General features: G+C 33.6%; 2 long non-coding RNA genes, 2 other non-coding genes and 1 pseudogene across 4 annotated transcripts; 2 read left to right on the forward strand and 3 right to left on the reverse strand.

The window, feature by feature from the left end:
• The first annotated feature begins 7,012 nt into the window (after window positions 1-7,012).
• On the forward strand, window positions 7,013-10,062 carry LOC132955729 (uncharacterized). Its single transcript, XR_009665947.1, has 3 exons — window positions 7,013-9,290; window positions 9,475-9,524; window positions 9,881-10,062. It is a non-coding gene; the product is annotated as an uncharacterized LOC132955729 (long non-coding RNA).
• LOC132955730 (uncharacterized) lies at window positions 9,855-11,537 on the reverse strand. The gene is made up of 2 exons (XR_009665948.1): window positions 11,240-11,537; window positions 9,855-11,051 (listed from the first exon to the last, which is right to left on the reverse strand). It is a non-coding gene; the product is annotated as an uncharacterized LOC132955730 (long non-coding RNA).
• A 17,339-nt stretch (window positions 11,538-28,876) lies between these two features.
• LOC132956019 (U1 spliceosomal RNA) lies at window positions 28,877-29,041 on the reverse strand. Its single transcript, XR_009665967.1, has one exon. It is a non-coding gene; the product is annotated as a U1 spliceosomal RNA (small nuclear RNA).
• Window positions 29,042-29,827: 786 nt separating this feature from the next.
• On the reverse strand, window positions 29,828-30,012 carry LOC132956030 (U2 spliceosomal RNA). Its single transcript, XR_009665977.1, has one exon. It is a non-coding gene; the product is annotated as a U2 spliceosomal RNA (small nuclear RNA).
• An 871-nt stretch (window positions 30,013-30,883) lies between these two features.
• On the forward strand, window positions 30,884-31,217 carry LOC132955935 (late histone H2B.L4-like; annotated as a pseudogene).
• The last annotated feature ends 40,872 nt before the right edge of the window (window positions 31,218-72,089 follow it).

The raw sequence follows: 72,089 nt of genomic DNA on the forward strand, positions 1-72,089 counted from the left end.
GGTCAATCAATCAATATTTGTGAAGCGCCAATTCATAGCAAGTGTTATCTGGAGATGCTTTACTAAAAGAGCATATGGGATAATATGCAGGAAGGATTTCTCCTCACATTCCTGTTGTCCACACTTCCTCCTCGCTGAGGTGGAGGTCGGAGCAGGCCGTGCATGAACGAGGACGACGGTGGTTGTAGGGAAGACACAGTCTAATGGTGCTTCATAGGTTTCAAAACAATTATTTTAGATCGTTAAAAACTTGTTAAGAAACGATACCCTCAACTCATGATACGATCAATTCATGATTCAAAGATTCAAAAAACTTTATTGTCTATCACATTGTGACAGAAAATTACCTTTTGTTGAGGCTCAACATGAAAACATACTAACACTCACATTAGGTCATAAATAGCTAAAAGTACCCTAAATAGGTAAAAACACATATGCACAGCATTTCAAATGTGTATTGCAGTGGGAATAAAAGAGTTTCTGTTTCTGGGGACCGGATGATGTTTGTATCTGATGTTGGACAGGACCGAGATGATTTGATTCAAACAAGCATCGAGTCATCTTGGATAAGAACTGACTGGTGCAATCACAAACATCTCTCTAGCACTGCACCATCGAGGTCTCTTTAGTATGTTTCAAAATCTGCTTGTAGTCTCTGCATGCTTGCTCTCACATCTTGCAGTATTGCCTGTAAATATCATCATCAGTCATGTTTTCCAAATTAAAAGCAGGAAAGAGCCATGTGTGATCCTCTTTGCTGCGACAGATCATCATCTCAGCGCTCAATATGAGAGCTCATCTCTCATATTTGATTTCATGTTCAGCACCAAAAACAGAACATACAGTCAGCACTACTTTGTTCAGTCCAAATCAGGAAGTAATGATCTAAGCACCAGCGTGGTACCCAAATGTTTTTACACTGAAATGTTGGGGTCTTTTGGCTTGAGAAATGTGGACGCTTTTGTTATGCAAAATGTTCAGAAATGTACCGGTGTGCACTGCGATTTAAAAATAATGGATGGAAATCATAATGTCAGGTATTTCTAATGTTTGTTTGCAGCCCTACATGGGTTTCGATTTGTATTAAAAAGGGGTGCAGGATTGCCTAGCGGTCACACGGCCAATGTGCATCGTTGTCATGTCTCTCTTCAGCTGTCCTGTCCAATAAAGCCCCTTTCTTAAACTCTTCACTCCTTCTCTTTCAGGATTGGCTCTGAAGTACAGCCTGCAGAACAACTTCAGGCCTAACGTGGGGATGCGAGAGGACTCCCGGAAAATAGGTGTCCTCATCACTGACGGAAAGTCCCAGGACGAAATCATCATGGAGTCACAGAGCCTGAGGGAGAGCGGCATCGAGCTCTACGCCATCGGTGAGAGATTAAACTGTCAGCGAATGAAACCAATGTCACTAATAGAGTCTCTGTTCCCTTATGTCAGATCAAACTGAAACCACGCTTTGAAAAGAAGCTGATCAGTCTGTATCTGATGATGCACTTCTTGAAAGGTTAACGCTGCACTGTATACATTTATGTGGTAACTCAAATAAATGTACTTAAAGAGCATATTGCAGGTTAAATTTTTTTGTAAATTAACACTTAACATTGTCTGATAAAGGCTGTAGAATAAGTCAATGTTTGATTTGTTGTGTTATACAACACAAAAGGGCAAAACATTTGAGGAGAAAGTGGCCGTTTTCAGTATAGCTGTTTAGAACGCTCTTTTTTTCAACATCGCGTCATATGACGTAGCATGGGGGACTCGCATTCTCTGACTCTGCTTTGATCCAATGTGCAGTAGGTGGTACTGAGTGAGAGTGGGAATTTCAGGTCGTGTTTATTGTGTTTCTTCCATTGTATTACATTTAATTTGACCAGTCAGATGGTTAAATATTGTTTAAATAATGTTTCCCTAATAGGAAGAAACATTGAGTTAGCTTTCGTGCCTGGATTCGCTTTGTGCAGTTGAAGAGACAGGACTTTATAGAGAGACTGGGCTAGGATTTTGAAAACAATTCATTCCTCCTCAATGTGCGCCCGACACTCTTTGCTTCAGTTTAAAGTGGTGCACCGTGCACACCTTCCTAAATCCAAATTAGCTAGAATGTATCCACAATTAAATCCTACATGTGACAGATGTAAGACTGTGGATGCAACACTGATCCACATGTTTTGGTTATGCCCCAACTTAGAGGGGTTCTGGAAAGCTATGTTCGAAGCCCTCTCTACGATTCTGGATGTTAGAATTGACCCAGACCCCCTTATGTCTCTTTTTGGAGTAGTTCCCGAGGGGACGCAGCTACCAGTCGGAGGGAAAAGAGTTGTAGCTTTTACCACTCTCTTGGCTTGCCGCCTGATACTCCTGAGGTGGAAGGATACTGCCCCACCTTCAATTTCTCATTGGATAAGGGATGTACTTAATAACCTGAAACTTGAGAAAATCAGATGCACACTGCGTGGTTCTGAAAAGAAATTCAATGAAATCTGGAGATCGTTCCTGACATTCTTTGGCAAACCCTCCACACATGTACAGGAATAAATAGTGAATTTGCTTTGCCTTGACCCTTGACACATTCTATCTACTGACCTGGTAATGCTGCTTCTGGCTTTTTTAAATTTATTTTTTATTTAAATTTATTTATTTTTATTCCACCTTACCTATACATCAGAATATTATTATTAATACTTAATTGTGTATATTTATGTTTATTTTATTTATTTTTCACCAAGTGCCTCAACAACTATTCTTTCATTTTAACCGTCAACAGAATATGGCAAGGTAGTGAAAGAGTCTTTATACGTGAGTGACAGCAAGGGGTGGGGGATTGTATTGGGGTTGGATCTGTTTGTGTTAATGTGTGTAATTATCCCGTCAATACAGGCAACTGCAGGTTCACTGGCAGCAGCAGCAGCAGCAGCTAGCCCGGCTCCCGGGGGCAGAAGTAAACAAAGATCTGTCAGAGATTCAGCCCGACGGAAACGTGAGCTGAGCACCGTAAGTATTGGGTTTGGTTTTCTGACTCCAGATTAGTGGATAAACAGATTTCAATAGGTAGAATAACGTTTGTTTAATACATAATTATTAATAATATCATCGAAGCCTTCAAGCTAGCGGTGACATAGCATCAGGGACACAGGAAGAAGCTAGCCTAGGGGTGCTGCAGCACCCCCTGACATCAGGGACAAATGATACCATCAGCCAGAACTTTAAAACTACAGTTAATCCTGGTAGTAGCCTACACCGGTATGTGTAGTTGCTGTTTTTGTCCGTAACTAAAACAGTCTGGACCTTGGAGAGAGAGAGAGAGAGAGAGAGAGAGAGACAGAGAGAGTGAGAGAGAGAGAGAGAGAGAGAGAGAGAGAGAGAGAGAGCGCGCTCATATTGAGGTTAAATTGATAATCTTCTCTACGGTTTACTGGTTTACCAGTAAAGTATGTTTACTACATGGCATAGCAGGCTGCAGTCTCTGCTAACACACTGATGCTGTCCAAACCGCTCCTATGTGCACAGAGTGCTTATCCTTCTGTCTGCTCATCTGAGCGTCACCCTCCCTGCTCTGTTTATTAAAAATCTATAAACTGATCATAAGCCACGTCTGAACTTTCAGTGTGAGGTTTGTAGCACTTCATACTTTATTACAAACACATATATTTGATTTTACACATCTCAGACTAAACGTCAAAACGTATAATAGTGAGCTCTGTAAAGGTAGACTTTTTTTTGTCAAAGCTGTTTCATTAGAGAACATTGGATTTTATGCTGTCTCATAAATATGCCTCCAAATATGCGTAATCTCTTTTGAACAACATCATGTCAATTTCTATGTTTTTGATAGAATTAGGATCATTTCATTTCTTTTAATCAACTCACTGTGTGAACTAAAGTTTTGTTTAAAGTTGTGTTTTTTCTGCTTTTCATGTTTATCTGTGGGTGGGGGCGGTTTTGGCAGAACCAGCCAATGCTGCACCAAAACATGCCTGCATATAACCTACAACTGAGTGGGGCCATCCACTTTTCAGCTCCTGCAGTCTCACACACACACTCTCTCTCTGCTCTCTCTTATCTGACCTTCTCCACAGGTATACTTCATTTGTTTGAGAATGTTAGACTAAGTTACCTTTTGCTATGTTTGCATTTCAAAACACCTACACACACACTTACTCCACTCATGCACATCACACACTACTGACTTTACTGACTTCCACACATCATATTGTAAATATTTGATTTGGTTTAGTCTGGTTTAATAAAGAATTATTTAAACTTTAACTTGGTGTTGTCTCCCATTTTTATTGTGACTTCCTGAACCGGGTCACGACAGCTTAGCTTTAAAAAAGATTTCAACTGGTAAGACACTGTGATTGTGTTTATTTATTTTTCTAATTGTCCTCCAAATGATGACTTTATAAATCCCCCCCCTCTTCTGGACACTGTCTCCTGATGGCAGACACAACCAAGGAAGGTAATGTGCAAAATATTTACAATTAAACTTGATAGTCCTATTATTTACACAATCAAAAATTTATTAAAAACTGTAATAGATATGGGAATACTGTGTTTAATTAAAGTATCGGAAAACAGTCTGAGTTGTAGTAATGTCTTCAACTTGTATCTACACGCTTTGAGCAATGAAAGCTAATTTACATTTATAAAATAATAAAAGTCATCAGAATTGCAGATTGTTTCTGCCCTACACATTCTCATGTTTACTGGCCTGAAGGGGATCATGCTCCTGCCTGAAGGTCATGTATGCTATCTGCAGGACAAAGGGACGCAGACAGCAAACCTCAAAACCTGGGTGCTGTGTCAGGCATGTTATGTCTGGTCTGGGGGTAAGGTTCTCCACCCACGCCCAGAAGGCATCCGCCTCTCTGCAGCACAGACTCTCCACAGCTGAAGCCATGGGCTGACATTTCCCTCACAAGCACCTACCAAACATAAGTTACAGGAAACTGTTATCCCTCTCCCTCTCTGTCTTTTAAAAGCGCGTTGTTCTAAAGCGTGTGGCGCACGGCGATTTGGGGCATGTCCGACTATATTTTGGATTTTACGCGGCGCACCATCTCGCAGAGATGCAGAGCGGATAGATTATGTGGCTTTATTGTACATAGTGTGTTTTGAGTGTACATTAAACACATCAGAGTGTCAGCTCTCATTCCCTTTAAGAGTCAGATGCGCTAGCAGGCTAGTTTGTTGGTATTTACACGGCAGATTTCAGTTTTTATTCTGACATAGCCTGAACTCTGTCTGGCTCATTTAACTTCTCTGCTTTGTGTCACTGAATACAGAACACTCAGGATACTGTATGAAATATGTTGATGGCGGATTTTAGTTATATTTAGCTGAATTATTCCCACAACCTCTGAAACGATCGAACAGACACGTTGATTATTTCAGCATGAGGCACAAAAGCATTTCCTCATTAATGATTTCAATCTCCAGACACGCAGACATTCTCTAATGTGTGCGTAATATACTGGACAGTAGGCTATGTATTAATACTTGTAGTCATACGATTTATTATAAATCCAACTCTTTGTTGCAAGAGTGCGTTTGAGTGTGTGTGCTTCTGCATGTGTTTCTGTGTGTATCACAGAACACGCACAAAGGAGTGGTGGTAAACAAACACAAACAAAAGCTTTTCATCTCTCAGCCCTCTACCAAATTAAAACGCAATTTGATTGTATCAGCAAATGCATTGATATTACACTGTGGAGTATTTGCACTGTTGTGCATCCTGTGTGTGTGGATTAAGTTCAGTGGAGTTGCGCTGTGAAGTACTCTATTCTTAATAAGGAACAGCCTACTGCACCATAGACTTTATTACATTAATTTATTATTTAAACAACAGGAGTAAAATATAGCCTAAAGACACCGGTGCTGCATTTACACAGGCTGTAAATCGGCCCTACGTCTCTAACTCTCTCACACACAACGCAGTGCCACTGTAAAACGTACAGATCTGCCGTTTTTACAAGGCAATCCCATACAAATGAAAGGTTAATGATCAGCACTTACACTAACTACTACTTATTTTTGAAGTTATTGTATCAGATTATAAACTTTACATATGTTGTGATGTGAACACGGCATTAATATAGCTAGCTAACACCGGTCACTCACCAGGACACAGCCCGGTTCTCCTCTCACACCACAACTTCTCTCATTTGGCCGTTATTCCTCCTAATCCTGCCCTGTTCCTGCTCTCTATCTTGCCTAACAGGTTCATAACTATAAGCCTGTGGACCATCATATGCATAGGAATATACATTTTCTTCCTATTCATTGGCAGGAGTGACAGTCGGATCCATGTTTATTAATGTTAAACAGAGGCAGAATCAGCGGGACTCACCCATGTGACGTCACGTTCGAATGCCAGTTTTTAATGCGGAAGTAAATGCAAACGCACTAAAATGTCTCCAGGAGACCCTGTGGTTTATTAATTTCGGAATTTCTTTCACAATATTATTTTTAAGTTATTTTCCTATAATTGCTTAACTGGTGTCTTCAACCTGCAATATGCTCTTTAAACAAATGTGTATGTAAAACTAAAACACAATTTAAAGGGTAATTAAACCCCATATTTTCAGCTGTAGTGCTCGACCCTGGAATTTCAAAAAATGCATTTAGAATGTCAATGTATCAACTTGGAGAGGGAGGGGGCCAGGGGGGTAAACTCGCCCACTCACTCCTTAGCGCCGTTATCAGCCGCAACATGATACAATGTTTGCCCCACACACACAGTGGCTCAGGCTCAGGCTCAGGGCTGGGGGTGGGGAGAGCGAGTGAGGAGAGGGAGAGAACGAGGCGAGTGTGTGTGTTCGGCAGGTGTGTGCGAGAGGCACGTTATGATGCCGGGGACCAGAGCAGAATAAGCAGGAGAAATCAGAGTAGTGATGTGTCGTTAGTGAACGATTTGTTCAAAACGAACGAATCATCTGGGTAAACAAACTGAACTGAATCACTTACTGAAAAGAGTCGTTCATTTCTCAACTTCAGTTGCGCTCTCCTCTCTCCCGTCCATAGACTGTAAAAATAATGGACGGGACAAGGTCCCCGGTCTAGTGAAGCTTTTATTTTTAGAGCTCCCCCTGCTGACTGGCTGCAGTATAGGTCATAAACCCCGCCTCCTCAATGAAAACAGATGGGATGTGGGTCAAACTAAAGCTAAAATACTCGTCACATAATTTTTTTCCAAACCTAAACTCTGCTGTGATCATTAGTTATTATCACCCTACATTGTGTTCAAGTGCTCATTTTTCTGTGAAGTTTGTTTTAAATAAGTTATTTGAGGTTGAAAAACTGGATTTTATGTCATATTTGACGATGATTGACAGCCGCCGATCTTGCGTACCTCTCTTTGTGAATAACAAAAGTTACGTAGTGAAGGAAAGCTGAGACGCCATTGAATTTTTCCGTTCAGTTTTTTTCGTCTTTTTTGAGCTGGCAAAATGAGTTGTTCTGCAGTAAACTGTTCTAACCGACCTGTGGGAGCTAAGGGATCTTTGCAGTTTTTTCGGTAAGTAAAAAAGTGTGATTTATGTGTCATTGGTTGGTTAAAGTCGTTATCTAGCTAGCTAACACATAAGCAGTCTAAGGTTAGCTGAAATGTTGTAAAGCTAGGTTACTTATCCGGCATGATTTATCTTTTTATTTTATTTTTTAAAATGAGCAAACCTAATAACTGACATGCTATGTTTCTTGATATTGTTATATCATTATTGTGATTTAAATTGTATTTAAAACCAAGAATCGTAATATAAAATCCGCTCATAGATGCGGTTCATTGACTGTACAGTTATTTTACAGCAAAAATAAATACGTCTGGTAAGGTCTCAAAAAAGTATCTAGGGCAAAAACAAAACCAAATAATTGTAATCTGGCCTGCATCATTACTAATGTGTACATGTTTACAGTCTGAGTGATAAGTGGGCTATACCGAGAGTAACTGGTTTTACTTTCACCGTGCAGGCTGAAATTCATAGTACTATATACGAGGGTAGAATATTTCTCTATGTATCCAGATAAAACTAAAGGTAAGCTCTGATTTAATATAACTGTTACTGATTTAAGATCCAGATAAAACTAAAGGTAAGCTCTGATTTAATATAATTGTTACTGATTTAAGAGACTAACCGAAACGTGAAAGCAAACATCAACAACCTGCGGTGGTGTAATGTAATATTAACCGAGCATCATGCTGCTTAAACGTGATAAATATTCTGCATTGTCTTCCACACACTAATTCAACAGTCACAAGTTGATCATATTGTAAATTTAATGACGCTCATTGAGAATTTGTACTAAAATTGACAAAACCTGACAAAAATTGCGGTGATTGTGACGGTGTCTGTATTTAACACCTTTGAAAGGAAGGTGTTAATACAGGAGACCAGTGTTACACACAACATGCTGCTGTTATTGTAGTTAGGAGGAGACATAGGTACAATAAAAGAAGACATAAAGATCGCGTTTTTCCCCACACATGTTAATATGTTTTAAATGTCATGCATTTATTTTTTATTTTGCTTCAATAATCGTTAACGAAGAGAAACACCATGATTAAACTACAGGCTATTGTTGCCTTTTTATAGCCAAAGAAAACTGAACATCCACAGCCTCTGCATTCAAAAGAATTTCAACATTGACATTTATGTCTTCCTATTTCCCTCTTCTCACCAACATTATATTTTAAACAGGGATTTCCTTTTTCTCGGGTCTCACGTCTCTCCCCCAGCTCGCCCCCCTCTGGTGCGCTCCTCTCCATAATGCGCTCGTCTCCTCCCTCTACAGCCCGCTGCTGCTACTCTGTAGGACGTTTGGATTGGGGCACCTCACCAATAAAATACTATTTTATATTTTATAAGCAGTTTGCCACCACACTGTACTTTTACTCTCCAAAGGCATATGAGTATGTGCGTGACAACTTTAATAAAGCTTTACCACACAGTCACACCATCCACACAGCTGATCCAGGATTTACTGTAGCATCTTTTATAGCACTAAAAGGTCATGTACAGGCAAACAGAGAGAAGGGAAAAGAAACAATCTGTGCTCTCAAATAACAAAGCAGTCTCAAATCTTTTTGAGGAATTACAGCTAAAAAAAAATCTACTTTGCATACAGTACATCCTCTGATAAATAAAGTGAAGTACTTTGATTGCATTTCTGTGGTGTTCCTGTAGGTGACCATGATGCAGCCAGACTGAAGCAGCACGTTGTGAAGGTGGACGCCATCATCTTGTCTTTGCAGTGCTGATTCTGAAGAGAACGCCTTCACATAGGACTCAAAGGTAAAATTATCTCTCATATGATTGGACTGTGTTATTGTAACCACTATCAGCATCAAAGTCATTTTAGTGACAATTTATAATCCTTCTTAAAATTTAAGGAAGACTAGCAGAAGATTTTAACAGCCTCTATGGTTCTGCAAGAAGTCTAGTTCATGTTTAAATTGTTCTTCTTTCTGTCTTCAAGGAAATCAGTGCTCAAAGGAAACAGCAGTCCAGACTCTGATTCCATCTCCGGTGAGGTTCTGCACACAAATTGGCTGTCTGATTATATGAGAATATTTAACATTAGTTTAATTTATCAGGCTGGTTCATGTGATGACAGTTTAAAATAATCTTCAATAGAAAGTGGCAGGAACACTTTTGTCTTAAAACATAAATTCATAAAGCTGATCATATTAATGGATTCATCATGTCTTATGATATATTTTATTTTTCCTCTTAAATAGTTATCCTGTCTTTAAAACAAACTTTAGAAGCTGAAGTTTACCAGAACCTCAGGACAGATCTGATTTCAGGTCTGAGGCATAAACATCACAGTAAAATTCATTATACTTTACATTTAACTCCATGATTGTTTTTCTTTATTACAGAAGATGCCCTCAGATTCAGATCCATCAACAACCACTGACAACATGGAGGACTCGTCCCCTGAGCGTTTCCTGTCCTCTCTCGATGGTCTTCTTCTCTTCAGTTATTAACTCTTGAAAACAGCAGCACAAAATGCCAGACTGTTTGACAAGTCCGTGATTGAATAAATGGAAATGGAATCTCATGTGTATCTTGCTATGCTTATTGGCTTTAAATGTTTAATATTAAATAAGTTTGAAGGCCATTTATCTCAGACGAGACCGAAGGTGACAAGCTGAGCTCGTCTGTTAGCTTTGCTGTTGTCTTAGCTGTTGTTGGTCAAGAAGAAATTAATGTCAGTTCAAGGCCTTTTCAAATGTGAGCTATAAACTTAACTGCTAAATTATTTTACTGTGACCAACATTTTGTAGTGCTCCAGTTAATCAGAGACAGTCAATTCAGATTTAAAAAAAGTTTATTTAAACATTTTATGAAAAAAATAAACTTCAATAAACAACCTCTGGCTTCATTAACCATGTGGAAAATAAGTAAGGGAGACCAACAGGTCGAACTGCTGGGACATAGGAGAAAGTATAAAAAATAATTTAACAAAGAAATCCAAATAAAAATCAAATAAAGTATAGAAATCCTGGATGATTGTTTGACTGTTAAAATATGATGGAAAAATCAAATCCAACACAACCCTCCAGCATTTGGCCTTTCAAACACAGGGCAACATCATGGAAAGAAAAATAGCACCATTGAATATTGACCAGGATCTCTGTGTTTTATCTGAGGATGACTGTGGTAGCCTTCTCACTGTTCACTGTCACAAAGCACCAGACTCTGTCCACCTTCTCACTGTTCACTGTCACAAAGCACCAGACTCTGTCCACCTTCTCACTGTTCACTGTCACAAAGCACCAGACTCTGTCCACCTTCTCACTGTTCACTGTCACAAAGCTCCAGACTCTGTCCACCTTCTTCAGTTGTGCAGACGTTGATCAGCATCGGTGATGGCAGAGAGGACTCTTCATCTGGGAGAGCTGCTGGTGTAAGGTCATTTCTACCACAGTGGATGAGCAGGGCGTCTGGCACAGGTGAAAGAAGGAGGAGGTTCCTTCAAACTGTGACCCCAGCCTGACCTCTGTAACAGGTGTGCAGATGAAGGTTGAAATTAGTCATTTTTAGGTTCTGTTGATTGTAAAATGGAAAAGAAAACATCACCTTTCTATTTAACATTTAGCTGGTGTATGACTCTGTGATTTTTATTTAATTTTAGAAGACTGTATTGTTAACAATAGCTTGTTTTTACAATCCTCTTATGAAACTTAAATAAAAATCACAGGATATATAACTTTTAACAGATGATTTTAACTTACACTTCACCTCTGTGGAAGATGTCAGACCAGCTGCTTTTATCTCTTCTTTGCCTAAATGAAGATACAAAAAACAATTGATTTACTGTTCATTTAAATATATTAGAAAAGCAGACATGAATCACATTGCAGACTATCAGTTTCTAACAAGATACAACATATCTTACCACCTGTAGTCTACGGTCTGTGGTGCTAACCTAGCTTAAATATAGAACGATTTCGTTAAAAACAGAGGACCCAGCAGCCCACGTATTTTCAATAATGATCAAAATAGCGGGATTTTTTAAAACACAGTGTGTTTAAATATTAGACTTTGAACACGGTGGTTTGTTGTACTTACACATTTCTTCATAAGACTCGTAGACCGGCGGAGCGCTTTCGGCGTAAGTCATCAGGGCAGTACGCTAAATAGGCGGGGCGTTTTACCAGGGCTCCTCCCGCCGGACCCTACTGCGCAGACTCTGGCTCCAAATGACGTCAAAATCGCAAGATGGAAGCGCCCCTAAGCGGCATATTTTGGCTTCAAGAACGTTGAGTGGGAACAGCTACAGTGCGCGACCACTGCTCCCGTCTCATGTCTCTCTCTCTAGATCGTAAGAGTCGCTCAAAGTCCGCCCTCCCTCTCCCTTTCATGTCAGTGATACGTACTGACTGAACCAACAGGACGGAGTCGGTCGGGAGCTCTGTGTCACTTAAGCCCGGCCCTACTTCTCCCTCTCATGTCTTGAAAATTGAGGAAGTAGCAAATATATTATTTAACATTTAGGTGTCGCGAAAATGTATGTGCTTTTTATAGCTGCTGTCAGTTTGCAAACAGCTTTTATATCCAACGTAATTTCACTCAGCTGACTGTTTTAACATCCACTAACGATCGTGTTTCAGTCAGTACAGTGTGTGTGTGTGTGACTGAGGCTGGTGACTCGCAGTCTCGCTTGTTCACGTTCAGTCAGTGTTTCGTTCACTGAACAAACTGAGAGGAAGAGAGTGACTCGGAGGCGGAGCTCCCGTTCAGTACGTTCAGTGAACGAATGACTGACTGAGAGGGAGAGATAGACTCATAAAGTAGCCTAAGCCCATTATTATTTTTTTAATATTATTATTTTTTTATCATTTTTTTGCCCTGCGTATATAATTTAAAATATAACTTTTATGCCATAGAATATCTTCGTTGCCATGCATATTTTCTGCTGACATGTAGCCTATATTAAGTTAAATTAATTGTCATTCATGATAATGTTTGCAAACTGAAAGCTGCTTTAACAGGCACTAATTGTTATTAAAATATTTAGTGCCGTGCTTCCTCAACTTCGAGAGAATTGAGACCCAGGGCTCTTGTTCATTGTACTAGTAAGTCGTTCAGTGTACGAATCATTGACTATTTTTTTATTTATTTATGGCTGTGTCTGATTAAAATGGTTTAAAATAAGCTGCAAAGTCAGTAAAGTAGTTGTCATGCTCTGTGTTTTTCTCTGATGTGCAGACGCGGACTCGACTGCGCGTCTCTTTTTCTCTCTCTCTCTCTCTCTCTCGTCTGCCTGTTTGTAAACTGAGCACGCTTCATAATAACATAAAGCGTGCATGTGTTGTATTACGACATTATAAGAGGTAATCATGTTTAGGCACGGTTAGTCCTGTGTAGTGTGACCGCCGGCCGGGCCGGCCAGCGTGGGAATGGCGCAGCGGGGGGGCAATCGTGCTTGGGTACAGCACGGTACAGATGACCAGTGTGATCGCGCCCTGACTGATGCTCAGTGAGTGATTCGTTCACTGAACGTACTGAACGAGAGCTCCGCCTCCGAGTCACTCTCTTCCTCTCAGTCAGTCAGTCAGTGAGTGATTCGTGTACTGAACGTACTGAACGTATTGAACAGAACAGTCGGGGAAAATAAATGTGATTGTTTTAGCAGCTTTCAATTTGCAAACTGTAGCTTTATCCAACTAAATTCTCAGCTCATTGGCTTATTATTCACCACCGGCTGTTCTCAGTACGATCGCGAGCAGAACTAAACGGTCGGCCGTGTTTCAGCTTATTAAATTCTGATTCGCAGGCAGAGCTGCGGAGAAGTACTGAATGATTCGGTGAACGAATCTTTTGAACGAATCACTTTACTGAACTGATTCTACTGATTCAGTACACTGAAAAGAACTGCTTTTCCCATCACTAAATCAGAGTCACGAAGCTTTCAATGTCAATGTATCAACTTCGAGAGGGAGGGGGGCGGGTAAACTCGCCCACTCACTCCTTCGCGAGGTTATCAGCCGCAACATGATACAATGTTTGCCCCCACACACACAAATACACACATACACTTGACTCCCCATTCTAACACAATATTGGGAATTTCATGTCGAGATTGGGACTTGAATTGATCCATAACACTACTTAACACTCAAATACAGAGGTTTATAGTTGAAAAAAGTGGTTTTAGGGTTTAGTTACTCTTTAAAGCAAAAGAGCAAGATCCTCCCCTGTTTCACTGTTGCAAAACAAAAATCTTTACCAGATTTAATTTGGGTTTCAATAACTTAATCATAATGATACTATTATTTATAAAATGTTCAGAAATAATAGGAAATGCACAGATTTCTGTCAAATAAGGTAATACAGACTCAGACTATACTGTAATACACGGGTCCAACGTTTACTACAGCGCATATAGTCACCCCCCAAAGGCCCATTCTGAGCCAGGAAAAAGTGTTTTGTCCAAAATCGTTCATCCAGACCAGGGTAGGGTAGGGTTAGAGTCAGGGTTAGGAACCCCAACATTGTGAATCCCGTCACCGGGAGCCGGTGGCAGGATTTAATGCGAGCTCAGTATGCAACGTGCTACGTACTACGGGTGAGCGTATTGCATCATTTCCTGTTCTGTTCTCTGTTGTACTGTGTTGTTCAGTGCTGATTGTTAGAGCTAAAAGCTTAATTGTTAATTTTGCCTAGATTCTTACCACTGTTGTTTCCAACACACTGTATGTTCAGACAAACAGAAGTAATTGAAAAGCACTCTTTCTCTCTAGCGACAAACCTGCTTCACAGTTTTGTTTATTTTAGCTACCTACTCTTAGCCTAGCTTAGCAGTTAGCTGTATTTTCAATGGTTGACAAAGACTAAAGGTAGAGTTGATACAATCGCTGGCTGTCGAGGTGGTGTCTAGCAAACGATGTGGGTTTCATAGATAACTGGCAGTCTTTTTGGGGAAAACCTGCTCTGCTAGCTAGAGACGGCATCCATCCCACTTTGGACGGTGCAGCTCTATTATCTAGAAACATAGCAGAGGTTATTAGTCCAAAACCTTTACAAAAACACAGAGTTCAGACCAGGAGGCAGAGCTGCAGTCTTACACGCTTCTCTGCGCCTCCCTTAGATCTGTCTCCCAGTCACTATAGCTGTAATTCTGAATCTAAATGTAATTATACTATAGGTACTGTGTCTGTCCCCCGGCCCAGACCCGTTTTCCAAACATCCAAACGTAGAAAAAAAAGGCGTGAATCGTCAAAATCTCATTAGAATTAAAACTACGAATATGATTTTGCAAAAAAATCTGAAACTTCACTGCAGACTTTTGAACATTAGGTCCTTAGCATCCTCCACTCTTTTAGTGAATGCCAAGTCTTAAGTCTTTTGAGTTAAGCAAAGTCAGAAAAGACTGAAGTTACACTGGTCCCATTCCCGCTGTTCATTTTGTAAAAGTGCTGCTATATTCTGGCTGTTATGTCGTTCCTGGTCTCCCCCACAGTCTGTGGCAGGCCTTACATCTGATAGCATAGACTGCATTAGTTGTACCAGGTTTCAAGGTTAAAAAAGTGGGGGAGACAGATAAAACTAAAGTCTGAGCCTCGAGACGCTTCCCCATTCTGTTCATCTCTATCTAGGTTTGTGTGAACAAGAATCTCTTTTAAGTTTTTGTTTCTGCGGTAGGCGGAGATTAGCCAACAGTCGCCCAGCACGTCACAGCCCTCCCTTGCCCCCTCAAAATTGTTTTTGAGAGTTGTTAAAAAACTCTTTAAACTCTCAGAGTAGGTGGTCATCATGGGGACGAGAGTAGGACCGGACAGCCGGGCGCTCGGGTTGTTGTACCTGTCGTTAAAGGTCCGGCTGACCTCCGCCCTAATGGTTCTGAAGAAGCGCCTCGAGTAAACCCCGGGCCTCAGCGCATTAAAGAGGGTGCTGGTGGCCTCCAGACAGGTGTCCAAGAACTCGACTGCAGATGTTTGTATGTTGTGTTTGAGTTTTATTTTAGGGTGCTGTGAGTTGAGAATGTCCAGAAAAGTCAGAAAGTCCTGTTGTGTGCCGTCCCATAGGCTGAAGATGTCGTCCAGGTACCGGAAATACAGGAGGGGTTTGATGGGGAGTTTGGTGAAAGCCGTTTCCTCCCAGTGGGCCAGGTAGATGTCGGCATATGCTGGGGCATATTTCCGGCCCATCACACAGCCGCACAGCTGGAGATAGTGCTGACTGTTGAACATGAAGTTGCTATGGGTGAGGGTGATCTGTAATAACTGTAAAATGTGGCTGTCGGGTCTGGATGGGTCTGGGTGTTTATTGAATATGTGTTGTATGGCAGCTAGGCCAAGTGGTGTTTCTATATTAGTGTAAAGTGAATCTATGTCTATGGAGAAGAGGAATGTGTGACCGGGTACCTGCAGGTGTTTGATTTTATTAACAAAATGGTAAGTGTCCTTGATGTAACTGAGGTGAAGTTTGGCGAGTGGGATGATAAAGTGGTCTATGTATTCTGTTATTGTGTAGGTTTCTGAATTGCAGTCACTGACGATGGGGCAGCCGACCGGAACAACAGAGGGGACCGTCCAGGTCTCAGGAGGCTTGTGGATTTTAGGGAGCAGATAGAAGAGGCGGGGCCTGGGCTCACTGGGACCGTCCAAATATTATTTTTGTTTGAAGTTGATGAATTTTTGTCTGTAGAGTGTCTCTGTAATCTCTCTAACTAGTGTCTGTGTCTCTGTGTTTTATAATATGTGCTGTTATTTAACTGTCTGTGTGCTTCTAAGATATAACTGTACCTATCCTGAATAACTATTTGACCCCCCTTATCTGCTGGCTTAATAACTATGTGTTTGTGATTACCCAATGTTCTGATGATGCGTTTAGGTTCTTGACTAATGTTGTGCGTTCTGTGTGGCAGGGGGCGCCAATGTGTGAGTACGAGGTTGTTTTTATGGATGAGTTGAGAAATGGCAGGTGAAAGTATGTCTGTGTTTGGTGACCAGTGGGACGGTCCAGTGAACAGCACAGGCTCCCGCCTCTGCTCCCCCTGGAAGTGATCCCTTAACTTAAGCCTCCTGTGGAAGGTGTGTAGGTCCCCTCTGAGCTCCGGTCGGGTGGGTGGGTTGGTGTGGGGATGAAGGTGAGACCTTTTTCTAATATCTCTTGTACGGCTGTGAGGGAGAAAACAGAGGTTAGTGATGTTGGACTGGTGGAGAGTTGTGAAAACAGTTGTCCCCAGTTATAAGTTTAATTGCTGTTTCCAGTACCTGAACAACATCCCGGCCGTGTCTGCAGTCCAATGTATGTGGTCCTTGTCTGTCTGGAAGAGTAGTAGGTTTATTTCGGGTATGAAGCTGTATTTGGAGGCTATTGTTTCGTTGAGTTTTGTCAGTAGTGTCTGTTTGTATTTGTCCAGTCTGGGTGAGAAGTTTATGATGGGGATGTAAATGGTGGCGTTGGGGAAGGTGGTCTGGCTGGTCCTCCACATAGTCTGTAGCTGTTTGAGTTGTGTGGTGGGGTCGTGTTCTGAAAGGCAGTTGTTAAGTCCGACTGATAGTATTACCTGTGTGATGTGATGGAAGTTGGGTCTGTGAAAGGAGGGATCCGGGAGAGGTTGGAGTCACCTATAATGAGAGTCTTCTTCCGGAACAACTCTTCAGTTACTAGAGAACGATCAGCTGCTGTCTAATGGTGTTATAGCTATAGGAAAAAGATGGCGGCAGGTGTCTGCCACGGCCTGGCAGGTGCTGTGGTCTCACCTTCCCTAATACTTTCTGGGGAAACGCCACTTTTTCTCACCAGGAAAAGCTCGCTCCAAGAGTGGACCTATAGAGCTTAAATTAAATGGGATTATACAGGATGACAGTCTAGCTGTTGCAAATGGTTTTAATGAGTATTTTCTTGAGTCTGTTTTAGAATTGGGGAGCAATTCCAATGAATTCCAGCTACCCACTGTTTTAACAAACGAAGCAAATGCTCTGCATTTTAAATATGTAGATGAGGCAAAGGTAAACAAAATATTATCATCATTATCTAATTCGAAAGCAAAGGACACTTGGGGAATTTATACGGTTTTTCTACGGGGACAAACAGGAAGTGAGCACCTATCGTCCCATCAGTATATTGCCTGCCATTTCAAAAGTTATTGAAAAGGTTGTTGCTGAACAACTGGTAGCCCATCTTAATATTGAAAATCTACTGCACCCTATGCAATTTGGGTTTCAAGCAAACCATTCCACTGAAACGGCATGTTGCTACTTCCTTTAAGTCATTAAAGGTAGCCTTGATAAAGGAGGGGTGGTGGGTGCTGTATTTCTCGACCTGCGCAAGGCTTTCGATATAGTTAATCATTCAGTATTCATCTCCAAATTGTCTAAATTTAAACTCTCTGCTAATGTTGTTAATTGGATTTAGTCTTACCTACTTGGTCGCTCCCAGTGCGTACGGATAAATTATAAAATATCATCACTAAAAGCCTGCGTTATGGGAGTGCCACAAGGTTCCATCTTAGGACCGCTGTTGTTTAGTGCATACATCAATGATCTCCCATCTGTGTGTGATGATGTGGGGACCTTGATGTATGCAGATGACACGGTCCTATATGCATGTGGGAAAGACCCTGAATAAGTAGCTGCCAAACTGTCATTAGCAATGGAACAAGTCATAGAATGGTTACGTTATTCATGTCTGACTCTTAATACTGACAAAACTGTGGTCATGTATTTTGTGAATAAACACAAAAATATGGTTTTTCCAAATATTATTGTAGGTGGGCAAATGATAAAAAAGGTTGATGAGTTTAAATACTTGGGTGTTACACTAGACCACAACCTTACTTTTAAAAGTCATATTAAAAAGATGTGCCATGAAGTTAAATATAACATAGCCAACTTTAGACATATCAGGAACTTACTTACAGTCGAAGCGTCTAAAATGTATTTGAATGCTATGATTTTTTCTCACTTTCATTACTGTATATCATGTTGGTCTCAAGCAAACAAGACTATCTTAAAGGTCCCATATTATGCTTTTTCTGGTTTTATATGCTCTTTAGTGTGTTTTCCAAGTGTCCTGTGCATGTTTAGGCACATCTATTTGCAAAAATTCAAAGTCCACGGAAACACAGCTTCTCCTACGTCCTCCTGTTAGCTGTAGCATTAGCCGCATGTAACGCTCGGTTCTAGCCCCCCTCGATAAAAATTTGTCAGTCCGACGTCATTGTCAGTGTGAGATCACTGATCTAAGCCCATTGACTCGTTGTGGCAAGCCCTGCAGCTCATGATGCACGCCCGTTAACTTCTGTAGCACGCCCACGATATGCCATAGCCTGTGGTAGCACAGTAGTGCTAAGGTGCTAATGTTTATGCTCCCCTCGGACGGAGCCAGTGGCTGCATTCCCAATATGGTAAAAGAGGCGGAACATTTCCGAGAACCGTGCTGAGCAACTGACCAATAACGACAGAGCGGATTGGCAGACCAATCAGAGCAGACTTGGCCCACGTGGGGTCTAACAGTGGGGGCTCAGCAGAGCGTAGCTGACGGACTCAGAGCGTAGAGGGAGCAAGGAGGAGCAGTACATGAAAACAGACACTTTTTTCGAACTTTAGCTATTGTGAATGTACAAAAGTAGGTACATAGATTAAATATACGAACCCCAAAAAGGGCATAATATGGGCTCTTTAAAACCCATAAGGTCACTTCATAAACAAGCCCTTAAAATTCTGGACAGGAAACCACAACAGTATCATCATTGTGATATTCTTGATAAATATAACATTCTAAGCTTTGACAATTTAATTTTTTATACCGATGTCCGCTTAGTGTACAAAATAATCCATGATGCTGCTTTCCCACCATTGAAAAGCTTTGTGAAACTTCGCTCTGAGCTGATAAGCAGATCTTCAAGGTCTGCCTCTAACGGAGATTGCAGTATTCCTAAACGTGGCTCCGCTTTAGCGCTGTCTGTTTTTTCTTTTAGAGCCATTAAAGAATGGAATAATCTTCCAACTAGTCTTAAACTTTGCACAAACTTCTGCACTTTCACCCGGGAAGTCAAAAAATGGATTTTAAGGAACCAGTCTTGTCAGCATTAATGTGTCATTTCGACAACCTTTTTGATCTCTCAGGGAAACTTATACATAATGTTTTAATGTCTGTAAATTGTTCTATGTCTTTCTTCTCTCTTATGAAATGTGTGTGTGTGTGTGTGTGTGTGTGTGACTGGTTGATTTGTATTTTGCTGTTGCCATCATCTGCCCAGGGACAACAGATGGAAATTAGCTAGCTAGCTAAATCTGGTACAAAGCATCTCTTCTCTTCTGAGACGAATGTTTTTTTTTGTACACTGTCCCTGATTCAAATAAACAATTAAACTTAAACCTCCAGCGACCAGTCCTGTATCTTTCTGTGAGTGCGTGAGTGTGTGTGTGGTTCCGGCCTACTTGGGGAGCCATGTGCTGCCACAGAGGCCTTGGTGGCAAAAGAGGTGGATATCTCAGATGTTGGGGTTGTTTTCAGCTTTGCTTTCGTTACTCCCTTCATCATCATTGAGTTGTTATCCACCTCTGGGTTACTGTTTCTCCCACAGGGCTTCGTGGCAAGCAGCTCTGGCTCCCTCTGCTGGTTATGTGTTGTGTCTGTAAGTGGAGAGGATGAGATGGTGTTACTGCAGGGTAGAAGAATGTTGCTGTAAGGTGGTGTCTGTTCAGTGCGGTTATTGACTGTGTGTGAAGGGGGTGAGGAGGGAGGGGAGGAGGGGGCGACAGGGGGGCAGGCAGAGGAGGGTTAAGAGCAGGGTTAAGGTTAGGTTTAGGGGAGGGGGGAGGTAAGGTGGTAGAGAGAGGAGGAGGGGGGAGGGGGGCGACGAAGGTTAGGTTTAGAGGAGGGGTAGTAGGGGGAGGAGGAATCAAGGGAGGTAGAGGAAGAAGGGGGGCGACACGGGTTCGGGTTAGGGGGGAGGGGGGGGGGGGGGGTAAGGTAGTAGGGAGGACTGGGGAGCAGGAGGAGGGAGGGCAGGTAGGAGTAGGTAGGAGAGGAGGGCGAGGGTGGTTACGGTGGGTGGTGGATGGACCTGCTGGTTGTTGAGATTGGAGGAAAGTCCAGAGGGTAGAGCTGAGGCACAGGAGGGCCCTCCTTGCTCCGGGGCCCCCTGGTTAGGAGGTCCCTAAGAGTGGAGACGGAGGAGGACGTGAATTTCCTCCTATACCTCCCCCTCCCCCACTGGACGGCCTTATCCAAGGCCTCCTGGCTGTAAGGGGGCACATTCTCCAGCTCCACAGCAATCACCTGATCGTAGTGCTCTTGGACAATTGACATAATGTTGTGCATCCATGTGTCTGTGTTTAGTTTAACCTAATAAAATGTTGTGCTATTGGGTGAAGAGGGTTTGATGAAGGAGGTGAGGTGGTTCACCTTCTTCATCATCCCCTGAGGAAATGAACCGGTAGTGAAGGTGTTATTAAGTATTTCGGAGTGATGAATGGCCTGAAGGAGTTTAAAGTACTTCTTTATTTGTGAATGGAGTTCCAGTGTGAGCTGTGTGTGTGTTGGTGGTGGACGGCTGCCCGCTCCAGGCGGGGGGACAGAGGAGAAGTGTTTAATGCTCCTCCTCCTCCCCCGGCCAGGAGGAGCAGCCAGTGGTGTGAAACGGTTTGTGAGGGTTATGGACATATTGCTGTGGAGCTGGAGAAGTTTGTGAAGGGGAATCCCAGCTGATAGACACACCACAGAGAGTGTGTGAAAATCTGACACCCCCCACGGACACAGGAGGAAGCACCAGAAATAAAATAAATAAAATAAAACAACCTAAAAACAAGAGCTAAAAACCAGGAGCTAAAATGGAGGATGGACAGGTGTGTTTTAAAATTGGATTAAAAGGTGGAGGAAACGTAAAAAGAGATAAAAGAAGTAAAAGGAGGAGAGTAAAGGAAGAGCTGTGACTAAAAAGGACCAAAAAAAAGTATGATTATTAATAAAACCAGTCTCTAAAACGCACAGGTCGGGGGCCTGGTGGAGGCCTACAGAAAGGCTTTCCCGACAGGAGAGGAGGGGGGACTAAGGGAGTCCCCCTCGCGTCGCTCCCCAGTTTTTACATGAAATCCATAAAACCAGTGGGGCAAGTAAAAGCAGATAAAAGCAGGATTAAAGACGATGTTGTGTCCTTAGAGATCCGTACAGACAGTGGTGACTGGCTGTCTTCAGTGTGCACACTTTGAACGCTGTCACTCACCGTATTTTGTTGGATTTTGCTGCCGGTCTCCTTCGGTGATGTTTTATCCGCTTAAAATCCGCTGTGGGAGCTGTTAAAACCACGCTGTGAGATAAAAACGGCTTTAAAAACAATCCATAGTCCTTAAAAAGTCACTTTAAAAGGTTGTCATAAAACAAATAAAACAAGTTAAAAGTGGAATAAAAGAGGTCCTCAACGTTTCGCCGTAACTGGCTTCTTCAGGAGGGAGTAGGGTATGGCAATCAATGGCTACCCCCCATTTGGGATGCAAATGGGAGGGTGCACGTCACTACTTAAGTTAATGCAGACTTCATTAATCTTCATTCATTAATCTTCTGGACATTTGGAGAACATTAAATCAAAATGTCAGAGATTACACTTTTTACTCCAACAGACATAAAACCTTTTCAAGAATTGACCTTTTCCTGATTTCATAAGAAACAGCTAGCAGTGTAACACAGACCCAAATACACTCTATTGTTATCTCAGATCACAGCCCTATCCAACTGGACCTAAGGCTACAGGCAGCATCACTGCGGCCCAAACAGTGGAAAGTTAACAGTTCCCTCTTTAAAGATCCTGAAACCAAAAAGAAAATACGTGAGTACATACACTCATTCATCGATACAAATAAAAACTCTATCTCTGATACCCCACTAATATGGGAAGCACTGAAATGCTGCCTTAAGAATTAATTAAAATTAGCAGTCTAAAGAAAAGAAAGCAGCCCCAGGAAGAAAACTAACTGTTAACAGAAATCAAGTCACTACAAAATTCACTTTTGAAAGAATATAAGCACCAAGCATGGGTGAACCTATGTAAACTTAAAGTGAAATATGATGATATTATAAGGGGCAAAATTGAATTTCAGCTTAAAAGGGCCAAATTAAATTATTATGAACATGGGGAGAAGGCAGGAAAGTTGTTGGCTTCAAGACTTAAAAAACAGATGACCAAAAATACAATATCATGTATAAGTCTCCCAAATAATTCCACCACCTCTGACCCTGCTCTAATTAATAAAACCGTCGCTGATAACCTGTATAAGTCAGACAGTGGCAAGAACCCCGATGCAATAATTAAATTTTTAAAGAACATTAATCTCCCCTGCTTAACAGAGGAGGACATTTTTTTTGGAACTGCCAATAACCCAAATTGAAATAACCACAGCCATCAATTCATTCTCTAATAATAAATCCTCCGGACCTGATGGCTATACCACAGAATTTTATCAGGAGTTCACAGAGGATATATATATATATATATATATACTTTTACAGACATTTCAGCCATCCTTTGACAAGGGAAGTTTTCCACCCATGTTTAATTATTCCCACATTACCCTAATCCACAAAAAAGACAAAGACCCCTTGCTATGTAGCAACCATCGTCCAATAACTCTTGCAAATATACAGTAGACAATAAAATTTTGGCCAAAATTCTTGCTTCGAGGTTAATTCAGGTAATGGGAAAGCTCATCCACACAGATATATATTTTATTTAATTTTATTGAACTTTAGTGAGATTGATATATCTTGTTTGAGAGTAAGAAAAATAGACAATCATCTGATAACACAAGAAAGCTATTCAATATTATTCATGTAGCAAAAACTCTCCCTCATTCAGCAGCACTTTGCACCATGGATGCTGAAAAAGCCTTCAACAGGATCGAATGGTCATTTCTGTTCAGTACTCTGCAGAAATACGGGTTTGGTCACAATTTCATTCAGTGGATCAAGATGCTATACACAAAACCAATGGCTTCCGTAAGAACTAACAATGACATATCTGATTCTTTTATTTTACATCGGGGGGCTTAACAGGGAGGTCCAATATCAGGCTATCTATTCAACCTCACATGTATACTTGACCTCCATAGCTTTAATGATGTTTCCTCAAAGAACAAAAAAATGTTTCTCTCTGTTTGTATGGTCACAAAAAAAGTCAACATGGCTAATTGGATTGAATTAAAAGCATCATCTTATAAAGAATGGATCACTGAAGCAATGGTAATAACCAGGTTAGAAAAGGTAGCTTTCAGGCTGCAAAATAACGAGCAGCAATACACAGAAACATGGGCTTCACTGGAAAATTATTTAGTATCACTTTAGCAATAAACAACAAAATAATTAATTAATTAAAACAATAGAAATATGTATGAATGCGTACGTATGTGTGTATATATATATGTATATATATGACTGTATATATGCATGTAAATATATGCCATCATCACTCAAGTTTTACTTAGCGTTTGCAAAATGTCTTGTTTCTTGATCTGGCAAGTGATTCTTTTTTTTCTTTTTCTGCGGCTTATTTCAATACAATTCTTAGTTTTACCTTTCCTGGTTTACGGTTAGATGAAAGCTGTTCGGTTACAAATGTTCGCTGATATGTTGAGTAACTGACTCTTCCTTCTGTTTACTATCTTTTTTATCTTCCATTTATAAAGATTTGGGTGGGATGGGGTAGGGCATGAACTGGTTTGATGGTTGATGGAGGCGGTAAGGGTCTTGCTTTTTCATTTTTATTTTTTGTTCGTTTTTGTTTTGTTTTGTTAGTTTTTTCTTTGTTTTACTGTGTTTTGTTTTGTCCTGGCTTTATGGAGAGGTGAAGTGTACCTCTTGTGTTTTTGTTTGTCTATTGGGTGTTACTATAATTTTAAACAAAGGAAATCACAATCTACTTTTTGGAAATTTGCTTCATACAGTTTATTATAGAAGAGCCAGATCTCGCTGTATTTTTATGCGTGCTCTTGACATGTTTTTTCTTGTATCAATTGTTTATTCTTAATCTTAAACCATTTGCTCATGTTTGTAATTTCCAGTTTGTCTACCTCTTGCAAAAGAGTTCTAACTTACGAAAAGCATCATTAATAGATTGTCATTCAATTTCCAGATGTTTTCTGATATATGTGGTTGTTTAATCATTATCAGTGTGAGATTTATCATACAATGGTCAGTAAGAGACGATGGTGCTATTTCGCATTTCGAAACATATTTGCACAACTCCTGGGTTGTAAGCCAATAATCCAGTCTAGAACATTGATTTCTGTTTGCAGCATTAATCCACGTGTATTTTAAAGAAGTAGGGTTTGATATTCTCCAGTAATCAACTACACCTGTTGATGAACATATTTTTTTCAGTGTCATCATACTCGGGTTGTTGACCTCTGTGTGGAAGTCGGTCAAGCCATGAGTTGGGAGCAATATTAAAATCTCCGCCCAATATCACATACTGTCGCATGGATTATTTTCCATTTATCTGTAAGTGACCCTTATCTCAACATTAAGTCCCTGTTAAGTGTCTTGTTGTTGTACCCATAGACACAGTAAAATAAACTTTTGATCATGCATCTCTACTGCCATCATGAGCCAGTGGCTGGGTCTGCCGTGGTTAAACTACAATGTTCCGAAAATGGATTACTGAAAGTACATCTAAAAAACTTTCCCCTGTGACTTCTTACCGGTGAAATAATCCTAATCACCACAAGGAATTGAAATAAAAGCCATATAGGCTACCAGGATACAAGTAACAAAAGTGAAACCATCACCTTCCTGTCCACTCAGAAATCAACATTAATCAAAAATAGCCCAAGTATGATTGTATAAAATTAATTGTTACATTTATGCAAGATATACATATACAGAATGTTTTAAGCATACAAATGTACAACTGCACAAAGCATTCTTAAGTGAATGAAATATGTTGAATAAAACATCATACGGTTAAAAATGTCCCTTACATGATCTGTGTCACTTTACGATCATCGTTAATGTTCGTGAACGGTCAGATGCGCGCCTCGCTTTAAATGTTGCGGCCACAAGGAACTGTGGGGCGGCATATCTCATATCCTTTGGTAAAGGATGGTCCAGTGTATCCTATGCTAAAGGAGGTTATAAAGGAAGCATCGACCCACCTTTCCTTTGCTTATAGAGAATTCGAACGGCTTTTATCATGGCCGCCTCTTAAATGCTTCCGGGTCATTTCACTCAGTTAGGAACCTTCCTAAGAAAAAATGACAATTCGGACGCACCCACTGTCTCAATCTAGCTCTGCTCATTCTAGTAACATGCAAAGAGGTAGAGCCTAGGCAGGCCTTAAGCCTCCTTGGGCAAAGCTGCAACATGCTGGTGCCAGTAACATTAGCCATGGCCCTAATGATGAATAACTTTAAGCCAATTATATTTAATCAAATGGATTAGTTACAGAAAAGTCATCCCACTCAAAGCATGAAGCCCATCTCTGTGGCTCTTGATGCAGGCTAAGAGGAAAAGCACATTGACGGATGTAGCTAGGAATAAAATAAAGAATAAAGAGAGAGTGACCGAACAAGAGACTGGACTAGAGTAAATATTGGAGAGGCTTTTACACGTTGGAGAGAGCTTCGGGGAACGTTGGGCTGTAAGTCCGATACGGAGCTGGCACTGCTGCTGTTGAACTGGTGAGTAATATGCTCGTTATAAACTTTGTCTTATTTCTTTGCATCATAGTTATCAGTTGTTTCAACACAAACCCATTCAGTCTATGTCATATAACGACCAGAATGTCAGAATAACGTTACTGTCTCCTGATGATGAGTTAGCGACGCATGCTAACCTTATATGTCAGAGTTATTTGAGCAGACTTTGACTGATGCACAGCGAGAAAAGTTGTGGACACATTAGCGGGTGTTTGAAAACCAAGTCAGCTCATGTCTGCAGAAGTTTAGCCCGTAGCATGATAACATAGACAGCATATTGTCCCGGGTTCAGGTTACGATAGCTCCAGCTGCTAATTATCTGAGCAGCGCGTATGCAAAGTTTCTCGTGTTGAAACTAATGTTACTGTACATACTCTGCACAGTTGTATCAACCAGCATAATGTCTCCGAACTTTATTCCAGCTTTCTAAAAAAGAGATCAGTATCATCTCCAGCAACAAATGCAGCCTACAACCCTGCCAGAGTCTTACAGTCAGACCGCGACAGGTATGTTTTCATGGAGTAACGTTATCTAAAAAAATACTGTCATTGAATGGTAAGATGTAATATTCTACTTGTCTTTTCATTTGGGAATGATGTGTTTGCTGTCCAAGGTGTTTAGCTACTGAATGAGGAAGAGGAGGAGGCTGATGTCTTGTAATTCAGGTAAATTTTACTTACATCTCAAACACACAAATATATATTTCGCAGATCACCTTCCACTCATGCAAATGCTTGTATTTGTAATTATTTCCATACAAACACATTTCCATTTTTTTCAAATCGACAATGGCTGCATGATGCATCAATGCTTTTTAGGACCATTACAAAATGTATTTGAAACGGCACACTGCATTTATATTTTGACTCTTTCTAGCTCTCCAGCTGATTTTCAAGCTGAGGACTCTGCTCACCTTTATATTATTTGGTGCAGTATGAAGTGGAAGTGAGAAGTATGCCACTAACAGAGAAGGTTTTTTTCTGTCTGCCTTTTCTACCCAACAGGACAACTTCAGATTTGGAGAACTTCCAAAAGAACACCCTTATGTATGCAGAGAAGCAATTTGGTCACACCTGTATACAGAACACTGACCTTGCTTACAGCTACTGATTATAACCACCAGAACCACCGACTTCCTGCTCGAAACCGCGATGGACACAAGATGTAAGTATTTAGTATTACAGTTGTCTAATATACAAACGTATTGCTGCTGTTACCTAAACAGTTTTGAAAATATGAAACCACGCTAATACAAAATAATATTATTGTCCAAGGTCCTGAAGTTGCTGCAATAAAAATCAAAGAGCTGGAGTGTGAACACCTTGAAGAGCGTAGACGAGACTACGTCCATTGATGCAAAAGAGAATTCAAAGATGAACGGGCCTTCCTACAAAACAGAGTCTGGTGCTGATGATCAGCAGGCACCACCCACAGCTGAACTTTACTCACATTTCACAGAGAGAAGCTGCTCCGAAACTTTCTGCCTGCCTGTATCTACAACTGTGCATCATCAGAGCTCAGGTCCATCATAACAAAGCTCCAGGATAGTGTAGACCCCCCCCCCCCTCCATCATCAGAGCTAAGGTCCATCATAACAAAGCTCCAGGATAGTGTACTATCTATACTGTCTTTTGTTTTCAATTGTGCTTTTTTTTTTGTTGTTGTAGTTTCAAGTTCACAGATTGTGTCAGATTTCCCAAGCAGCCATGCTATCATAACACACATTGCTGCAGGCCTGTGACGCTGCTCCACTCCGGGCTCCTGCTCATCACTGATGGCGAGTTGAAGTTGAATCCTGGAATAAAAGGAGAACCGATGTTGAAAACAAAAACCTCATACAGTTATTACATATACATGGTCGCAGACTAGTTATAATATTGCCCAAACAAGTCGGTATTATGATCCTTCTCACGTCTAATGGGAAAGCAACTATATGACAGAATGAACATCCTTGCAGATTATATATAACAGATTTAGACATAACGTAAGGCTGCATCATTTCCGGTTCATCGTTGTCTCACGTTTAGCAGCTTTACCGGGAGCAGAAAGTCAACACAAGTTATGTCTCCGGTTTGCAAACAAATAGATAAATATATCCATCTGACGTTGTCTCCAAAAAGTTTATAAGCTTACAAACTAGCATGTAGCTATTTAGCTACGGCCTATAGATATCATGGTAAAAGTTTAATACATATACTCATACTAAACATCGGACTGCAGACATCCAGGTTTTATCAAAGTCTGGCAATATTACTGTACCTTTTGAATCGACATGGTTCTTTATCTTCTCACGGCGTCTGTGCCGGCTTCCTCACCCTCTGCTTGTCAACAAATGCACATTGTTTCAGATGGGAAGCGTAACTGTTTTACGACAGTGCAGTTGCAGTCAGAGACCTGCTGTTGGCGCCAAAGCACACCAAAACTGAAATGTTACATATTGAGGCTTTAAGTGAACCAAAAGACAGGAGAAGATTGGGGCCTTTTATTGGCCCACAGCCGTTCTGTAAGGCAGATGTGCCGTGACTGGGATTTCACATTGATCGGAGCAAGGGCTGCTGAATCTGAAACAAATTTGATTGACAAGTGATCTTGTGATCTAGCACTAGCAAAGAAACTGGCTGTGCATTAAGCCACCTTTGAAATTCTTGTTGTCTGTCTGTTGCTACAGCCAGGTTGGAAGGCAGCATCTCCCTATCTGTTTCCCCATTATTACTTTTGACAATCCATCAGGGGAGAGCGCGAACACAGTCCCCCACTACCACAAATTATGCAGTCGAGATTCCCACATTTGGGGAATTCGCAATAGGTCAGCCCCGCCGGAGTGCAATGGCCAAGCCTCGCCATGGGTGAACCACCTTCTTGATCATGGTATCTCCCCTGCCAGGTAAGTATGAGTTGTACAGCTCAGGGAAAAAGGAGTCCTTCACAGGACCATCTTACAGGACTTACGGTCCCAACAATATGCAAACCACCGAAATCAGAGTTTTCTTCACTGGGTGTCCCTTCTACTTGTCCTCAACACAGAAGAAAGTTTTGAGTTGAGGCCCGGTAGGGCTTCTCTTTCTACATTCAAGTGGAGAAACAAGGCTCATCATTCTAACAGGAAGTGCCACACTTCCACATCAAAGCCGACCGATAGCTACCGCCAGTGTGTGTGTTTTTTTTTACCGTCAACAAAAGAACAGTTGAAGCAGCAGCTAGACCAGAAACACCAAGACTTTGTGACTGCGCGGACAGAATATGCTCAATCGGTTGATCCACATTTAAGATGCTGAGGAAAGAAAGACAGACAACAACATTTGGCATCACTTTCTTCTCACATTGATACCGCTGCCACCCAGTGCTCTGGAATGGGGACGAGGTTGTATACTGAGCGCATGACGTCAGCTTAAACAATGGAGTAAAAAAGAAGTAGGTGAAAACATTTGCCTCTCTGTTGATATGTTATTGTGTGTCTGTGTGTCTGTGTGCTACTACAGCAATAGCATACACAGAGTGGCGAATGGGGGAATTGGCAGACAAATAACCCCAAACCTGACCAAAATTCCAGTTCATTTCAAAAAGCTTGCATCCTGGCAGCATGTCAATGCAGTGACAAAGCCAGGCCAGACTCACACACACACACACGTTTCTCTTAAATGCAGTGAAAACAAAGGATTATTTTAAACACTGAAAAGAGGAGGGTGCACCGTTCCCGGAGGTACTGCAATACCAGGTCGATGCGTGGAGTGGACGGAGCAAGCCCCTGTTCCATCTCCCAAGTCCAAAAATCAATTTAATATATGGTGCCCGGGTAGGGGATGTATCAGATATTAAACTGATAAGAACAGATACTACACTTGATCTTAACCAAAAGAATCAATGGAAAAACAGACAGTACATAATGATTAGTTAATTAACAAAATATACATTTTGAACGAAATGTGCTGGAGGAGCTAAATAAACCCAGAGGGGCTTGTCGAGTGGCCCTCCTTAAGAGAAACATGTAACACAGAGACAAAAACAATAAAGCTAACAAGAACACATCCTCAATAAGGTGTAAAAGAAAGCAAAACAAGAAAGAGACAAATTAAAGAAGAGGAGAAAAAGGAAAATAAGCTCTCATGGCAGAGAAATATTATGATGGCGCATTGGTTAATTGGCCAAGCAGATTTGTTTTTTTAAATAAGTTGAGGCTGGTGCTGTTTCTAATATGATTGGGTAAATTGTTTCAACAATGAGGTCCTCTGAATCTGATAGAGAATTGAGAAAACGATGTCCTGAAAAATGCAGAATGAAGTAAGCTGGCTGACCTTGTGTTGTAATGATGGATTTGAGAATTGAATTGAAATATATCTTGAAAACAGACGGGGAGTAAGTTGTTGACTGATTGGAAAACAAAAATACATATCTGAAACTGGTTTAGGTGGAAGATGGGGAGTATTCGTAGGAACTGGAACAAAGCATTTACCCATATAATCCCTCTTTAAAGCTTCGATTTTACAAGAGGCTTCATGAAAATCATTTTGTTATTTTCACAAAATATATGTATAACACATCATGAACGACATGTTAATAAGAAGTAAGCTATAATTACATATCCATGGGGTATAGGCAACATGTCAAACATTGTAGGACTAATAGCGCTTTATCTTTTGTGAGCAACAGCCTATCTACATTTGCATCAACACCAAATATACAGAGAATTCCGACGAACCTTTAACTATCTGTTTCTGAGACCACCAGTCAGCAAACATGCCTGAAACCGTGAAAGCGCCCAAGGCCACCAAGACCGGCAAAAACAGACGAAAGACCAGGAAGGAGAGCTACGCCATCTACGTCTACAAGGTCCTGAAGCAGGTCCACCCCGACACTGGGATCTCTTCCAAGGCTATGTAACTCGTTCGTGAGCGACATCTTTGAGTGCATCGCCGGGGAGGCATCCCGTCTGGCTTACTACAACAAGTGCTCCACCATCACCTCCAAGGAGATCCAGACCGCCGTCCGTCTGCTGCTGCCCGGTGAGCTGGCCAAACACGGCGTGTCTGAGGGCACCAAGGCTGTGACCAAGTACACCACCTCCAAGTAAACCCACTGATAAGCAGCAACAACATAACGGTCCTTTTAAAGACCTTGTTTAAGGACAACACATCCTTAAAGAGCACAACTCCTGTTTGCCATATTACTTCGAATAATCCATTATATTTTCTCTAATTTAGTATCATACTGTTGATTCTGGCTAAAAGCTAACTCAAACCTTTTACTCACTCATCTCATCATCCATCTTTCTAAATCTATGCAGGGGATATCATCAATGTGATTTTTCTCTTCATTAAACCAAATAAACACAACTACAGACTTGTGCTCATCTTTCCTGTAAGATGGTTATATAGGTTCAAAGAGACATACAATTATTTCAACACATGACTTCAATATACTCTTTGTATTCATACACTGTTAATATGACACTATTCACAGTACAGAGATAGAGCTCTATAAGCAGCCAATTTACTCACAACACGTATGTTACAGCCCACTATAATCCAAGACATTTCTACTGCAAGTATATCAACTGTTTCCAGATACTGGAAGAAATGTGTCCAATCCCTGAGCATGACAATGTTTTTCATTCAAATCAGATAGAAATTCACTTTTAATACTTCCTGTACATTGATTGTAACTTAGGTAATATTTGATATTTCACATGAACCAAAATTTGAATTACTTTTACATATGTATGTAGTTTACAAATCGATCGTGAGTCATAGACTATTTGTAGAATCAGTATTGACCTTTTTTTAAAAATCTAAAATAAATGAGAGAGAGGAGGAAAAATAACTCCACCATGCTCGAAGGTCTGAGCTCAGCAGAGGAGAATTCCATTAACTTCATTAATTTGTGTAAATGTGTAATAATCACGTTCTACACATTGAAATACTAAATGTAACTCCTCTCGGTGGGGTTAAACCTAAAATAGGTTGTCAATTCAGAAGACTCTGGATAAAATATTCTAAGTATCAATATCAAATGATCTCTAAATGACAACCCAGTCTCATGTCAAAATGTGTAATACCTACGTTGGTCCACAGCGCAAAACGTAGTAGTTTCACAATAAGGGCTCTAAAATTGTGACATTGTCTACATTTCCTTTTGTCTATTCTTTTGTATAGGCATACCTCAGGTCACGTGACTGTCCGGTTTTCCCCTGGCGAAAAAAAAAACATGGCGGACATCCCTTCTATTTTTGGTGGAAAATGCAATATTTTAAGATAGTTTGAGGCTTAAGTGTCGTTTTGATAACCTTTCTGACGACATTGTATCTTCATAATCTTCGTTCGGTTTGTGTTTATGATCTTTAGTTTGTTCGTTTCTACGAAGATTCTTTCAGGTTAGAAAAAACGCTAGAAAAACGTTGGGTTGTTACGTTTTCTTCTGTTGCTATGGTGGTTGCTATGGGCGCTATCAACAACGAACCGGAAGGAAGTGGACGTTCGGTTCGCAACTCTTTTTTCGGCTGCTCTGGTTCCGGAATTAAATTTTCCCATTCAAATCCTCCACTGATTTTTCACAAAATCCTCATATCAAGAGATTGGCGCCTGGGACCAAGACAACAAGCTACCCCAACACTTGTGACTATAGTACATTCAATTCGGCACCAAAACGGCGTTAAAAACGGAAACAAAGGTATAGGTTCAACTGTGTACATCATTTTCGTCCGGAGTCAAGGAACTACCCATCCCACAATCCATTGCGAATTATATCGTTTATTCAGTCTTTCAGGTCTCGCCAGAAAAACGTTGGGTTGTTACGTTTTCTACTGTTGCTATGGTAGTTGCTATGGACGCTATCAACAACAAACCGGAAGGAAGTGGACGTTCGGTTCGTGGCTCTTAAAACGGGTTACATCAGACCCTAGACATCAAACTAAGCTCCTATGCAATAAATAATGATTTCTGTTACATTTTTATGGATGTCTTTCATTACAACCAAATTTAATAAAAAGATCGATGTATATTAGCAACATTATAAACTATAAAATGTAACAATATATAAAGACAATACTGTACAGTTTGTGTGATTTATATGATTTCATAATTTTATTTAACAAAATAATCCTGACAGATTAGATTAATACCAGAAAATGCTTATTATACGCTTATATGCTATTGCTTGTTGTCCTGGTCCGAGGCACCAATCTCTTGCTATAAGGATTTTGTGAAAAATCAATGGAGGAAAAAAGAGCCGCGAACCGAACGTCCACTTCCTTCCGGTTCGTTGTTGATAGCGTCCATAGCTACCACCATAGCAACAGTAGAAAACATAACATCCCAACGTTTTTCTAGCGAGACCTGACAGAATCTTCGTAGAAACGAACAAACTAAAGATCATCAACATAAACCGAATGAAGATTATGAAGATACAATGTACATTTGTCGCCAGAAAGATTATCAAAACGACACTTAAGCCTCAAACTATCTTAAAATATTGCATTTTCCGCCGAAAATAGAAGGGATGTCTGCCATGTTTTTTTGCCAGGGGAAAACTGGGCAGTCACGTGACCTGAGGTATGCAAGATACAAAAGAATAGGCAAAAGGAAACATAGGCATGTCACAATTTTAGAGCCCTTATTGTGAAACTTCTACGTTTTGCGCTGTGGACCAACGTAGGTATTACACATTTTGAAACAGTGGTGAGGTCCCCCAATCCAAGCGTCCAGGTGACGAGTGCATCATGGAGAGGAGCGCACCGGAGGGGGCGAGCTGGGGGAGAGACGTGCAACCTGAGAAAAGGAAATCCCCAATTTAAAATATAATGTTGGTGAAAAGAGGGAAATAGGAAGAAATAAATGTACATTTTTAAATTCTATAGAATGCAGAGGCTGTGAATGTTCAGTTTTCTTTGGCTGTATATATAGCAACAATAGCCTTTAGTTCCATAACGATTAGAATATTGAATGAAATTAAAAAATAAATGCATGTCATTTGAAACATGTAAACACTTGTGGGGAAAAACGCAATCTTTATGCCTTCTTTGTTTGTTGAGCCTATGTCTCCTCCTAACTCCAGTAACAGCAGCCTGTTGTGCGTAACACTGGTCTCCTGGGTTAGCACATTCTTTTCAAAGGTGTTAAACACAGACACCGTCACAATCACCTCAGTTTTTGCCAGGCTTGGTAAATCATAATGCATGTACTAACTTAACTTGTTTGCATTTTTTCCTCTCAGTATTTTGAACGTTAGGGCAGAAACGCCATTAAGGCAAACGTACTAAATGGACAATGAGTGTTGTTTTGCTCATTTGAAAGACGCAATCCTCACTGCGCGCCGTTAGTAGATCAGATAGCACTTCTTTTGCTGGTGGGATCAAGTTTGCACACGTTTTAAGACATGCAAACCTTTAGTAAATCTGGCCCCATGTTTATAAAGTGTTCAATCATTGCCAGATAGATAAATCACGGTTTCTCCGATCTGCTGACCAGGGTCAGGAAAAGAGCTTAGAAAAAGTTGAAAGAAATGGGCAACAAAAGAAAAGATAAAGAGGATAGATTAAAAGGGGAGGGAGAAAATAGGGGAGAAAATTGACATTCTGTACATGCAGAAGAAAACTATTGAAGAGATGAAAGATGAAACACCCCCATTACGAAAAAGTTGAAATAGTTGAAAAAAGACGACAAACCCCCCCTTATGAAAAAGTTGAAAAAAGACGACCCACCCCCCTTAGGAGAAAGTTGAAAAAGTTGAAAAAAGACGACACACCCCCTTACCAAAAGTTTTAAAAAAGACGAAACACTCCCATTACGAAAAAGTTGAAAAAAGACGACCCACCCCCCCTCACGAAAATTTTGAAAAAGGACGACCCACCCCCCCTTACGAAAAAGTTGAAAAAAGACAAAACACTCCCATGAGAGCTGTGGCTGTGGCTCAGTTGGTAGAGTTGTCACCTCTCAACTGGAAGGTTGAGGGTTCGATCCCCAGCTGAGCAACATGTCCGATGTGTCCTTGGACAAGACACTTAACCCTGAACGCTAACCACTTATCCCACTGCTTCAGTGGTGGTGTATGAATGGGATTAGTTATTTCTAATGGATGATACTACATAGTGATCACTACCATCAGTGTGTGAAAGGGTATGAATGGGTGGGTGTGACATGTGGTGTAAAAGCGCTTTGAGTAGTCGGGAGTCTAGAAAAGCGCTATATAAGCTGAAGTCCATTTACCATTACCATTTACCATGACAAAAAAGTTGAAAAAAGACGAAACACCCTCATTACGAAAAAGACGAAACTCCCCCTTACGGAAAAGTTGAAAAAAACGACACACCCCCAATAAGAAAAAGTTGAAAAAAGACGACACTCCCCCCTTACGAAAAAGTTGAAAAAGCTGAAAAAAGACGACACACCCCCACTTACGGAAAAGTTTAAAAAAGACATGAGAAAGTTGAAAAAAGACACCAACCCCCCCTTACGAGACAGTTGAAAAAAGACAACACACCACCCCTTACGAAAAAGTTGAAAAAAGACGACCCATACCCCCCCTTACAAAAAAGTTGAAAAAAGACGAAACACCCTCATTACGAAAAAGTTGAAAAAAGACGAAACACCCTCATTTCGAAAAAGTTGAAAAAAGACGAAACACCCCCCCTTACGAAAAAGTTAAAAAAGTTGAAAAAAGATGACAAGTCCCCCTTACAAAAAAGTTGAAAAAAGACGACACACCACCCCTTACGGAAAAGTTGAAAAAAGACGAAACACCCCCCTGAAAATTTTCAACTTTTTTGAAGCCGAATTTCTTCATTAAAATTTTCAACTTTTTTGAAGGCCAAATACTTCATGAAAATTTTCAACTTTTTTGAAGCCCAAATACTTCATGAAAATTTTCAACTTTTTTGAAGCCGAATTTCTTCATGAAAGTTTTCAACTTTTTTGAAGCCCAAATATTTCATGAAAATTTTCAACTTTTTAAAGCCCAAATACTTCATGAAAATTTTCAACTTTTTTGAAGCCCAAATACTTCATGAAAATTTTCAACTTTTTTGAAGCCGAATTTCTTCATGAATATTTTCAAGTTTTTTGAAGCCCAAATACTTCATGAAAATTTTCAACTTTTTTGAAGCCCAAATACTTCATGAAAATTTTCAACTTTTTTGAAGCCGAATTTCTTCATGAATATTTTCAACTTTTTTGAAGCCCAAATACTTCATGAAAATTTTCAACTTTTTTGAAGCCCAAATACTTCATGAAAATTTTCAACTTTTTTGAAGCCGAATTTCTTCATGAATATTTTCAACTTTTTTGAAGCCCAAATACTTCATGAAAATTTTCAACTTTTTTGAAGCCCAAATACTTCATGAAAATTTTCAACTTTTTTGAATCCGAATTTCTTCATGAAAGTTTTCAAGTTTTTTGAAGCCCAAATACTTCATGAAAATTTTCAACTTTTTTGAAGCCCAAATATTTCATGAAAATTTTCAACTTTTTAAAGCCCAAATACTTCATGAAAATTTTCAAGTTTTTTGAAGCCCAAATACTTCATGAATATTTTCAAGTTTTTTGAAGCCCAAATACTTCATGAAAATTTTCAACTTTTTTGAAACCCAAATACTTCATGAAAATTTTCAACTTTTTTGAAGCCGAATTTCTTCATGAATATTTTCAACTTTTTTGAAGCCCAAATACTTCATGAAAATTTTCAACTTTTTTGAATCCGAATTTCTTCATGAAAGTTTTCAAGTTTTTTGAAGCCCAAATACTTCATGAAAATTTTCAAGTTTTTTGAAGCCCAAATACTTCATGAAAATTTTCAAGTTTTTTGAAGCCGAATTTCTTCATGAATATTTTCAAGTTTTTTGAAGCCCAAATACTTCATGAAAATTTTCAACTTTTTTGAAGCCCAAATATTTCATGAAAGTTTTCAACTTTTTAAAGCCCAAATACTTCATGAAAATTTTCAAGTTTTTTGAAGCCCAAATACTTCATGACAATTTTCAACTTTTTTGAAGCCGAATTTCTTCATGAATATTTTCAACTTTTTTGAAGCCCAAATACTTCATGAAAATTTTCAACTTTTTTGAAGCCGAATTTCTTCATGAATATTTTCAACTTTTTTGAAGCCCAAATACTTCATGAAAATTTTCAACTTTTTTGAAGCCCAAATACTTCATGAAAATTTTCAACTTTTTTGAAGCCCAAATATTTCATGAAAATTTTCAACTTTTTAAAGCCCAAATACTTGATGAAAATTTTCAACTTTTTTGAAGCCCAAATACTTCATGAAAATTTTCAACTTTTTTGAATCCGAATTTCTTCATGAAAGTTTTCAAGTTTTTTGAAGCCCAAATACTTCATGAAAATTTTCAACTTTTTTGAAGCCCAAATATTTCATGAAAGTTTTCAACTTTTTAAAGCCCAAATACTTCATGAAAATTTTCAAGTTTTTTGAAGCCCAAATACTTCATGACAATTTTCAACTTTTTTGAAGCCGAATTTCTTCATGAATATTTTCAACTTTTTTGAAGCCCAAATACTTCATGAAAATTTTCAACTTTTTTGAAGCCGAATTTCTTCATGAATATTTTCAACTTTTTTGAAGCCCAAATACTTCATGAAAATTTTCAACTTTTTTGAAGCCCAAATACTTCATGAAAATTTTCAACTTTTTTGAAGCCCAAATATTTCATGAAAATTTTCAACTTTTTAAAGCCCAAATACTTGATGAAAATTTTCAACTTTTTTGAAGCCCAAATACTTCATGAAAATTTTCAACTTTTTTGAATCCGAATTTCTTCATGAAAGTTTTCAAGTTTTTTGAAGCCCAAATACTTCATGAAAATTTTCAACTTTTTTGAAGCCCAAATATTTCATGAAAGTTTTCAACTTTTTAAAGCCCAAATACTTCATGAAAATTTTCAAGTTTTTTGAAGCCCAAATACTTCATGACAATTTTCAACTTTTTTGAAGCCGAATTTCTTCATGAATATTTTCAACTTTTTAAAGCCCAAATACTTCATGAAAATTTTCAAGTTTTTTGAAGCCCAAATACTTCATGAAAATTTTCAACTTTTTTGAAGCCGAATTTCTTCATGAATATTTTCAACTTTTTTGAAGCCCAAATACTTCATGAAAATTTTCAACTTTTTTGAAGCCCAAATACTTCATGAAAATTTTCAACTTTTTTGAAGCCGAATTTCTTCATGAATATTTTCAAGTTTTTTGAAGCCCAAATACTTCATGAAAATTTTCAACTTTTTTGAAGCCCAAATACTTCATGAAAATTTTCAAGTTTTTTGAAGCCCAAATACTTAATGAAAATTTTCAACTTTTTTGAAGCTGAATTTCTTCATGAATATTTTCAAGTTTTTTGAAGCCCAAATACTTCATGAAAATTTTCAACTTTTTTGAATCCGAATTTCTTCATGAAAGTTTTCAAGTTTTTTGAAGCCCAAATACTTCATGAAAATTTTCAACTTTTTTGAAGCCCAAATACTTCATGAAAATTTTCAACTTTTTTGAAGCCCAAATACTTCATGAAAATTTTCAACTTTTTTGAAGCCCAAATATTTCATGAAAATTTTGAACTTTTTAAAGCCCAAATACTTGATGAAAATTTTCAACTTTTTTGAATCCGAATTTCTTCATGAAAGTTTTCAACTTTTTTGAAGCCCAAATACTTCATGAAAATTTTCAACTTTTTTGAATCCGAATTTCTTCATGAAAGTTTTCAAGTTTTTTGAAGCCCAAATACTTCATGAAAATTTTCAACTTTTTTGAAGCCCAAATACTTCATGAATATTTTCAACTTTTTTGAAGCCCAAATACTTCATGAAAATTTTCAACTTTTTTGAAGCCCAAATACTTCATGAAAATTTTCAACTTTTTTGAATCCGAATTTCTTCATGAAAGTTTTCAACTTTTTTGAAGCCCAAATATTTCATGAAAATTTTCAACTTTTTAAAGCCCAAATACTTCATGAAAATTTTCAACTTTTTTGAAGCCCAAATACTTCATGAAAATTTTCAACTTTTTTGAAGCCCAAATACTTCATGAAAATTTTCAACTTTTTTGAAGCCGAATTTCTTCATGAATATTTTCAACTTTTTTGAAGCCCAAATACTTCATGAAAATTTTCAACTTTTTTGAATCCGAATTTCTTCATGAAAGTTTTCAAGTTTTTTGAAGCCCAAATACTTCATGAAAATTTTCAAGTTTTTTGAAGCCCAAATACTTCATGAAAATTTTCAACTTTTTTGAAGCCCAAATATTTCATGAAAGTTTTCAACTTTTTAAAGCCCAAATACTTCATGAAAATTTTCAAGTTTTTTGAAGCCCAAATACTTCATGACAATTTTCAACTTTTTTGAAGCCGAATTTCTTCATGAATATTTTCAACTTTTTTGAAGCCCAAATACTTCATGAAAATTTTCAACTTTTTTGAAGCCGAATTTCTTCATGAATATTTTCAACTTTTTTGAAGCCCAAATACTTCATGAAAATTTTCAACTTTTTTGAAGCCCAAATACTTCATGAAAATTTTCAACTTTTTTGAAGCCCAAATATTTCATGAAAATTTTCAACTTTTTAAAGCCCAAATACTTGATGAAAATTTTCAACTTTTTTGAAGCCCAAATACTTCATGAAAATTTTCAACTTTTTTGAATCCGAATTTCTTCATGAAAGTTTTCAAGTTTTTTGAAGCCCAAATACTTCATGAAAATTTTCAACTTTTTTGAAGCCCAAATATTTCATGAAAGTTTTCAACTTTTTAAAGCCCAAATACTTCATGAAAATTTTCAAGTTTTTTGAAGCCCAAATACTTCATGACAATTTTCAACTTTTTTGAAGCCGAATTTCTTCATGAATATTTTCAACTTTTTAAAGCCCAAATACTTCATGAAAATTTTCAAGTTTTTTGAAGCCCAAATACTTCATGAAAATTTTCAACTTTTTTGAAGCCGAATTTCTTCATGAATATTTTCAAGTTTTTTGAAGCCCAAATACTTCATGAAAATTTTCAACTTTTTTGAAGCCCAAATACTTCATGAAAATTTTCAACTTTTTTGAAGCCGAATTTCTTCATGAATATTTTCAAGTTTTTTGAAGCCCAAATACTTCATGAAAATTTTCAACTTTTTTGAAACCCAAATACTTCATGAAAATTTTCAAGTTTTTTGAAGCCCAAATACTTAATGAAAATTTTCAACTTTTTTGAAGCTGAATTTCTTCATGAATATTTTCAAGTTTTTTGAAGCCCAAATACTTCATGAAAATTTTCAACTTTTTTGAATCCGAATTTCTTCATGAAAGTTTTCAAGTTTTTTGAAGCCCAAATACTTCATGAAAATTTTCAACTTTTTTGAAGCCCAAATACTTCATGAAAATTTTCAACTTTTTTGAAGCCCAAATACTTCATGAAAATTTTCAACTTTTTTGAAGCCCAAATATTTCATGAAAATTTTGAACTTTTTAAAGCCCAAATACTTGATGAAAATTTTCAACTTTTTTGAATCCGAATTTCTTCATGAAAGTTTTCAACTTTTTTGAAGCCCAAATACTTCATGAAAATTTTCAACTTTTTTGAATCCGAATTTCTTCATGAAAGTTTTCAAGTTTTTTGAAGCCCAAATACTTCATGAAAATTTTCAACTTTTTTGAAGCCCAAATACTTCATGAATATTTTCAACTTTTTTGAAGCCCAAATACTTCATGAAAATTTTCAACTTTTTTGAAGCCCAAATACTTCATGAAAATTTTCAACTTTTTTGAATCCGAATTTCTTCATGAAAGTTTTCAACTTTTTTGAAGCCCAAATATTTCATGAAAATTTTCAACTTTTTAAAGCCCAAATACTTCATGAAAATTTTCAAGTTTTTTGAAGCCCAAATACTTCATGAAAATTTTCAACTTTTTTGAAACCCAAATACTTCATGAAAATTTTCAACTTTTTTGAAACCCAAATACTTCATGAAAATTTTCAAGTTTTTTGAAGCCCAAATACTTAATGAAAATTTTCAACTTTTTTGAAGCTGAATTTCTTCATGAATATTTTCAAGTTTTTTGAAGCCCAAATACTTCATGAAAATTTTCAACTTTTTTGAATCCGAATTTCTTCATGAAAGTTTTCAAGTTTTTTGAAGCCCAAATACTTCATGAAAATTTTCAACTTTTTTGAAGCCCAAATACTTCATGAAAATTTTCAACTTTTTTGAAGCCCAAATACTTCATGAAAATTTTCAACTTTTTTGAAGCCCAAATATTTCATGAAAATTTTGAACTTTTTAAAGCCCAAATACTTGATGAAAATTTTCAACTTTTTTGAATCCGAATTTCTTCATGAAAGTTTTCAACTTTTTTGAAGCCCAAATACTTCATGAAAATTTTCAACTTTTTTGAATCCGAATTTCTTCATGAAAGTTTTCAAGTTTTTTGAAGCCCAAATACTTCATGAAAATTTTCAACTTTTTTGAAGCCCAAATACTTCATGAATATTTTCAACTTTTTTGAAGCCCAAATACTTCATGAAAATTTTCAACTTTTTTGAAGCCCAAATACTTCATGAAAATTTTCAACTTTTTTGAATCCGAATTTCTTCATGAAAGTTTTCAACTTTTTTGAAGCCCAAATATTTCATGAAAATTTTCAACTTTTTAAAGCCCAAATACTTCATGAAAATTTTCAAGTTTTTTGAAGCCCAAATACTTCATGAAAATTTTCAACTTTTTTGAAGCCGAATTTCTTCATGAATATTTTCAAGTTTTTTGAAGCCCAAATACTTCATGAAAATTTTCAACTTTTTTGAAGCCCAAATACTTCATGAAAATTTTCAACTTTTTTGAAGCCGAATTTCTTCATGAATATTTTCAAGTTTTTTGAAGCCCAAATACTTCATGAAAATTTTCAACTTTTTTGAAGCCGAATTTCTTCATGAATATTTTCAAGTTTTTTGAAGCCCAAATACTTCATGAAAATTTTCAACTTTTTTGAAGCCCAAATACTTCATGAAAATTTTCAACTTTTTTGAAGCCGTATTTCTTCATGAATATTTTCAAGTTTTTTGAAGCCCAAATACTTCATGAAAATTTTCAACTTTTTTGAAGCCCAAATACTTCATGAAAATTTTCAACTTTTTTGAAGCCGAATTTCTTCATGAATATTTTCAAGTTTTTTGAAGCCCAAATACTTCATGAAAATTTTCAACTTTTTTGAAGCCCAAATACTTCATGAAAATTTTCAACTTTTTTTAAGCCCAAATATTTCATGAACATTTTCAACTTTTTTGAAGCCGAATTTCTTCATGAATATTTTCAAGTTTTTTGAAGCCCAAATACTTCATGAAAATTTTCAACTTTTTTGAAGCCCAAATACTTCATGAAAATTTTCAACTTTTTTGAAGCCGAATTTCTTCATGAATATTTTCAAGTTTTTTGAAACCCAAATACTTCATGAAAATTTTCAACTTTTTTGAAGCCCAAATACTTCATGAAAATTTTCAACTTTTTTGAAGCCGAATTTCTTCATGAAAGTTTTCAACTTTTTTGAAGCCCAAATACTTCATGAAAATTTTCAACTTTTTTTAAGCCCAAATATTTCATGAAAGTTTTCAACTTTTTAAAGCCCAAATACTTCATGAAAATTTTCAACTTTTTTGAAGCCCAAATACTTCATGAAAATTTTCAACTTTTTTGAATCCGAATTTCTTCATGAAAGTTTTAAAGTTTTTTGAAGCCCAAATACTTCATGAAAATTTTCAACTTTTTTGAAGCCCAAATATTTCATGAAAATTTTCAACTTTTTAAAGCCCAAATACTTCATGAAAATTTTCAACTTTTTTGAATCCGAATTTCTTCATGAAAGTTTTCAAGTTTTTTGAAGCCCAAATACTTCATGAACATTTTCAACTTTTTTGAAGCCCAAATACTTAATGAAAATTTTCAACTTTTTTGAAGCCGAATTTCTTCATGAATATTTTCAAGTTTTTTGAAGCCCAAATACTTCATGAAAATTTTCAACTTTTTTGAAGCCCAAATACTTCATGAAAATTTTCAACTTTTTTGAATCCGAATTTCTTCATGAAAGTTTTCAAGTTTTTTGAAGCCCAAATACTTCATGAACATTTTCAACTTTTTTGAAGCCCAAATATTTCATGAAAATTTTCAACTTTTTAAAGCCCAAATACTTCATGAAAATTTTCAAGTTTTTTGAAGCCCAAATACTTCATGAATATTTTCAAGTTTTTTGAAGCCCAAATACTTCATGAAAATTTTCAACTTTTTTGAAACCCAAATACTTCATGAAAATTTTCAACTTTTTTGAAGCCGAATTTCTTCATGAATATTTTCAACTTTTTTGAAGCCCAAATACTTCATGAAAATTTTCAACTTTTTTGAATCCGAATTTCTTCATGAAAGTTTTCAAGTTTTTTGAAGCCCAAATACTTCATGAAAATTTTCAACTTTTTTGAAGCCCAAATACTTCATGAATATTTTCAACTTTTTTGAAGCCCAAATACTTCATGAAAATTTTCAACTTTTTTGAAGCCCAAATACTTCATGAAAATTTTCAACTTTTTTGAATCCGAATTTCTTCATGAAAGTTTTCAACTTTTTTGAAGCCCAAATATTTCATGAAAATTTTCAACTTTTTAAAGCCCAAATACTTCATGAAAATTTTCAAGTTTTTTGAAGCCCAAATACTTCATGAAAATTTTCAACTTTTTTGAAGCCGAATTTCTTCATGAATATTTTCAAGTTTTTTGAAGCCCAAATACTTCATGAAAATTTTCAAGTTTTTTGAAGCCCAAATACTTCATGAAAATTTTCAACTTTTTTGAAACCCAAATACTTCATGAAAATTTTCAACTTTTTTGAAGCCGAATTTCTTCATGAATATTTTCAACTTTTTTGAAGCCCAAATACTTCATGAAAATTTTCAACTTTTTTGAATCCGAATTTCTTCATGAAAGTTTTCAAGTTTTTTGAAGCCCAAATACTTCATGAAAATTTTCAACTTTTTTGAAGCCCAAATACTTCATGAATATTTTCAACTTTTTTGAAGCCCAAATACTTCATGAAAATTTTCAACTTTTTTGAAGCCCAAATACTTCATGAAAATTTTCAACTTTTTTGAATCCGAATTTCTTCATGAAAGTTTTCAACTTTTTTGAAGCCCAAATATTTCATGAAAATTTTCAACTTTTTAAAGCCCAAATACTTCATGAAAATTTTCAAGTTTTTTGAAGCCCAAATACTTCATGAAAATTTTCAACTTTTTTGAAGCCGAATTTCTTCATGAATATTTTCAAGTTTTTTGAAGCCCAAATACTTCATGAAAATTTTCAAGTTTTTTGAAGCCCAAATACTTCATGAAAATTTTCAACTTTTTTGAAGCCGAATTTCTTCATGAATATTTTCAAGTTTTTTGAAGCCCAAATACTTCATGAAAATTTTCAACTTTTTTGAAGCCGAATTTCTTCATGAATATTTTCAAGTTTTTTGAAGCCCAAATACTTCATGAATATTTTCAAGTTTTTTGAAGCCCAAATACTTCATGAAAATTTTCAACTTTTTTGAAACCCAAATACTTCATGAAAATTTTCAACTTTTTTGAAGCCGAATTTCTTCATGAATATTTTCAACTTTTTTGAAGCCCAAATACTTCATGAAAATTTTCAACTTTTTTGAAGCCCAAATACTTCATGAAAATTTTCAAGTTTTTTGAAGCCGAATTTCTTCATGAATATTTTCAAGTTTTTTGAAGCCCAAATACTTCATGAAAATTTTCAACTTTTTTGAAGCCCAAATACTTCATGAAAATTTTCAACTTTTTTGAATCCGAATTTCTTCATGAAAGTTTTCAAGTTTTTTGAAGCCCAAATACTTCATGAACATTTTCAACTTTTTTGAAGCCCAAATATTTCATGAAAATTTTCAACTTTTTAAAGCCCAAATACTTCATGAAAATTTTCAAGTTTTTTGAAGCCCAAATACTTCATGAATATTTTCAAGTTTTTTGAAGCCCAAATACTTCATGAAAATTTTCAACTTTTTTGAAACCCAAATACTTCATGAAAATTTTCAACTTTTTTGAAGCCGAATTTCTTCATGAATATTTTCAACTTTTTTGAAGCCCAAATACTTCATGAAAATTTTCAACTTTTTTGAATCCGAATTTCTTCATGAAAGTTTTCAAGTTTTTTGAAGCCCAAATACTTCATGAAAATTTTCAACTTTTTTGAAGCCCAAATACTTCATGAAAATTTTCAAGTTTTTTGAAGCCGAATTTCTTCATGAATATTTTCAAGTTTTTTGAAGCCCAAATACTTCATGAAAATTTTCAACTTTTTTGAAGCCCAAATATTTCATGAAAGTTTTCAACTTTTTAAAGCCCAAATACTTCATGAAAATTTTCAAGTTTTTTGAAGCCCAAATACTTCATGACAATTTTCAACTTTTTTGAAGCCGAATTTCTTCATGAATATTTTCAAGTTTTTTGAAGCCCAAATACTTCATGAAAATTTTCAACTTTTTTGAAGCCGAATTTCTTCATGAATATTTTCAACTTTTTTGAAGCCCAAATACTTCATGAAAATTTTCAACTTTTTTGAAGCCCAAATACTTCATGAAAATTTTCAACTTTTTTGAAGCCCAAATATTTCATGAAAATTTTCAACTTTTTAAAGCCCAAATACTTGATGAAAATTTTCAACTTTTTTGAAGCCCAAATACTTCATGAAAATTTTCAACTTTTTTGAATCCGAATTTCTTCATGAAAGTTTTCAAGTTTTTTGAAGCCCAAATACTTCATGAACATTTTCAACTTTTTTGAAGCCCAAATATTTCATGAAAATTTTCAACTTTTTAAAGCCCAAATACTTCATGAAAATTTTCAAGTTTTTTGAAGCCCAAATACTTCATGAATATTTTCAAGTTTTTTGAAGCCCAAATACTTCATGAAAATTTTCAACTTTTTTGAAACCCAAATATTTCATGAAAGTTTTCAACTTTTTAAAGCCCAAATACTTCATGAAAATTTTCAACTTTTTTGAAGCCCAAATACTTCATGAAAATTTTCAAGTTTTTTGAAGCCGAATTTCTTCATGAATATTTTCAAGTTTTTTGAAGCCCAAATACTTCATGAAAATTTTCAACTTTTTTGAAGCCCAAATACTTCATGAAAATTTTCAACTTTTTTGAATCCGAATTTCTTCATGAAAGTTTTCAAGTTTTTTGAAGCCCAAATACTTCATGAACATTTTCAACTTTTTTGAAGCCCAAATATTTCATGAAAATTTTCAACTTTTTAAAGCCCAAATACTTCATGAAAATTTTCAAGTTTTTTGAAGCCCAAATACTTCATGAATATTTTCAAGTTTTTTGAAGCCCAAATACTTCATGAAAATTTTCAACTTTTTTGAAACCCAAATACTTCATGAAAATTTTCAACTTTTTTGAAGCCGAATTTCTTCATGAATATTTTCAACTTTTTTGAAGCCCAAATACTTCATGAAAATTTTCAACTTTTTTGAATCCGAATTTCTTCATGAAAGTTTTCAAGTTTTTTGAAGCCCAAATACTTCATGAAAATTTTCAACTTTTTTGAAGCCCAAATACTTCATGAAAATTTTCAACTTTTTTGAAGCCCAAATACTTCATGAAAATTTTCAAGTTTTTTGAAGCCGAATTTCTTCATGAATATTTTCAAGTTTTTTGAAGCCCAAATACTTCATGAAAATTTTCAACTTTTTTGAAGCCCAAATACTTCATGAAAATTTTCAACTTTTTTGAATCCGAATTTCTTCATGAAAGTTTTCAAGTTTTTTGAAGCCCAAATACTTCATGAACATTTTCAACTTTTTTGAAGCCCAAATATTTCATGAAAATTTTCAACTTTTTAAAGCCCAAATACTTCATGAAAATGTTCAAGTTTTTTGAAGCCCAAATACTTCATGACAATTTTCAACTTTTTTGAAGACGAATTTCTTCATGAATATTTTCAAGTTTTTTGAAGCCCAAATACTTCATGAAAATTTTCAACTTTTTTGAAGCCGAATTTCTTCATGAATATTTTCAACTTTTTTGAAGCCCAAATACTTCATGAAAATTTTCAACTTTTTTGAAGCCCAAATACTTCATGAAAATTTTCAACTTTTTTGAAGCCCAAATATTTCATGAAAATTTTCAACTTTTTAAAGCCCAAATACTTGATGAAAATTTTCAACTTTTTTGAAGCCCAAATACTTCATGAAAATTTTCAACTTTTTTGAATCCGAATTTCTTCATGAAAGTTTTCAAGTTTTTTGAAGCCCAAATACTTCATGAACATTTTCAACTTTTTTGAAGCCCAAATATTTCATGAAAATTTTCAACTTTTTAAAGCCCAAATACTTCATGAAAATTTTCAAGTTTTTTGAAGCCCAAATACTTCATGAATATTTTCAAGTTTTTTGAAGCCCAAATACTTCATGAAAATTTTCAACTTTTTTGAAACCCAAATACTTCATGAAAATTTTCAACTTTTTTGAAGCCGAATTTCTTCATGAATATTTTCAACTTTTTTGAAGCCCAAATACTTCATGAAAATTTTCAACTTTTTTGAATCCGAATTTCTTCATGAAAGTTTTCAAGTTTTTTGAAGCCCAAATACTTCATGAAAATTTTCAACTTTTTTGAAGCCCAAATACTTCATGAAAATTTTCAAGTTTTTTGAAGCCGAATTTCTTCATGAATATTTTCAAGTTTTTTGAAGCCCAAATACTTCATGAAAATTTTCAACTTTTTTGAAGCCCAAATATTTCATGAAAGTTTTCAACTTTTTAAAGCCCAAATACTTCATGAAAATTTTCAACTTTTTTGAAGCCCAAATACTTCATGAAAATTTTCAAGTTTTTTGAAGCCGAATTTCTTCATGAATATTTTCAAGTTTTTTGAAGCCCAAATACTTCATGAAAATTTTCAACTTTTTTGAAGCCCAAATACTTCATGAAAATTTTCAACTTTTTTGAATCCGAATTTCTTCATGAAAGTTTTCAAGTTTTTTGAAGCCCAAATACTTCATGAACATTTTCAACTTTTTTGAAGCCCAAATATTTCATGAAAATTTTCAACTTTTTAAAGCCCAAATACTTCATGAAAATTTTCAAGTTTTTTGAAGCCCAAATACTTCATGAATATTTTCAAGTTTTTTGAAGCCCAAATACTTCATGAAAATTTTCAACTTTTTTGAAACCCAAATACTTCATGAAAATTTTCAACTTTTTTGAAGCCGAATTTCTTCATGAATATTTTCAAGTTTTTTGAAGCCCAAATACTTCATGAAAATTTTCAACTTTTTTGAATCCGAATTTCTTCATGAAAGTTTTCAAGTTTTTTGAAGCCCAAATACTTCATGAAAATTTTCAACTTTTTTGAAACCCAAATACTTCATGAAAATTTTCAACTTTTTTGAAGCCGAATTTCTTCATGAATATTTTCAACTTTTTTGAAGCCCAAATACTTCATGAAAATTTTCAACTTTTTTGAATCCGAATTTCTTCATGAAAGTTTTCAAGTTTTTTGAAGCCCAAATACTTCATGAAAATTTTCAACTTTTTTGAAGCCCAAATACTTCATGAAAATTTTCAACTTTTTTGAAGCCGAATTTCTTCATGAATATTTTCAAGTTTTTTGAAGCCCAAATACTTCATGAAAATTTTCAACTTTTTTGAAGCCCAAATATTTCATGAAAGTTTTCAACTTTTTAAAGCCCAAATACTTCATGAAAATTTTCAACTTTTTTGAAGCCCAAATACTTCATGAAAATTTTCAAGTTTTTTGAAGCCGAATTTCTTCATGAATATTTTCAAGTTTTTTGAAGCCCAAATACTTCATGAAAATTTTCAACTTTTTTGAAGCCCAAATACTTCATGAAAATTTTCAACTTTTTTGAATCCGAATTTCTTCATGAAAGTTTTCAAGTTTTTTGAAGCCCAAATACTTCATGAACATTTTCAACTTTTTTGAAGCCCAAATATTTCATGAAAATTTTCAACTTTTTAAAGCCCAAATACTTCATGAAAATTTTCAAGTTTTTTGAAGCCCAAATACTTCATGAATATTTTCAAGTTTTTTGAAGCCCAAATACTTCATGAAAATTTTCAACTTTTTTGAAACCCAAATACTTCATGAAAATTTTCAACTTTTTTGAAGCCGAATTTCTTCATGAATATTTTCAACTTTTTTGAAGCCCAAATACTTCATGAAAATTTTCAACTTTTTTGAATCCGAATTTCTTCATGAAAGTTTTCAAGTTTTTTGAAGCCCAAATACTTCATGAAAATTTTCAACTTTTTTGAAGCCCAAATACTTCATGAAAATTTTCAACTTTTTTGAAGCCCAAATACTTCATGAAAATTTTCAAGTTTTTTGAAGCCGAATTTCTTCATGAATATTTTCAAGTTTTTTGAAGCCCAAATACTTCATGAAAATTTTCAACTTTTTTGAAGCCCAAATACTTCATGAAAATTTTCAACTTTTTTGAATCCGAATTTCTTCATGAAAGTTTTCAAGTTTTTTGAAGCCCAAATACTTCATGAACATTTTCAACTTTTTTGAAGCCCAAATATTTCATGAAAATTTTCAACTTTTTAAAGCCCAAATACTTCATGAAAATTTTCAAGTTTTTTGAAGCCCAAATACTTCATGAATATTTTCAAGTTTTTTGAAGCCCAAATACTTCATGAAAATTTTCAACTTTTTTGAAACCCAAATACTTCATGAAAATTTTCAACTTTTTTGAAGCCGAATTTCTTCATGAATATTTTCAAGTTTTTTGAAGCCCAAATACTTCATGAAAATTTTCAACTTTTTTGAAGCCCAAATATTTCATGAAAGTTTTCAACTTTTTAAAGCCCAAATACTTCATGAAAATTTTCAAGTTTTTTGAAGCCCAAATACTTCATGACAATTTTCAACTTTTTTGAAGCCGAATTTCTTCATGAATATTTTCAAGTTTTTTGAAGCCCAAATACTTCATGAAAATTTTCAACTTTTTTGAAGCCGAATTTCTTCATGAATATTTTCAACTTTTTTGAAGCCCAAATACTTCATGAAAATTTTCAACTTTTTTGAAGCCCAAATACTTCATGAAAATTTTCAACTTTTTTGAAGCCCAAATATTTCATGAAAATTTTCAACTTTTTAAAGCCCAAATACTTGATGAAAATTTTCAACTTTTTTGAAGCCCAAATACTTCATGAAAATTTTCAACTTTTTTGAATCCGAATTTCTTCATGAAAGTTTTCAAGTTTTTTGAAGCCCAAATACTTCATGAACATTTTCAACTTTTTTGAAGCCCAAATATTTCATGAAAATTTTCAACTTTTTAAAGCCCAAATACTTCATGAAAATTTTCAAGTTTTTTGAAGCCCAAATACTTCATGAATATTTTCAAGTTTTTTGAAGCCCAAATACTTCATGAAAATTTTCAACTTTTTTGAAACCCAAATACTTCATGAAAATTTTCAACTTTTTTGAAGCCGAATTTCTTCATGAATATTTTCAACTTTTTTGAAGCCCAAATACTTCATGAAAATTTTCAACTTTTTTGAATCCGAATTTCTTCATGAAAGTTTTCAAGTTTTTTGAAGCCCAAATACTTCATGAAAATTTTCAACTTTTTTGAAGCCCAAATACTTCATGAAAATTTTCAAGTTTTTTGAAGCCGAATTTCTTCATGAATATTTTCAAGTTTTTTGAAGCCCAAATACTTCATGAATATTTTCAAGTTTTTTGAAGCCCAAATACTTCATGAAAATTTTCAACTTTTTTGAAGCCGAATTTCTTCATGAATATTTTCAACTTTTTTGAAGCCCAAATACTTCATGAAAATTTTCAACTTTTTTGAAGCCCAAATACTTCATGAAAATTTTCAACTTTTTTGAAGCCCAAATATTTCATGAAAATTTTCAACTTTTTAAAGCCCAAATACTTGATGAAAATTTTCAACTTTTTTGAAGCCCAAATACTTCATGAAAATTTTCAACTTTTTTGAATCCGAATTTCTTCATGAAAGTTTTCAAGTTTTTTGAAGCCCAAATACTTCATGAACATTTTCAACTTTTTTGAAGCCCAAATATTTCATGAAAATTTTCAACTTTTTAAAGCCCAAATACTTCATGAAAATTTTCAAGTTTTTTGAAGCCCAAATACTTCATGAATATTTTCAAGTTTTTTGAAGCCCAAATACTTCATGAAAATTTTCAACTTTTTTGAAACCCAAATACTTCATGAAAATTTTCAACTTTTTTGAAGCCGAATTTCTTCATGAATATTTTCAACTTTTTTGAAGCCCAAATACTTCATGAAAATTTTCAACTTTTTTGAAGCCCAAATACTTCATGAAAATTTTCAAGTTTTTTGAAGCCGAATTTCTTCATGAATATTTTCAAGTTTTTTGAAGCCCAAATACTTCATGAAAATTTTCAACTTTTTTGAAGCCCAAATACTTCATGAAAATTTTCAACTTTTTTGAATCCGAATTTCTTCATGAAAGTTTTCAAGTTTTTTGAAGCCCAAATACTTCATGAACATTTTCAACTTTTTTGAAGCCCAAATATTTCATGAAAATTTTCAACTTTTTAAAGCCCAAATACTTCATGAAAATTTTCAAGTTTTTTGAAGCCCAAATACTTCATGAATATTTTCAAGTTTTTTGAAGCCCAAATACTTCATGAAAATTTTCAACTTTTTTGAAACCCAAATACTTCATGAAAATTTTCAACTTTTTTGAAGCCGAATTTCTTCATGAATATTTTCAACTTTTTTGAAGCCCAAATACTTCATGAAAATTTTCAACTTTTTTGAATCCGAATTTCTTCATGAAAGTTTTCAAGTTTTTTGAAGCCCAAATACTTCATGAAAATTTTCAACTTTTTTGAAGCCCAAATACTTCATGAAAATTTTCAACTTTTTTGAAGCCCAAATATTTCATGAAAATTTTCAACTTTTTAAAGCCCAAATACTTGATGAAAATTTTCAACTTTTTTGAAGCCCAAATACTTCATGACAATTTTCAACTTTTTTGAATCCGAATTTCTTCATGAATATTTTCAAGTTTTTTGAAGCCCAAATACTTCATGAACATTTTCAACTTTTTTGAAGCCCAAATATTTCATGAAAATTTTCAACTTTTTAAAGCCCAAATACTTCATGAAAATTTTCAAGTTTTTTGAAGCCCAAATACTTCATGAATATTTTCAAGTTTTTTGAAGCCCAAATACTTCATGAAAATTTTCAACTTTTTTGAAACCCAAATACTTCATGAAAATTTTCAACTTTTTTGAAGCCGAATTTCTTCATGAATATTTTCAACTTTTTTGAAGCCCAAATACTTCATGAAAATTTTCAACTTTTTTGAATCCGAATTTCTTCATGAAAGTTTTCAAGTTTTTTGAAGCCCAAATACTTCATGAAAATTTTCAACTTTTTTGAAGCCCAAATACTTCATGAAAATTTTCAAGTTTTTTGAAGCCGAATTTCTTCATGAATATTTTCAAGTTTTTTGAAGCCCAAATACTTCATGAAAATTTTCAACTTTTTTGAAGCCCAAATACTTCATGAAAATTTTCAACTTTTTTGAATCCGAATTTCTTCATGAAAGTTTTCAAGTTTTTTGAAGCCCAAATACTTCATGAACATTTTCAACTTTTTTGAAGCCCAAATATTTCATGAAAGTTTTCAACTTTTTAAAGCCCAAATACTTCATGAAAATTTTCAACTTTTTTGAAGCCCAAATACTTCATGACAATTTTCAACTTTTTTGAAGCCGAATTTCTTCATGAATATTTTCAACTTTTTTGAAGCCCAAATACTTCATGAAAATTTTCAACTTTTTTGAAGCCGAATTTCTTCATGAATATTTTCAACTTTTTTGAAGCCCAAATACTTCATGAAAATTTTCAACTTTTTTGAAGCCCAAATACTTCATGAAAATTTTCAACTTTTTTGAAGCCCAAATATTTCATGAAAATTTTCAACTTTTTAAAGCCCAAATACTTGATGAAAATTTTCAACTTTTTTGAAGCCCAAATACTTCATGAAAATTTTCAACTTTTTTGAATCCGAATTTCTTCATGAAAGTTTTCAAGTTTTTTGAAGCCCAAATACTTCATGAACATTTTCAACTTTTTTGAAGCCCAAATATTTCATGAAAATTTTCAACTTTTTAAAGCCCAAATACTTCATGAAAATTTTCAAGTTTTTTGAAGCCCAAATACTTCATGAATATTTTCAAGTTTTTTGAAGCCCAAATACTTCATGAAAATTTTCAACTTTTTTGAAACCCAAATACTTCATGAAAATTTTCAACTTTTTTGAAGCCGAATTTCTTCATGAATATTTTCAACTTTTTTGAAGCCCAAATACTTCATGAAAATTTTCAACTTTTTTGAAGCCCAAATACTTCATGAAAATTTTCAAGTTTTTTGAAGCCGAATTTCTTCATGAATATTTTCAAGTTTTTTGAAGCCCAAATACTTCATGAAAATTTTCAACTTTTTTGAAGCCCAAATACTTCATGAAAATTTTCAACTTTTTTGAATCCGAATTTCTTCATGAAAGTTTTCAAGTTTTTTGAAGCCCAAATACTTCATGAACATTTTCAACTTTTTTGAAGCCCAAATATTTCATGAAAATTTTCAACTTTTTAAAGCCCAAATACTTCATGAAAATTTTCAAGTTTTTTGAAGCCCAAATACTTCATGAATATTTTCAAGTTTTTTGAAGCCCAAATACTTCATGAAAATTTTCAACTTTTTTGAAACCCAAATACTTCATGAAAATTTTCAACTTTTTTGAAGCCGAATTTCTTCATGAATATTTTCAACTTTTTTGAAGCCCAAATACTTCATGAAAATTTTCAACTTTTTTGAATCCGAATTTCTTCATGAAAGTTTTCAAGTTTTTTGAAGCCCAAATACTTCATGAAAATTTTCAACTTTTTTGAAGCCCAAATACTTCATGAAAATTTTCAACTTTTTTGAAGCCCAAATACTTCATGAATATTTTCAAGTTTTTTGAAGCCCAAATACTTCATGAAAATTTTCAACTTTTTTGAAACCCAAATACTTCATGAAAATTTTCAACTTTTTTGAAGCCGAATTTCTTCATGAATATTTTCAACTTTTTTGAAGCCCAAATACTTCATGAAAATTTTCAACTTTTTTGAAGCCCAAATACTTCATGAAAATTTTCAAGTTTTTTGAAGCCGAATTTCTTCATGAATATTTTCAAGTTTTTTGAAGCCCAAATACTTCATGAAAATTTTCAACTTTTTTGAAGCCCAAATACTTCATGAAAATTTTCAACTTTTTTGAATCCGAATTTCTTCATGAAAGTTTTCAAGTTTTTTGAAGCCCAAATACTTCATGAACATTTTCAACTTTTTTGAAGCCCAAATATTTCATGAAAATTTTCAACTTTTTAAAGCCCAAATACTTCATGAAAATTTTCAAGTTTTTTGAAGCCCAAATACTTCATGAATATTTTCAAGTTTTTTGAAGCCCAAATACTTCATGAAAATTTTCAACTTTTTTGAAACCCAAATACTTCATGAAAATTTTCAACTTTTTTGAAGCCGAATTTCTTCATGAATATTTTCAACTTTTTTGAAGCCCAAATACTTCATGAAAATTTTCAACTTTTTTGAATCCGAATTTCTTCATGAAAGTTTTCAAGTTTTTTGAAGCCCAAATACTTCATGAAAATTTTCAACTTTTTTGAAGCCCAAATACTTCATGAAAATTTTCAAGTTTTTTGAAGCCGAATTTCTTCATGAATATTTTCAAGTTTTTTGAAGCCCAAATACTTCATGAAAATTTTCAACTTTTTTGAAGCCCAAATATTTCATGAAAATTTTCAACTTTTTAAAGCCCAAATACTTGATGAAAATTTTCAACTTTTTTGAAGCCCAAATACTTCATGACAATTTTCAACTTTTTTGAATCCGAATTTCTTCATGAATATTTTCAAGTTTTTTGAAGCCCAAATACTTCATGAACATTTTCAACTTTTTTGAAGCCCAAATATTTCATGAAAATTTTCAACTTTTTAAAGCCCAAATACTTCATGAAAATTTTCAACTTTTTTGAAGCCCAAATACTTCATGAATATTTTCAAGTTTTTTGAAGCCCAAATACTTCATGAAAATTTTCAACTTTTTTGAAACCCAAATACTTCATGAAAATTTTCAACTTTTTTGAAGCCGAATTTCTTCATGAATATTTTCAACTTTTTTGAAGCCCAAATACTTCATGAAAATTTTCAACTTTTTTGAATCCGAATTTCTTCATGAAAGTTTTCAAGTTTTTTGAAGCCCAAATACTTCATGAAAATTTTCAACTTTTTTGAAGCCCAAATACTTCATGAAAATTTTCAAGTTTTTTGAAGCCGAATTTCTTCATGAATATTTTCAAGTTTTTTGAAGCCCAAATACTTCATGAAAATTTTCAACTTTTTTGAAGCCCAAATACTTCATGAAAATTTTCAACTTTTTTGAATCCGAATTTCTTCATGAAAGTTTTCAAGTTTTTTGAAGCCCAAATACTTCATGAACATTTTCAACTTTTTTGAAGCCCAAATATTTCATGAAAGTTTTCAACTTTTTAAAGCCCAAATACTTCATGAAAATTTTCAACTTTTTTGAAGCCCAAATACTTCATGACAATTTTCAACTTTTTTGAAGCCGAATTTCTTCATGAATATTTTCAACTTTTTTGAAGCCCAAATACTTCATGAAAATTTTCAACTTTTTTGAAGCCGAATTTCTTCATGAATATTTTCAACTTTTTTGAAGCCCAAATACTTCATGAAAATTTTCAACTTTTTTGAAGCCCAAATATTTCATGAAAATTTTCAACTTTTTAAAGCCCAAATACTTGATGAAAATTTTCAACTTTTTTGAAGCCCAAATACTTCATGAAAATTTTCAACTTTTTTGAATCCGAATTTCTTCATGAAAGTTTTCAAGTTTTTTGAAGCCCAAATACTTCATGAACATTTTCAACTTTTTTGAAGCCCAAATATTTCATGAAAATTTTCAACTTTTTAAAGCCCAAATACTTCATGAAAATTTTCAACTTTTTTGAAGCCCAAATACTTCATGACAATTTTCAACTTTTTTGAATCCGAATTTCTTCATGAATATTTTCAAGTTTTTTGAAGCCCAAATACTTCATGAACATTTTCAACTTTTTTGAAGCCCAAATATTTCATGAAAATTTTCAACTTTTTAAAGCCCAAATACTTCATGAAAATTTTCAACTTTTTTGAAGCCCAAATACTTCATGAATATTTTCAAGTTTTTTGAAGCCCAAATACTTCATGAAAATTTTCAACTTTTTTGAAACCCAAATACTTCATGAAAATTTTCAACTTTTTTGAAGCCGAATTTCTTCATGAATATTTTCAACTTTTTTGAAGCCCAAATACTTCATGAAAATTTTCAACTTTTTTGAATCCGAATTTCTTCATGAAAGTTTTCAAGTTTTTTGAAGCCCAAATACTTCATGAAAATTTTCAACTTTTTTGAAGCCCAAATACTTCATGAAAATTTTCAAGTTTTTTGAAGCCGAATTTCTTCATGAATATTTTCAAGTTTTTTGAAGCCCAAATACTTCATGAAAATTTTCAACTTTTTTGAAGCCCAAATACTTCATGAAAATTTTCAACTTTTTTGAATCCGAATTTCTTCATGAAAGTTTTCAAGTTTTTTGAAGCCCAAATACTTCATGAACATTTTCAACTTTTTTGAAGCCCAAATATTTCATGAAAGTTTTCAACTTTTTAAAGCCCAAATACTTCATGAAAATTTTCAACTTTTTTGAAGCCCAAATACTTCATGACAATTTTCAACTTTTTTGAAGCCGAATTTCTTCATGAATATTTTCAACTTTTTTGAAGCCCAAATACTTCATGAAAATTTTCAACTTTTTTGAAGCCGAATTTCTTCATGAATATTTTCAACTTTTTTGAAGCCCAAATACTTCATGAAAATTTTCAACTTTTTTGAAGCCCAAATATTTCATGAAAATTTTCAACTTTTTAAAGCCCAAATACTTGATGAAAATTTTCAACTTTTTTGAAGCCCAAATACTTCATGAAAATTTTCAACTTTTTTGAATCCGAATTTCTTCATGAAAGTTTTCAAGTTTTTTGAAGCCCAAATACTTCATGAACATTTTCAACTTTTTTGAAGCCCAAATATTTCATGAAAATTTTCAACTTTTTAAAGCCCAAATACTTCATGAAAATTTTCAAGTTTTTTGAAGCCCAAATACTTCATGAATATTTTCAAGTTTTTTGAAGCCCAAATACTTCATGAAAATTTTCAACTTTTTTGAAACCCAAATACTTCATGAAAATTTTCAACTTTTTTGAAGCCGAATTTCTTCATGAATATTTTCAACTTTTTTGAAGCCCAAATACTTCATGAAAATTTTCAACTTTTTTGAAGCCCAAATACTTCATGAAAATTTTCAAGTTTTTTGAAGCCGAATTTCTTCATGAATATTTTCAAGTTTTTTGAAGCCCAAATACTTCATGAAAATTTTCAACTTTTTTGAAGCCCAAATACTTCATGAAAATTTTCAACTTTTTTGAATCCGAATTTCTTCATGAAAGTTTTCAAGTTTTTTGAAGCCCAAATACTTCATGAACATTTTCAACTTTTTTGAAGCCCAAATATTTCATGAAAATTTTCAACTTTTTAAAGCCCAAATACTTCATGAAAATTTTCAAGTTTTTTGAAGCCCAAATACTTCATGAATATTTTCAAGTTTTTTGAAGCCCAAATACTTCATGAAAATTTTCAACTTTTTTGAAACCCAAATACTTCATGAAAATTTTCAACTTTTTTGAAGCCGAATTTCTTCATGAATATTTTCAACTTTTTTGAAGCCCAAATACTTCATGAAAATTTTCAACTTTTTTGAATCCGAATTTCTTCATGAAAGTTTTCAAGTTTTTTGAAGCCCAAATACTTCATGAAAATTTTCAACTTTTTTGAAGCCCAAATACTTCATGAAAATTTTCAACTTTTTTGAAGCCGAATTTCTTCATGAAAATTTTCAACTTTTTTGAAGCCCAAATACTTCATGAAAATTTTCAACTTTTTTGAAGCCCAAATATTTCATGAAAATTTTCAACTTTTTAAAGCCCAAATACTTGATGAAAATTTTCAACTTTTTTGAAGCCCAAATACTTCATGAAAATTTTCAACTTTTTTGAATCCGAATTTCTTCATGAAAGTTTTCAAGTTTTTTGAAGCCCAAATACTTCATGAACATTTTCAACTTTTTTGAAGCCCAAATATTTCATGAAAATTTTCAACTTTTTAAAGCCCAAATACTTCATGAAAATTTTCAAGTTTTTTGAAGCCCAAATACTTCATGAATATTTTCAAGTTTTTTGAAGCCCAAATACTTCATGAAAATTTTCAACTTTTTTGAAACCCAAATACTTCATGAAAATTTTCAACTTTTTTGAAGCCGAATTTCTTCATGAATATTTTCAACTTTTTTGAAGCCCAAATACTTCATGAAAATTTTCAACTTTTTTGAAGCCCAAATACTTCATGAAAATTTTCAAGTTTTTTGAAGCCGAATTTCTTCATGAATATTTTCAAGTTTTTTGAAGCCCAAATACTTCATGAAAATTTTCAACTTTTTTGAAGCCCAAATACTTCATGAAAATTTTCAACTTTTTTGAATCCGAATTTCTTCATGAAAGTTTTCAAGTTTTTTGAAGCCCAAATACTTCATGAACATTTTCAACTTTTTTGAAGCCCAAATATTTCATGAAAATTTTCAACTTTTTAAAGCCCAAATACTTCATGAAAATTTTCAAGTTTTTTGAAGCCCAAATACTTCATGAATATTTTCAAGTTTTTTGAAGCCCAAATACTTCATGAAAATTTTCAACTTTTTTGAAACCCAAATACTTCATGAAAATTTTCAACTTTTTTGAAGCCGAATTTCTTCATGAATATTTTCAACTTTTTTGAAGCCCAAATACTTCATGAAAATTTTCAACTTTTTTGAATCCGAATTTCTTCATGAAAGTTTTCAAGTTTTTTGAAGCCCAAATACTTCATGAAAATTTTCAACTTTTTTGAAGCCCAAATACTTCATGAAAATTTTCAACTTTTTTGAAGCCGAATTTCTTCATGAATATTTTCAAGTTTTTTGAAGCCCAAATACTTCATGAAAATTTTCAACTTTTTTGAAGCCCAAATATTTCATGAAAGTTTTCAACTTTTTAAAGCCCAAATACTTCATGAAAATTTTCAAGTTTTTTGAAGCCCAAATACTTCATGACAATTTTCAACTTTTTTGAAGCCGAATTTCTTCATGAATATTTTCAAGTTTTTTGAAGCCCAAATACTTCATGAAAATTTTCAACTTTTTTGAAGCCGAATTTCTTCATGAATATTTTCAACTTTTTTGAAGCCCAAATACTTCATGAAAATTTTCAACTTTTTTGAAGCCCAAATACTTCATGAAAATTTTCAACTTTTTTGAAGCCCAAATATTTCATGAAAATTTTCAACTTTTTAAAGCCCAAATACTTGATGAAAATTTTCAACTTTTTTGAAGCCCAAATACTTCATGAAAATTTTCAACTTTTTTGAATCCGAATTTCTTCATGAAAGTTTTCAAGTTTTTTGAAGCCCAAATACTTCATGAACATTTTCAACTTTTTTGAAGCCCAAATATTTCATGAAAATTTTCAACTTTTTAAAGCCCAAATACTTCATGAAAATTTTCAAGTTTTTTGAAGCCCAAATACTTCATGAATATTTTCAAGTTTTTTGAAGCCCAAATACTTCATGAAAATTTTCAACTTTTTTGAAACCCAAATACTTCATGAAAATTTTCAACTTTTTTGAAGCCGAATTTCTTCATGAATATTTTCAACTTTTTTGAAGCCCAAATACTTCATGAAAATTTTCAACTTTTTTGAATCCGAATTTCTTCATGAAAGTTTTCAAGTTTTTTGAAGCCCAAATACTTCATGAAAATTTTCAACTTTTTTGAAGCCCAAATACTTCATGAAAATTTTCAAGTTTTTTGAAGCCGAATTTCTTCATGAATATTTTCAAGTTTTTTGAAGCCCAAATACTTCATGAAAATTTTCAACTTTTTTGAAGCCCAAATATTTCATGAAAGTTTTCAACTTTTTAAAGCCCAAATACTTCATGAAAATTTTCAAGTTTTTTGAAGCCCAAATACTTCATGACAATTTTCAACTTTTTTGAAGACGAATTTCTTCATGAATATTTTCAACTTTTTTGAAGCCCAAATACTTCATGAAAATTTTCAACTTTTTTGAAGCCGAATTTCTTCATGAATATTTTCAACTTTTTTGAAGCCCAAATACTTCATGAAAATTTTCAACTTTTTTGAAGCCCAAATACTTCATGAAAATTTTCAACTTTTTTGAAGCCCAAATATTTCATGAAAGTTTTCAACTTTTTAAAGCCCAAATACTTCATGAAAATTTTCAAGTTTTTTGAATCCCAAATACTTCATGACAATTTTCAACTTTTTTGAAGCCGAATTTCTTCATGAATATTTTCAACTTTTTAAAGCCCAAATACTTCATGAAAATTTTCAAGTTTTTTGAAGCCCAAATACTTCATGAAAATTTTCAACTTTTTTGAAGCCCAAATATTTCATGAAAATTTTCAACTTTTTAAAGCCCAAATACTTAATGAAAATTTTCAAGTTTTTTGAAGCCCAAATACTTAATGAAAATTTTCAACTTTTTTGAAGCCGAATTTCTTCATGAATATTTTCAAGTTTTTTGAAGCCCAAATACTTCATGAAAATTTTCAACTTTTTTGATGCCCAAATACTTCATGAAAATTTTCAACTTTTTTGAATCCGAATTTCTTCATGAAAGTTTTCAAGTTTTTTGAAGCCCAAATACTTCATGAACATTTTCAACTTTTTTGAAGCCCAAATACTTCATGAAAATTTTCAACTTTTTTGAAGCCGAATTTCTTCATGAATATTTTCAAGTTTTTTGAAGCCCAAATACTTCATGAAAATTTTCAACTTTTTTGAAACCCAAATACTTCATGAAAATTTTCAACTTTTTTGAAGCCGAATTTCTTCATGAATATTTTCAACTTTTTTGAAGCCCAAATACTTCATAAATATTTTCAAGTTTTTTGAAGCCCAAATACTTCATGAAAATTTTCAACTTTTTTGAAGCCCAAATACTTCATGAAAATTTTCAAGTTTTTTGAAGCCGAATTTCTTCATGAATATTTTCAACTTTTTTGAAGCCCAAATATTTCATGAAAGTTTTCAACTTTTTAAAGCCCAAATACTTCATGAAAATTTTCAAGTTTTTTGAAGCCCAAATACTTCATGACAATTTTCAACTTTTTTGAAGACGAATTTCTTCATGAATATTTTCAACTTTTTTGAAGCCCAAATACTTCATGAAAATTTTCAACTTTTTTGAAGCCGAATTTCTTCATGAATATTTTCAACTTTTTTGAAGCCCAAATACTTCATGAAAATTTTCAACTTTTTTGAAGCCCAAATACTTCATGAAAATTTTCAACTTTTTTGAAGCCCAAATATTTCATGAAAGTTTTCAACTTTTTAAAGCCCAAATACTTCATGAAAATTTTCAAGTTTTTTGAATCCCAAATACTTCATGACAATTTTCAACTTTTTTGAAGCCGAATTTCTTCATGAATATTTTCAACTTTTTAAAGCCCAAATACTTCATGAATATTTTCAAGTTTTTTGAAGCCCAAATACTTCATGAAAATTTTCAACTTTTTTGAAGCCCAAATATTTCATGAAAGTTTTCAACTTTTTAAAGCCCAAATACTTCATGAAAATTTTCAAGTTTTTTGAAGCCCAAATACTTCATGACAATTTTCAACTTTTTTGAAGACGAATTTCTTCATGAATATTTTCAACTTTTTTGAAGCCCAAATACTTCATGAAAATTTTCAACTTTTTTGAAGCCGAATTTCTTCATGAATATTTTCAACTTTTTTGAAGCCCAAATACTTCATGAAAATTTTCAACTTTTTTGAAGCCCAAATACTTCATGAAAATTTTCAACTTTTTTGAAGCCCAAATATTTCATGAAAGTTTTCAACTTTTTAAAGCCCAAATACTTCATGAAAATTTTCAAGTTTTTTGAATCCCAAATACTTCATGACAATTTTCAACTTTTTTGAAGCCGAATTTCTTCATGAATATTTTCAACTTTTTAAAGCCCAAATACTTCATGAAAATTTTCAAGTTTTTTGAAGCCCAAATACTTCATGAAAATTTTCAACTTTTTTGAAGCCCAAATATTTCATGAAAATTTTCAACTTTTTAAAGCCCAAATACTTAATGAAAATTTTCAAGTTTTTTGAAGCCCAAATACTTAATGAAAATTTTCAACTTTTTTGAAGCCGAATTTCTTCATGAATATTTTCAAGTTTTTTGAAGCCCAAATACTTCATGAAAATTTTCAACTTTTTTGATGCCCAAATACTTCATGAAAATTTTCAACTTTTTTGAATCCGAATTTCTTCATGAAAGTTTTCAAGTTTTTTGAAGCCCAAATACTTCATGAACATTTTCAACTTTTTTGAAGCCCAAATACTTCATGAAAATTTTCAACTTTTTTGAAGCCGAATTTCTTCATGAATATTTTCAAGTTTTTTGAAGCCCAAATACTTCATGAAAATTTTCAACTTTTTTGAAACCCAAATACTTCATGAAAATTTTCAACTTTTTTGAAGCCGAATTTCTTCATGAATATTTTCAACTTTTTTGAAGCCCAAATACTTCATGAATATTTTCAAGTTTTTTGAAGCCCAAATACTTCATGAAAATTTTCAACTTTTTTGAAGCCCAAATACTTCATGAAAATTTTCAAGTTTTTTGAAGCCGAATTTCTTCATGAATATTTTCAACTTTTTTGAAGCCCAAATATTTCATGAAAGTTTTCAACTTTTTAAAGCCCAAATACTTCATGAAAATTTTCAAGTTTTTTGAAGCCCAAATACTTCATGACAATTTTCAACTTTTTTGAAGACGAATTTCTTCATGAATATTTTCAACTTTTTTGAAGCCCAAATACTTCATGAAAATTTTCAACTTTTTTGAAGCCGAATTTCTTCATGAATATTTTCAACTTTTTTGAAGCCCAAATACTTCATGAAAATTTTCAACTTTTTTGAAGCCCAAATACTTCATGAAAATTTTCAACTTTTTTGAAGCCCAAATATTTCATGAAAATTTTCAACTTTTTAAAGCCCAAATACTTGATGAAAATTTTCAACTTTTTTGAAGCCCAAATACTTCATGAAAATTTTCAACTTTTTTGAAGCCCAAATATTTCATGAAAGTTTTCAACTTTTTAAAGCCCAAATACTTCATGAAAATTTTCAAGTTTTTTGAAGCCCAAATATTTCATGAAAATTTTCAACTTTTTAAAGCCCAAATACTTAATGAAAATTTTCAAGTTTTTTGAAGCCCAAATACTTAATGAAAATTTTCAACTTTTTTGAAGCCGAATTTCTTCATGAATATTTTCAAGTTTTTTGAAGCCCAAATACTTCATGAAAATTTTCAACTTTTTTGATGCCCAAATACTTCATGAAAATTTTCAACTTTTTTGAATCCGAATTTCTTCATGAAAGTTTTCAAGTTTTTTGAAGCCCAAATACTTCATGAACATTTTCAACTTTTTTGAAGCCCAAATACTTCATGAAAATTTTCAACTTTTTTGAAGCCGAATTTCTTCATGAATATTTTCAAGTTTTTTGAAGCCCAAATACTTCATGAAAATTTTCAACTTTTTTGAAACCCAAATACTTCATGAAAATTTTCAACTTTTTTGAAGCCGAATTTCTTCATGAATATTTTCAACTTTTTTGAAGCCCAAATACTTCATGAAAATTTTCAACTTTTTTGAAGCCCAAATACTTCATGAAAATTTTCAACTTTTTTGAATCCGAATTTCTTCATGAAAGTTTTCAACTTTTTTGAAGCCCAAATATTTCATGAAAATTTTCAACTTTTTAAAGCCCAAATACTTCATGAAAATTTTCAAGTTTTTTGAAGCCCAAATACTTCATGAAAATTTTCAACTTTTTTGAAGCCGAATTTCTTCATGAATATTTTCAAGTTTTTTGAAGCCCAAATACTTCATGAAAATTTTCAACTTTTTTGAAGCCCAAATACTTCATGAAAACTTTCAACTTTTTTGAAGCCGAATTTCTTCATGAATATTTTCAACTTTTTTGAAGCCCAAATACTTCATGAAAATTTTCAACTTTTTTGAAGCCCAAATACTTCATGAAAATTTTCAACTTTTTTGAAGCCGAATTTCTTCATGAATATTTTCAACTTTTTTGAAGCCCAAATACTTCATGAAAATTTTCAACTTTTTTGAATCCGAATTTCTTCATGAAAGTTTTCAAGTTTTTTGAAGCCCAAATACTTCATGAAAATTTTCAACTTTTTTGAAGCCCAAATATTTCATGAAAATTTTCAACTTTTTAAAGCCCAAATACTTCATGAAAATTTTCAACTTTTTTGAAGCCGAATTTCTTCATGAATATTTTCAAGTTTTTTGAAGCCCAAATACTTCATGAAAATTTTCAACTTTTTTGAAACCCAAATACTTCATGAAAATTTTCAACTTTTTTGAAGCCGAATTTCTTCATGAATATTTTCAACTTTTTTGAAGCCCAAATACTTCATGAAAATTTTCAACTTTTTTGAAGCCCAAATACTTCATGAAAATTTTCAACTTTTTTGAAGCCCAAATATTTCATGAATATTTTCAAGTTTTTTGAAGCCCAAATACTTCATGAAAATTTTCAACTTTTTTGAAACCCAAATACTTCATGAAAATTTTCAACTTTTTTGAAGCCGAATTTCTTCATGAATATTTTCAACTTTTTTGAAGCCCAAATACTTTATGAAAATTTTCAACTTTTTTGAATCCGAATTTCTTCATGAAAGTTTTCAAGTTTTTTGAAGCCCAAATACTTCATGAAAATTTTCAACTTTTTTGAAGCCCAAATATTTCATGAAAATTTTCAACTTTTTAAAGCCCAAATACTTCATGAAAATTTTCAAGTTTTTTGAAGCCCAAATACTTCATGAATATTTTCAAGTTTTTTGAAGCCCAAATACTTCATGAAAATTTTCAACTTTTTTGAAACCCAAATACTTCATGAAAATTTTCAACTTTTTTGAAACCCAAATACTTCATGAAAATTTTCAACTTTTTTGAAGCCGAATTTCTTCATGAATATTTTCAACTTTTTTGAAGCCCAAATACTTCATGAAAATTTTCAACTTTTTTGAAGCCCAAATACTTCATGAAAATTTTCAACTTTTTTGAAGCCCAAATACTTCATGAAAATTTTCAACTTTTTTGAAGCCCAAATACTTCATGAAAATTTTCAACTTTTTTGAAACCCAAATACTTCATGAAAATTTTCAACTTTTTTGAAGCCGAATTTCTTCATGAATATTTTCAACTTTTTTGAAGCCCAAATACTTCATGAAAATTTTCAACTTTTTTGAATCCGAATTTCTTCATGAAAGTTTTCAAGTTTTTTGAAGCCCAAATACTTCATGAAAATTTTCAACTTTTTTGAAGCCCAAATATTTCATGAAAATTTTCAACTTTTTAAAGCCCAAATACTTCATGAAAATTTTCAAGTTTTTTGAAGCCCAAATACTTCATGAATATTTTCAAGTTTTTTGAAGCCCAAATACTTCATGAAAATTTTCAACTTTTTTGAAACCCAAATACTTCATGAAAATTTTCAACTTTTTTGAATCCGAATTTCTTCATGAATATTTTCAAGTTTTTTTAAGCCCAAATATTTCATGAACATTTTCAACTTTTTTGAAGCCGAATTTCTTCATGAATATTTTCAAGTTTTTTGAAGCCCAAATACTTCATGAAAATTTTCAACTTTTTTGAAGCCCAAATACTTCATGAAAATTTTCAACTTTTTTGAAGCCGAATTTCTTCATGAATATTTTCAAGTTTTTTGAAACCCAAATACTTCATGAAAATTTTCAAGTTTTTGAAGCCCAAATACTTCATGAAAATTTTCAACTTTTTTGAAGCCGAATTTCTTCATGAAAGTTTTCAAGTTTTTTGAAGCCCAAATACTTCATGAAAATTTTCAACTTTTTTTAAGCCCAAATATTTCATGAAAGTTTTCAACTTTTTAAAGCCCAAATACTTCATGAAAATTTTCAAGTTTTTTGAAGCCCAAATACTTCATGAATATTTTCAAGTTTTTTGAAGCCCAAATACTTCATGAAAATTTTCAACTTTTTTGAAACCCAAATACTTCATGAAAATTTTCAACTTTTTTGAATCCGAATTTCTTCATGAATATTTTCAAGTTTTTTTAAGCCCAAATATTTCATGAACATTTTCAACTTTTTTGAAGCCGAATTTCTTCATGAATATTTTCAAGTTTTTTGAAGCCCAAATACTTCATGAAAATTTTCAACTTTTTTGAATCCGAATTTCTTCATGAAAGTTTTCAAGTTTTTTGAAGCCCAAATACTTCATGAAAATTTTCAACTTTTTTGAAGCCCAAATATTTCATGAAAATTTTCAACTTTTTAAAGCCCAAATACTTCATGAAAATTTTCAAGTTTTTTGAAGCCCAAATACTTCATGAATATTTTCAAGTTTTTTGAAGCCCAAATACTTCATGAAAATTTTCAACTTTTTTGAAACCCAAATACTTCATGAAAATTTTCAACTTTTTTGAATCCGAATTTCTTCATGAATATTTTCAAGTTTTTTTAAGCCCAAATATTTCATGAACATTTTCAACTTTTTTGAAGCCGAATTTCTTCATGAATATTTTCAAGTTTTTTGAAGCCCAAATACTTCATGAAAATTTTCAACTTTTTTGAAGCCCAAATACTTCATGAAAATTTTCAACTTTTTTGAAGCCGAATTTCTTCATGAATATTTTCAAGTTTTTTGAAACCCAAATACTTCATGAAAATTTTCAAGTTTTTGAAGCCCAAATACTTCATGAAAATTTTCAACTTTTTTGAATCCGAATTTCTTCATGAAAGTTTTCAAGTTTTTTGAAGCCCAAATACTTCATGAAAATTTTCAACTTTTTTTAAGCCCAAATATTTCATGAAAGTTTTCAACTTTTTAAAGCCCAAATACTTCATGAAAATTTTCAACTTTTTTGAAGCCCAAATACTTCATGAAAATTTTCAAGTTTTTTGAAGCCCAAATACTTCATGAAAATTTTCAACTTTTTTGAAGCCGTATTTCTTCATGAATATTTTCAACTTTTTTGAAGCCCAAATACTTCATGAAAATTTTCAACTTTTTTGAATCCGAATTTCTTCATGAAAATTTTCAACTTTTTAAAGCCCAAATACTTAATGAAAATTTTCAACTTTTTTGAAGCCGAATTTCTTCATGAATATTTTCAAGTTTTTTGAAACCCAAATACTTCATGAAAATTTTCAAGTTTTTGAAGCCCAAATATTTCATGAAAGTTTTCAACTTTTTAAAGCCCAAATACTTCATGAAAATTTTCAACTTTTTTGAAGCCGAATTTCTTCATGAATATTTTCAAGTTTTTTGAAGCCCAAATACTTCATGAAAATTTTCAACTTTTTTGAAGCCGTATTTCTTCATGAATATTTTCAACTTTTTTGAAGCCCAAATACTTCATGAAAATTTTCAACTTTTTTGAAGCCCAAATACTTCATGAAAATTTTCAACTTTTTTGAAGCCGAATTTCTTCATGAAAGTTTTCAAGTTTTTTGAAGCCCAAATACTTCATGAAAATTTTCAACTTTTTTTAAGCCCAAATATTTCATGAAAGTTTTCAACTTTTTAAAGCCCAAATACTTCATGAAAATTTTCAAGTTTTTTGAAGCCCAAATACTTCATGAATATTTTCAAGTTTTTTGAAGCCCAAATACTTCATGAAAATTTTCAACTTTTTTGAAACCCAAATACTTCATGAAAATTTTCAACTTTTTTGAATCCGAATTTCTTCATGAATATTTTTAAGTTTTTTTAAGCCCAAATATTTCATGAACATTTTCAACTTTTTTGAAGCCGAATTTCTTCATGAATATTTTCAAGTTTTTTGAAGCCCAAATACTTCATGAAAATTTTCAACTTTTTTGAATCCGAATTTCTTCATGAAAGTTTTCAAGTTTTTTGAAGCCCAAATACTTCATGAAAATTTTCAACTTTTTTGAAGCCCAAATATTTCATGAAAATTTTCAACTTTTTAAAGCCCAAATACTTCATGAAAATTTTCAAGTTTTTTGAAGCCCAAATACTTCATGAATATTTTCAAGTTTTTTGAAGCCCAAATACTTCATGAAAATTTTCAACTTTTTTGAAACCCAAATACTTCATGAAAATTTTCAACTTTTTTGAATCCGAATTTCTTCATGAATATTTTCAAGTTTTTTTAAGCCCAAATATTTCATGAACATTTTCAACTTTTTTGAAGCCGAATTTCTTCATGAATATTTTCAAGTTTTTTGAAGCCCAAATACTTCATGAAAATTTTCAACTTTTTTGAAGCCCAAATACTTCATGAAAATTTTCAACTTTTTTGAAGCCGAATTTCTTCATGAATATTTTCAAGTTTTTTGAAACCCAAATACTTCATGAAAATTTTCAAGTTTTTGAAGCCCAAATACTTCATGAAAATTTTCAACTTTTTTGAATCCGAATTTCTTCATGAAAGTTTTCAAGTTTTTTGAAGCCCAAATACTTCATGAAAATTTTCAACTTTTTTTAAGCCCAAATATTTCATGAAAGTTTTCAACTTTTTAAAGCCCAAATACTTCATGAAAATTTTCAACTTTTTTGAAGCCCAAATACTTCATGAAAATTTTCAAGTTTTTTGAAGCCCAAATACTTCATGAAAATTTTCAACTTTTTTGAAGCCGTATTTCTTCATGAATATTTTCAACTTTTTTGAAGCCCAAATACTTCATGAAAATTTTCAACTTTTTTGAATCCGAATTTCTTCATGAAAATTTTCAACTTTTTAAAGCCCAAATACTTAATGAAAATTTTCAACTTTTTTGAAGCCGAATTTCTTCATGAATATTTTCAAGTTTTTTGAAACCCAAATACTTCATGAAAATTTTCAAGTTTTTGAAGCCCAAATATTTCATGAAAGTTTTCAACTTTTTAAAGCCCAAATACTTCATGAAAATTTTCAACTTTTTTGAAGCCGAATTTCTTCATGAATATTTTCAAGTTTTTTGAAGCCCAAATACTTCATGAAAATTTTCAACTTTTTTGAAGCCGTATTTCTTCATGAATATTTTCAACTTTTTTGAAGCCCAAATACTTCATGAAAATTTTCAACTTTTTTGAAGCCCAAATACTTCATGAAAATTTTCAACTTTTTTGAAGCCGAATTTCTTCATGAAAGTTTTCAAGTTTTTTGAAGCCCAAATACTTCATGAAAATTTTCAACTTTTTTTAAGCCCAAATATTTCATGAAAGTTTTCAACTTTTTAAAGCCCAAATACTTCATGAAAATTTTCAAGTTTTTTGAAGCCCAAATACTTCATGAATATTTTCAAGTTTTTTGAAGCCCAAATACTTCATGAAAATTTTCAACTTTTTTGAAACCCAAATACTTCATGAAAATTTTCAACTTTTTTGAATCCGAATTTCTTCATGAATATTTTTAAGTTTTTTTAAGCCCAAATATTTCATGAACATTTTCAACTTTTTTGAAGCCGAATTTCTTCATGAATATTTTCAAGTTTTTTGAAGCCCAAATACTTCATGAAAATTTTCAACTTTTTTGAATCCGAATTTCTTCATGAAAGTTTTCAAGTTTTTTGAAGCCCAAATACTTCATGAAAATTTTCAACTTTTTTGAAGCCCAAATATTTCATGAAAATTTTCAACTTTTTAAAGCCCAAATACTTCATGAAAATTTTCAAGTTTTTTGAAGCCCAAATACTTCATGAATATTTTCAAGTTTTTTGAAGCCCAAATACTTCATGAAAATTTTCAACTTTTTTGAAACCCAAATACTTCATGAAAATTTTCAACTTTTTTGAATCCGAATTTCTTCATGAATATTTTCAAGTTTTTTTAAGCCCAAATATTTCATGAACATTTTCAACTTTTTTGAAGCCGAATTTCTTCATGAATATTTTCAAGTTTTTTGAAGCCCAAATACTTCATGAAAATTTTCAACTTTTTTGAAGCCCAAATACTTCATGAAAATTTTCAACTTTTTTGAAGCCGAATTTCTTCATGAATATTTTCAAGTTTTTTGAAACCCAAATACTTCATGAAAATTTTCAAGTTTTTGAAGCCCAAATACTTCATGAAAATTTTCAACTTTTTTGAATCCGAATTTCTTCATGAAAGTTTTCAAGTTTTTTGAAGCCCAAATACTTCATGAAAATTTTCAACTTTTTTTAAGCCCAAATATTTCATGAAAGTTTTCAACTTTTTAAAGCCCAAATACTTCATGAAAATTTTCAACTTTTTTGAAGCCCAAATACTTCATGAAAATTTTCAAGTTTTTTGAAGCCCAAATACTTCATGAAAATTTTCAACTTTTTTGAAGCCGTATTTCTTCATGAATATTTTCAACTTTTTTGAAGCCCAAATACTTCATGAAAATTTTCAACTTTTTTGAATCCGAATTTCTTCATGAAAATTTTCAACTTTTTAAAGCCCAAATACTTAATGAAAATTTTCAACTTTTTTGAAGCCGAATTTCTTCATGAATATTTTCAAGTTTTTTGAAACCCAAATACTTCATGAAAATTTTCAAGTTTTTGAAGCCCAAATATTTCATGAAAGTTTTCAACTTTTTAAAGCCCAAATACTTCATGAAAATTTTCAACTTTTTTGAAGCCCAAATACTTCATGAAAATTTTCAAGTTTTTTGAAGCCCAAATACTTCATGAAAATTTTCAACTTTTTTGAAGCCGAATTTCTTCATGAATATTTTCAAGTTTTTTGAAGCCCAAATACTTCATGAAAATTTTCAACTTTTTTGAAGCCGTATTTCTTCATGAATATTTTCAACTTTTTTGAAGCCCAAATACTTCATGAAAATTTTCAACTTTTTTGAAGCCCAAATACTTCATGAAAATTTTCAACTTTTTTGAATCCGAATTTCTTCATGAAAGTTTTCAACTTTTTTGAAGCCCAAATATTTCATGAAAATTTTCAACTTTTTAAAGCCCAAATACTTCATGAAAATTTTCAAGTTTTTTGAAGCCCAAATACTTCATGAAAATTTTCAACTTTTTTGAAGCCGAATTTCTTCATGAATATTTTCAAGTTTTTTGAAGCCCAAATACTTCATGAAAATTTTCAACTTTTTTGAAGCCCAAATACTTCATGAAAATTTTCAACTTTTTTGAAGCCGAATTTCTTCATGAATATTTTCAACTTTTTTGAAGCCCAAATACTTCATGAAAATTTTCAACTTTTTTGAAGCCCAAATACTTCATGAAAATTTTCAACTTTTTTGAATCCGAATTTCTTCATGAAAGTTTTCAAGTTTTTTGAAGCCCAAATACTTCATGACAATTTTCAACTTTTTTGAAGCCGAATTTCTTCATGAATATTTTCAACTTTTTAAAGCCCAAATACTTCATGAAAATTTTCAAGTTTTTTGAAGCCCAAATACTTCATGAAAATTTTCAACTTTTTTGAAGCCGAATTTCTTCATGAATATTTTCAACTTTTTTGAAGCCCAAATACTTCATGAAAATTTTCAACTTTTTTGAATCCGAATTTCTTCATGAAAGTTTTCAAGTTTTTTGAAGCCCAAATACTTCATGAAAATTTTAAACTTTTTTGAAGCCCAAATACTTCATGAAAATTTTCAAGTTTTTTGAAGCCGAATTTCTTCATGAATATTTTCAAGTT

This window comes from Labrus mixtus, chromosome 21 (assembly GCF_963584025.1).
Source record: "Labrus mixtus chromosome 21, fLabMix1.1, whole genome shotgun sequence".
NCBI classification, from domain to species: domain Eukaryota; kingdom Metazoa; phylum Chordata; class Actinopteri; order Labriformes; family Labridae; genus Labrus; species Labrus mixtus.